Source organism: Melopsittacus undulatus, chromosome Z, assembly GCF_012275295.1.
Source record: "Melopsittacus undulatus isolate bMelUnd1 chromosome Z, bMelUnd1.mat.Z, whole genome shotgun sequence".
Taxonomy (NCBI): Eukaryota; Metazoa; Chordata; class Aves; order Psittaciformes; family Psittaculidae; genus Melopsittacus; species Melopsittacus undulatus.
Window position 1 is genome coordinate 81,551,391 of NC_047557.1, and position 63,531 is coordinate 81,614,921.

At 49.2% G+C, this 63,531-nt stretch overlaps 5 protein-coding genes across 12 annotated transcripts in view; 2 read left to right on the forward strand and 3 right to left on the reverse strand.

The window, feature by feature from the left end:
* Positions 1–6,769: 6,769 nt before the first annotated feature.
* GFOD2 (Gfo/Idh/MocA-like oxidoreductase domain containing 2) lies at positions 6,770–22,206 on the reverse strand. Of its 5 annotated transcripts, XM_031051971.1 has the most exons (4): positions 22,083–22,206; positions 20,870–20,968; positions 14,196–14,539; positions 6,770–9,053 (listed from the first exon to the last, which is right to left on the reverse strand). In XM_031051971.1, the coding sequence occupies exons 3-4, from the start codon at positions 14,467–14,469 to the stop codon at positions 8,155–8,157; spliced, it is 1,173 nt and encodes a 390-aa protein (XP_030907831.1). In that variant the 5' UTR covers positions 14,470–14,539; positions 20,870–20,968; positions 22,083–22,206; the 3' UTR covers positions 6,770–8,154. The 5 variants fall into 5 exon arrangements, with proteins under 5 accessions (XP_030907831.1, XP_005152359.1, XP_030907830.1 ...); XM_005152302.3 differs by lacking the exon at positions 20,870–20,968; XM_031051970.2 differs by lacking the exons at positions 20,870–20,968; positions 22,083–22,206 and adding an exon at positions 21,842–22,031.
* Positions 22,207–32,706: 10,500 nt separating this feature from the next.
* Positions 32,707–42,880, reverse strand: CIAPIN1 (cytokine induced apoptosis inhibitor 1). Of its 3 annotated transcripts, none has more exons than XM_031052032.1 (9): positions 42,746–42,880; positions 38,557–38,732; positions 37,602–37,751; positions 36,064–36,140; positions 35,646–35,814; positions 35,381–35,454; positions 34,937–35,052; positions 34,342–34,411; positions 32,707–33,877 (listed from the first exon to the last, which is right to left on the reverse strand). In XM_031052032.1, the coding sequence occupies exons 1-9, from the start codon at positions 42,763–42,765 to the stop codon at positions 33,767–33,769; spliced, it is 963 nt and encodes a 320-aa protein (XP_030907892.1). In that variant the 5' UTR covers positions 42,766–42,880; the 3' UTR covers positions 32,707–33,766. The 3 variants fall into 3 exon arrangements, with proteins under 3 accessions (XP_030907892.1, XP_030907891.1, XP_005152358.1); XM_031052031.1 differs by having other exon boundaries at positions 37,602–37,754; XM_005152301.4 differs by having other exon boundaries at positions 37,602–37,754; positions 42,741–42,842.
* On the forward strand, positions 42,806–51,041 carry COQ9 (coenzyme Q9). Its single transcript, XM_005152300.3, has 9 exons — positions 42,806–42,897; positions 43,978–44,149; positions 44,737–44,872; positions 45,216–45,358; positions 45,625–45,709; positions 46,884–46,988; positions 48,788–48,943; positions 49,367–49,420; positions 50,937–51,041. The coding sequence occupies exons 1-9, from the start codon at positions 42,834–42,836 to the stop codon at positions 50,970–50,972; spliced, it is 951 nt and encodes a 316-aa protein (XP_005152357.1). The 5' UTR covers positions 42,806–42,833; the 3' UTR covers positions 50,973–51,041.
* Positions 51,042–51,067: 26 nt separating this feature from the next.
* Positions 51,068–58,951, forward strand: POLR2C (RNA polymerase II subunit C). Of its 2 annotated transcripts, none has more exons than XM_005152299.3 (10): positions 51,068–51,198; positions 51,429–51,478; positions 52,073–52,141; positions 52,297–52,349; positions 52,471–52,599; positions 53,582–53,633; positions 54,109–54,277; positions 57,736–57,810; positions 58,484–58,629; positions 58,727–58,951. In XM_005152299.3, the coding sequence occupies exons 1-9, from the start codon at positions 51,113–51,115 to the stop codon at positions 58,626–58,628; spliced, it is 828 nt and encodes a 275-aa protein (XP_005152356.1). In that variant the 5' UTR covers positions 51,068–51,112; the 3' UTR covers position 58,629; positions 58,727–58,951. The 2 variants fall into 2 exon arrangements, with proteins under 2 accessions (XP_005152356.1, XP_030907890.1); XM_031052030.2 differs by having other exon boundaries at positions 58,762–58,951.
* A 2,299-nt stretch (positions 58,952–61,250) lies between these two features.
* The window catches only part of DOK4 (docking protein 4), a 4,918-nt gene continuing 2,637 nt past the window's right edge, over positions 61,251–63,531 (reverse strand). Inside the window, exons 3-9 of the mRNA XM_034073150.1 lie at positions 63,184–63,291; positions 62,855–62,969; positions 62,596–62,715; positions 62,320–62,509; positions 61,885–62,023; positions 61,675–61,798; positions 61,251–61,585 (exon numbers count right to left, since the gene is read on the reverse strand). Coding sequence (XP_033929041.1) covers positions 61,461–61,585; positions 61,675–61,798; positions 61,885–62,023; positions 62,320–62,509; positions 62,596–62,715; positions 62,855–62,969; positions 63,184–63,291 — 921 coding nt within the window. The 3' untranslated portion in view covers positions 61,251–61,460. The remainder of the gene's footprint in view (positions 61,586–61,674; positions 61,799–61,884; positions 62,024–62,319; positions 62,510–62,595; positions 62,716–62,854; positions 62,970–63,183; positions 63,292–63,531) is intronic.

Below are 63,531 nucleotides of genomic sequence, written 5' to 3' on the forward strand. Positions count from 1 at the left end.
CCAAGCTGCTGCCTGGACCCAGGGCTGGGAAGGGGAACCACCACCAGCAGCTCAGCCCATGTCATGTCCCTGCAGCTGGGGCTGGCTCTGGCCTTGCACTGGGGTGAGCCCCAACACAGACCTAAGAGCTGTTTCCCTGCATGCAGCACACGCTGGTGGCCGAGAGCTGCTGCCATGTCTGCCCTGGTGGCAGATCCTCCTGCGCTGGAGAGGAGCCCCGAGGAGGAGCAGCGCAGCCGCCAGGACCTGGGGCACATCCCTGCTCAGCTGTCTGCAGCCCTGGAGAACACAGACATCAAAGTTTTGGAGGTGCAGGGTGATGCTGCACTGGGGTTACAACGGGCACATGCTTTGTTCCCAGAGCCATATGTGAGAACAGGGGGTCCCAATGTGTGCCATGAGCTGGGGAGGGAAGGAACAGGAAAAGCTCCTTTCTGCAGAGGATGGATGTCCCTGAGCCAGATCTGCTCCGTAGAAATAACAGGCATGGTGTTACTCCCAAGTCTTTCTCATCAGAGCATAAATGGCCCCAAATAATTACCTGAGATACTTGAGTTAGGCTGTGTGAAATGGCAACTGAATCATGTCCACCTCCTTGTAGAACAGTTTTCTGCCCTGGTGACATGCTCAAGGGTGGCCATAGCTGCTGCCTGGTACCTGGTGGTGCCACTGTATGTGATGAGGGGACAGGGTGGCAACCAGAGCCCCAGCAGGCTCTATCCACCATAAAGCCCCTACAGCAGTGCGGGTTGGTCCCACTCACCAGCCAGCCAGGCTCACCCTCAGGCCCTGGGTGTAAAACCTTGGGTGTAAAATCCTAAATTCAGGAGGTCATTACCAGCCAGCAAAGGGTCTGAGACTCAGTGGCCAGGTCATCCATGCCAGGGCAGGGGGGAAGCAGATGGAGGAGCCAGCAGGACAGGACTGTCACTTATCAGTGCTGTCCCACGTGTCCACTGCAGTGGTCTGAGGATGGGCGGGATGTTCTTGTCCATGCTGAGCTGTACAAGGAGGAGATGGAGAAGAACAAGCAGCTCTTCCCAGAGCTGGCAGATCTCAGTGGTGTGGCAGAGCTGCAGGCCCGTCTGCTAGCATATGGCTTCAAACTCAAGAGGGAAAAGTAAGTCGCAGTATCTCCTTCATGAGCCAGCATCCTGCTGCTGACACCGAGGTCTGGATCTGCCCTGGGCAGGCTATGCAGAATGGGAGTGAAACAAGGGATGGAAAGGATGAGCATGGGATGGAAGACACTCGTATTCAGAATTTGTGGCTGGACACCATTCTGATTTGGCTTGTATTTTGTGGAGAACCAAGAAGCAAAGTTGTTAGCAATTTTGAGAGTTACTTAGGCTTTAGAAGATCAAATAAACCAAAGTGTGGAAAGGGGGAAGACCAAACAGCTGTGGGCCTCACAGTGGGAAGGGAAACAGCACCTTCAGCAATGCAGGAGCTCAGAGGCATCTGTCATCCACAGCCAGTGGTATCTAAGTGCAGCCAGGGAGCTGAGCCAGCTCGGGCAGGGCAGGAGCAGCCCCAGACAGCACCGTGCCACAGTGCAGGCACAGACCAAGGGCTGCACTGGCACATGGCTCCTGTGCCATGGCCACAGAGCTGGCTGTGCCCCACAGCTGCTTTCTCCCGCACAGGCTCAACTCGCAAGTGCTCCTGTTGCAGCACCCTGATTTCCAGAGGGCACATCCCACTGTCAAAGAGACAAGTGCTCTCTCTGCTGACCTCTCTGCCAAGCACCAGAAGAAAAAGAAGACAAGCAAGAAGAGGCAAGAGAGACACCTGTTCCCACTCAGCAGTGCCACGTCCAATAACAAGCTGGGTGAGCAAAGCTGGTAGCTGCAGCCCCACAAGCTCTGCTGGACTGGGACAGTGTGTGCTTGAGCTGACTCATCTCAGGAATGGTGCTGGTATGAGGCTGGATCCATAGCCCTGGATCCAGCCCTTTCACTTCTCCCAGACTAGGCAGCATCCCTGTGGGCTGGGTGATGGTGGGGGCTCTGCCACTGAAGACTTTCTAGGTGGGCACTGTGATTCCCAGACAGGCTTGTCATGTTTCTTCCCTCCAGCTGCTGCTTTGTCTTTGGGATGTGGCCATGAATCCCTGGCATTGACCCCACCAGGTAGCCTTAGCTCAAGGGCCAGGTTCTCCTCCCGGCAGGGCTGCTGCAGCCTGTGAGCTACAGCACAGCCGTGCCGAAGAAAGGGGTGGTCAGCAACGGGCTCTTCTCGGACCTCTCCAGGAAAAAGGCCGCGCCTGCACAACTTGTACCAGTACATCGACTGGGGCTCACCAGAGCCGAGTGACCCGTCAGCAGCAGAGGAAGCTTTAGCGCCAGCACAGCCGAGCCAGGACCCTGCAGCCCACAGGAGTGCAGCAGTTCAGCAGACGGAGGGTGAGCTCCAACAAGGTTTTCCCAGCTCTAGCATTCCTCAGGGAGCTGGCCTTCTCCTGCTGGTCCCCACAGCTTGTACCTACCCCCTCCACCCCAGCTTTGCCCCTGCTTGTGCAGCTTGTGTCACCACATCCTGCTTCTTCCACCCTTGTTCCCAGCTTGTAGAGAAGCAGACTGGATGTCTCTGGGTCATTTTGGCCATTTGTTTCTCTGTCATCTGGCCCTTTGCAGCAGCTCTGCTCTGCCCTTGGGTTTTCTCTTGAAGCTTTTAGGTGGCCCAGCCAAATGAAACAGGATCTTTCCCCCTAGGAGTTGACCCTGTAGTCTCCATATTCCAGAGCTGTTTTCCAGGACTTGGTGGGACAAGGCCAAGGCCAGCCTGAGCTGGAGCTGGTGACAGGCCTGGTTCAAGCAGGAGATCAGGCTAGACACCCAGAGCAGCTATTCCCCCTGCAGTGCTGGGGCCTGGTGTCCTGCTGCTGCAAATAGCCTTACTCCAAGGAGGTGGCTGGCAGGTGATGCAGTCACTCTCTCCTCTTGCAGATACTGGGGCCAGCAGTGCTCCAGAGATCCCAGTGCTGGGAAGCAGGTGACAGTTCCAGGAAGCTGGATGTTGACAGGGTGCTCAGATGACCAGCTCAGCTTTCTGCCTCCTGTTTGGTGACTACAGCCTGATGTGCATTGGTTTGTTTGTTTTTTTTTTTTTTATTTTGGCTGGCTGGCTTGTAACTTTATTTTTTCCTGGTTGCAGGGAACCTGATTTGCCTGAAAAAAAAAAAGCTATTTTGCATTATAAAATAAACCAGCATGTCACCTGTCCTTAGAATGCACGTGCTGTCATTTGTTCTTCAGATGTGAAAAGCAGTTGGCTGGGAGCAGCTGCTAAATCCTATCTGGTTCAGGGGCCATGGGATGGGACAGTGTGGCACAGACTTACCCATGGAGCAAAAGAAGTGATGCCATCAGTACCACGGGTTTGCTGCTTAGCTGGTGTCTTCCAGCAATGCCTGCAGTGAGTCAGGCTGAAGAATAAAGATCCTGTTGATCACAAAAGTTGACATGGTAAGTCCAAGATAGGTGAGAGGATCTCCAAAACCATCTACTAAACAGCTGTCTTGTGAGGGAAGCAGCAAGGAGGTGGGAAGTAGATCTTCTGGTGGGACTTACTTTTCCTTGGCAGTAAATGGGGACACTGGGTTAGCACAGAGCTGTACAGGACAGCACAGAGCTATGGATAGACCAGAGCTCTGTTGCTAGATATGATCTTATTGGCATCACAGAGCTGTGGTGGTGGTATTCCAAAATCAGGGCTCTTCACTTGGTGTGCAGAGAGCACAGTAACAGAGTCAAGATGGTTGTTTACCCATGTTTCTGCAGAGATGGTGTTAGGTGCTACCTCCACAGAGCAGCACTCCCTGCCCTACCCACTCTCCCCTTCATACGGTTCAAACAGTGAAATCTGGGTTTTCCACACACACAGCAGTCTGTGTCTGCCATTGTGGCTCTTACACACTCTCATCTCTTTTTCAAGACATATAGATTGATTTCACTGAGTGTGTTCCTTGAGGAAGAATCTCCGTGGGCAAGGGCCTCTTATGGCAGAAGGTGTTTTAGTATTAGAATGAACCAAGTTCCCTTAGGAACACTATTGTCTTTGGTTTGCTGAGCTTTTGAAAATTACACCTGCCTTCCTAATTTTTGTGAAGTGAGCTACTGGTCTTCTGGTCCAGATAGTTTCTGTATCAGTCTTCTACCTCCTCTCGAGGTCTGAGAGCTTTAAGGAAACACTGGACTTCCTTGTGACATGCAAAATTCAAACCTCAGCATTTTCATGCTTTCGCACACATAGTACTTTACAAAATCTTACCTTCTTTATTGCCAAGTAACAATTCCCCCTTTGAGACTTAGACAAATGTTTAATATTTAAAATAAGTCTCACTTAGATCCCTTTAATCTCAAATCTCTGTCCTTGGGAGGCTTCAAGACTTTCTAAAACCACCTGCGCATATTCTTCTCACTGACATACATCTAATTGGAATTTCTTCCTACTTGTTAGGGGGGGCCCTCCTCAAATCCCTCCTGAGTTGTGGATGCCATTATAGGTGAGGATCCTGATACTGCTATTCATATAATTGTGTTATTGATAGATCAAAAAATTATACAAGCTACTGCATTCAGTGTTATGAGTATACTCAAAGTTTGAAGTAGGCTCTGTAACCTCCCTGGTAAGGAGAATCCCACCCTGTGGGGCATTTTACTCAACCACTCACTTTCCATGCTGTTCTCAGATCACAGCTAGTTTTTGCTGCTCTCTTCAGCTGATCTAGTTGCTTGTCCAGATTTTCAGTGCTATTTGGAATATGGACAGTTTTCCAGTCCAAATAGCCACAGACTCCATGTTTGTGCAATAAAAGTAAGTTGAAGTCCAGGTGATTATGTGAAGCCATTTTGGAAGTAGCTTGCAGCTGGTGTTCAGTTCTTCCATTCCCAAGGCTTCCATCTGTGAGCCTGAATGATATAAAGAGAGCCTGGTTTTGAAAGAGGCTGCCTAAGATATAGACTCTAGAAGCCACCCTATAATAGTTCCAGTACTGGGACGTGCCATGAATGTGTCTCATCTTATCCTTCCCCACAGGCTAGCGCCTAGAGATGCCTTTCTCCACAGGTGACACACTGTTAGTAATCCTTGTGCCCAGTATTGATTCTGAGCTGCAGCAGAGAGTTGAGCTGCCCATTTTCCTTCACTGCTATTCCATATTGTGGGTCCGAAAGCTGGAATCCCTAACTGAGTGCAAGTGATTCCTAAGGATCATTATCTGCTTGATGAGTGGGGTTGACACATGGTGACCAAGAGACATTTAAAGGGGTGGTATCATTTCTACATATACATCCTGGCCTCAAAGTTTGAGCAACTGGGGATATTCTCAAGATTTTGGGGTCTGGGCTACTACAATTACAAATCCTGATACCGTTCCAATTTGGTTTTATGTCCTTGAAGTGGCTCAGGGTGTAGAGAGGTTAGAATACATTAGTGTTAGCTGTAAGGGATCCTCTGGCCCTTCTTTGTCTCCTTCCCAAGTGATGCACCATTTTGCTGTTTGGGCATATTCCCATACTCCTGCTTGTGGCAATCCCATGGGATATTAGTACATTGATCTCCTGATGATCTATATATAATTTTTGTTGCTCATGGGACTTGGGGTTTATGTCACAGCTGTCAGTCGTGTCCTTCCCTGTGCCCCTTCTTTGTTGGCAATTGGTCACTAGTGGTGTCCCCCAGGGCTCGGTACCAGGGGCCAGTGTTGTTTAATATCTTCACTGAGCATCTGGAGAGGCAACTGATCTGCTGGAGGATAGGAAGGCTCTGCAAAGGGATCTGGACAGGCTGGATCAATGGGCCAAGGCCCATGGGATGAGGTTCAACAAGGTAAAGTGCTGGGTCCTGCACTTGAGCCACAACAACCCCATGCAACACTACAGGCTTGGGGAAGCACCAGGAAAGCCCCTCGGGGTAAAGGACCTGATGGTGCTGACCAGGTCAAAGGAGGTGATCCTGTCCTCTAACCTGCTCTCATGAAACTTCACTTGGAGCACTGTGCACAGTTCTGGTGTCTTCAGCATAAGAAGGACATGGAGCTGTTGGAAAGTCCAGAGGGGGCCACAAGAATAAGGGGACTGGAACACCTCCTGTATGAAGACAGGTTGAGAAAGTTGGGATTGTTCAGAAGAGAAGGCTGTGTGGAGACCTCAGAGCAGCCTTCAAGTATCTGAAGGGGGCCTACAAGGATGCTGGAAAGGGATTCTTCATTAGGGACTGTAGTGATAGGACAAGGGGGAATGGGTTTAAACTTAAACAGGGGAAGTTCAGGTTATATATAAGGTTCCTTACTGTGAAGGTGGTGAGGCCCTGGCACAGGTTGCCCAGAGAAGCTGTGGCTGCCCCATCCCTGGCAGTGCTCAAGGCCAGCTTGTATGGGGCTTGGAGAAATCTGGTCTAGTGGAAGGTGTCCCTGCCTGTGGCAGGTAAATGGTTCATTTCTGGCAGTGTTCAAGGACAGGTTGGACAGTGCCTTGAGTGACATGATCTAGTGTGTGGTATCCCTGCCTATGACAGGGGTTAAGACTAGATGATCTTAAGGTCCCTTCTAACCTAAACCACTCTGTGACTCTGTGGTACCACTGAGCTTTCCACACCCAAGCCACCCAATCGGCAGCAAAATAGCACAGAAGCAGGGAAGAACTCAACTGAGGAGTTATGAGGATCTGTGAGGAACTGATCTACAGCTGTAAGTCTCCTGTTCTCATTTATAAGGATGGCTTTAGCTTGACCAAATCAAAACCCAAGCACACAGCTGCACATGGAATGTGTTCAACAAACACAACTTTTTATTTCTGTATAAAACAAGACACTTTTCAGAAAGGAACATTTCATCAAACAGCAGTTTGCCTGTTAATATACTTAAATACACCAAGTTACAATTTAGTGGGAAATACATTAAAAAAAGCTTTCAAGTAGACAAAATAAATGTGGTAAAATTGCACTATCCTTTGCACATGTCTTCCTCAGAGAGAATTTCTCCAATGGAATGAACTTCCACCCATCATCTGCCAACAAATCTCTCTACTGGACACAAGCTGCAGGAGCAAGTGAGGGTGGGCAGGGACAGAGGGTTAATATCCAGTGTCAGAGATTAAGAGCAATCTGAATCATGACAGACCGGTCCTCATTCCCTCAACTATCAGGATGTGTATAGGGTAAGAGTAACCCAGCCAGCACCCAAAGAGAGCTGCAAGAGGTAGGAAATGCCTCCCTACTTCCGACCATCAGTTCCCTGGAAGGTTAATGATGCCCAACTTCATTTCCCACAGCACTGTGGAACTCCTGTGACCCTGAGAGGTGTTTTATGAACAGTCTCAGGAATGGGGACATTAGCCCCACAGTCCCAGTGCTACTGGGCAGTAAAGAAACAACAGACACAGCTTATGGAACAAAGCTGCTGGATACAGATGACCTCTTGAGTAGAAGGAATAATGTCTAGACATATGGGAGAACAGCACAAATCAGCACAGGCTGATTCCTGCCATGACACAGGCAACAGAGAATTCATAGCATCATTTAAATAAAATACCAGTGAATTTGAAATACATCTGCCGTGTGCAAGAAGCCAGAAAGCTGATTGTGTTGCAAACTGGAATCCAATCTTCCTTCCACTTTTTGTCCTTTTACTTTTTGTCCTATTTCTACTTTTTGTCCTTTTTGTTCAGAGACATGATCCATCACTAAATTCTTTTACCAGATTTTGCAAACTGAGGAGTAAAATTTACCCACTCTCCAAGAGAGAAGGAAAAGGCATCTGAACAAAAGATACTACCTGATCTTGCCCTATGTGCTGTCATGTTGAAAACACGAAAAAAGGCACTGTGTGCAGCCGGGGCTGTGTCCCATGTCCCATTCCCGAGCCACACAGTGGCAGAGCTCCCAGGCTTCACTTCAGCAAGTGCAAAGGGCAATTCAAGTTTTCCTACCACTCACCAAGACTAAAATGAAATTTTGTAAGAACAGAAACATTTGAAACTCTTTAAACAATTTAAATCAGAACAGTTTCTCTCAGAGCATGACACATTTTATGTTTAAAAAACCAAGGGAGGTGGGTTATTAAATAAGAATCTACATATCTTAAAAACAGAGGTTCTTTACGTTACAGCCAGCAGTGTTGACTGTCCTAAACTATCCCCCAAGGAAGAATGTTCATAAGTTATTTCTTTGAAGTGCCTCGCAGAGGTTTTGATTGGCATCTGGTTCCTCAGTCATCACTTCCACAGCCTCCCACTCCCCTGACCTGCTGGACTTCTTGATGGCCTCTACTACACTTTGCATGTACAGACCATCTTCAAAGGAGGCTGCCATGGAGACAGGTTTGTGATCCCATGTCCGATGGTCTTCCTGGTCTTCGAAAGACTGCCGCAGTGCTTGCACCATGTATACCATTCCTTTTAGGTAAAGCAGCGGGATGTCTTTAAACCCCTGATCCAGAAGGCCCTTGTTGACAGTCAGAGAGTCTGTAAACAGTAGTTCTTCCTGTAGAGCAGTGTTTTTCTGCCCATACAAGTCCGTTCCACGAGCTACGAGGCGACCAGCAGACCCCACAACCATGATTTCATGGATGAATGATCCAGGCATATTGAAGTTGAGAGTCACAGTGCAACAGATGCCATCGCTCATCAGCATCTGGAAGAAGCAGAAGTCATCACTAGTAATGTGGCGGATACCACTTATGGCTGTGTTCTGCTTCACAAATGTCTTGAGCAAACCATGGACCTTCTCCGCTCTCTTGCTGATGAGGTTAGTCAAAAGGTCAATAATATAGGTTCCCATCGTATGCAGGCCACCTCCTCCCATCAGCTCATCGCAGATCCAGTTGTACTTGTGGCTGAGCAGGCTTCCCCCATACACTCGTACATCGCATATCATCACGGTGCCCACATAGTGTTCCTCTATCAACTGCTTCATCTTCACAAAGGTGGGCAAGAAACGGAGAACATTGCCAACAATGCTCATGAGCTTAGGGTAGTACCTGGCAGCTGTGACCATTCTGAAGGCATCCACAGAGGTAGCAGCTTTCTCACAGATCACATTCTTCCCTATTCCTGCAGCACAAATGAGGAAAAAAAGTAAAAATAAAAATATAGCACACATTGAGAGGAATATGCTGAGATGCTCCAAAGGCTGCCAAAAAGTGGTGCTGGAGTCAAGCTTTCCTCCTGCAATTTCAGAGGTAAGGGTCTGGGAACTGAAATAAGAATGCCAAGTGCAGCAAGAGTCAAAGCTGCTTCCAGGATGCTCCAGTTGTAGAGCTGACAAACTCCCACACAGAGACTCCAATTAAAGATAGGGCTTTTACATCCTGAAAGACAAACAGCATCATATGGCATCCATCAACACACGATTTGCGTGTGACAGCCAGAAAATTATCTGAATGCCTGTACAGCCAGAGGAAATAAAACATGTCCCCTGCAGAGAAGAGGCGAGTGAAAGGGAGATTTGATTTTCACTTTGTATTTCACAATCAATCTGAATTTAGTATTGCAAATAGATGAATAGAAATGGGGCATAGAACATACTTAGTGGCCTGTGTACAGAGTACCAGAATTAGAAAGAATGCTTTGGAAGGTGGATTGTTTAAAAAGCATTGCTAAATGGGAAGCAATACATACTGGTCTGTACATACAGCCTTTCTGCTAATGCACTTTAGCTTGTGCTCAGCCTCAATCAACCTGGGCAGCCAGCAAGTAATATTTATTTAACTTTAAAGCAGAAATAAAGCAATACAAGAGCATTCCAGTGCAAGCTCCAACCAAATTCCTACATTCAACGGTCCTCCTCCCCCATCTTCACCCATGGCATGGCCTTAATCTTCCATAGACTTCTGCTCTGAAAAATACATTAAGTTTTTCAGGGTAACAACCAGGGTGCACCTACAAGTCTCTGACACTGCCTGGTGCTGTCAGACCTGAAGGTCAGTTACACCATACCAGTTTCTACCCCAAGAACTGCAGGAATTGCTGCACATGGTGTTGGGCACCTCTCCAAAAGCCTCGCCTGACCAAGGACCAGACTGTGCTCCCTGCTCAGAGCAGCTTTTAATGGTCTCCCTGATGAGCAGAAACAAGCACCAGTACTTACATGGGGCTCTGACAGGCGAGGGGAAGCCAGATCCCCCAGTGCAGCTCCTGGCTGCAGTACCCAGCTCAGCCATGGGACAGCTACAACCAGAGGAAAATCAGAACCTGTATTTCTAATAAACAAGCAAAACCCAGTCAGACAAGAAGACTAGTAATTTTAGTGGTCTCTTCCAAAGAAATCCCCTAGATTGACATGAGTCTAGAGAAGGGCGAAGGTTGAACTCCCTGGGGACACTCTGGCTGCCCACTGGTAATCTCCTGTTTGAGGGACCATTTTCAACTCCCCCATTCCCAATCCTGCTGCTGAGATGAAGCATAACACTCTGTTGGTCTCCTCTATGCCTCAGCCCTGGTGCAGACCAGCACTCCACAAGGACTCTAAGACAACCTCCACTGAGGAGGTCCTTCATGGCCAAGGGGGGCTCGCCGAGTAGCCTGTATGGTTAGAGGTCCTGCTGCCCTGTGCCTTGGTTAGATGTGCAGGTGAGTGGACACCATAGGGTAGCCATGCATAGAGGTGTCCCTGCAGCACAGTCAGGAGGGGATGAGCTGTGTAAGATGAGTGGGATGGGCAGGGACAGTCACTGCTTCCCCTCTTCAGCTGTTGCTTTGCCTTGCTGTCATAGCCAAAGCTGTCCATCCAACACTGTCGATAAATACCTAAAGTCCCCAGCCTCGCCTCTCTCAGCACAAGCTCTAATGTTGACTCCACCTACTAAAGCTATTTATTTATCCCATACAAACATGCCTATTGAGCTGAAGTCCCAGTTCTTTACTCCCCTGAATAACACCAGGTACCCAAGGTTGCACCTAGGAAGATGGACAATTGGCTGTTGCTGAAGCACACCAGACCTTTGACGGTTGCTTTGTCCACCATAAGACACCAGGAGCATCTGAGGAGTCTTCCCAGATAACTGGGCTGCTTCAGATGGATTTGCTTAGGGAGTCTCCTGATGGACGAACACTCATTCCAAAACACACTCTTCCACCACAGTTCCTGTTTGCCTCCGGTTTGAAAGACCTCCATGCTACTTGTCACAGAAACAGGAAGCAAAATATGCAAAGAGCACTCACAGCATGCTTGTTCACCTTGTTTCAAGAACAGGAAATCTGGATTTAACCACCCAAAACAGCGATAGAGCCCTTTCTCACTCCTTCCTTCAGAATTAACATGTATGTGCTGTAATCTGTAGGGACTCCACAAAACCAGGGGGTCAAACAATCTGCTGCAAAGATATCATAAACGATACAGTCAACCAGTATAAACCAAGAGGGATGAGAATTCTCTGCAGCCATTATAGAAGCCATCCCTTGGTGGCTGGGCTCAGTACAGGCAAGAGCATTACCTTTAGTATTCTGAAGAAATTTTACTCTGAGGACTTCTCATATTCTGCCTCATGCACAAACATCCTGTATTTTACACTCTACTCCATCTGGAAACTCCACTCTGTGCTCCCTTAATGCAAAGGTGGATGCATTTTAACTGTGGGACATGAACCACAACAAACGTTCTGTGAAATTAATTTAGTTCCTCTGAGATCAAAAGAAACAAATTTTAGGAAGCTTCTTGCTTTGCCTGTTGTGGAGATAAATCATGAGATTACACTGATTTGAATTTGAATTATCCTCTCAGCTTTGATCTGTTCTGTCTGGTTCATGAACTCAATTCAGTGGTACTGCTTTGTGCCTGTCATGCTGGAGCTGTACCCAGGCTTGTTTATGGGTGTCTTTCAGCAAGAAACTTAATGTAAGCAAGTTGTATCACATGGAAAAAATTGGTCTTTCTCTCATCTCTGCCAGAAGTAAAAAACTGTAAGTACATTTTAAAACAGGCAAAGAAAAGAAGTATATGAATGAGTAATAAAAGTGTAAGCACAGACAACCCCCAAGAAAACAAAACAAAACACACAAGACCTTTATTTTGTCCAGCTCTGAAGCCTCCAACACAGGAGGGATGTGGAGCTGTTTGAGTGAATCCAGAGGAGGCCACAGAGATGCTGCAAGGGCTGGAGCAGCTCTGCTCTGGAGCGAGGCTGAGAGCTGGGCTGGTTCAGCCTGGAGAAGAGAAGGCTCCTTAATGAGAGATCTTAGAGCAGCTCCAGTGCCTAAAGGGGCTACAAGAAACCTGGAGAGGGGCTTTGGACAAGGGCCTGTAGGGACAGGACAAGGGGGAATGGCTTTAACCTGACAGAGGGAGATTGATATGAAATCTTAGGCAGAAGTTCTTCCCTGTGAGGGTGCTGAGGCCCTGGCACAGGTTGCCCAGAGAAGCTGTGGCTGCCCCATCCCTGGCAGTGTTCAAGGCCAGGTTGGACAGGACATGGAGCAATCTGCTCTAGTGGAAGGTGTCCCTGCTCATAGCAGGGGTTTGGAACTGTATGAGCTTTGAGGTCCTTTCCAACCCAAACCATTCTGTGATTCTATTTAGACATCGCTGTATCAATCTGAACTTTAAAAGAAAATGTACTTGCAGTCTCTAGCCCTATCCTGATTTTGTGTTACTTCAGAACTTTTAATCACAAAAGCCATCCAACACTGGCTTAAAATATGTCACGACATATTTGGTAGCACATCTATAAATACTATTATGACGAACCTAGGAAGCTGACAGACAATGTCATCATCACATTGGGGCTGAGATGCCTGCATCAGTTTGCAGATCAGAACATTCCATGACATCCCTCCAGTTCCCTAGCTTTTCCAGCTTCCCACTTATCTGTGCTGCAGTCAAGTACACATTATTACCTATGTACCAGCTTTGCCCCCATTTCCCCCTCTGGATAATGTCATCTTATGGTTCCCAGCCATTGAAGAAAAAATTTCAATCCATTTTAGTTAATAATTCACTCGAGAAGATTCAATCTTCTCCTTTTATGTCACTTGATCACCAAGAGCTGTGAGAACTAGTGAAATACTGATTACCTTACTAGTGCTTGAAAGAACTTCCAGCACATTTAAAGAGAAAAATTCTAACTTACAGGTCAAATATTCAAAATTAGAATACCTAAAACACAAAGGACAGTATTCTAACAAGGTAAACAAACTAATCTAACAATGTAAAACAGAAAAAGAGGAAAAAAACCTACCTGAAATCCCTCTCTGCATATCTAAGTAGCACTACAAATGCTTGTGCAGCATTTTTTTTACTTCAAAAATTAACTGCTATAGAGCAAAGTGAAGAACAACACAACACCCTGGATCACACAGTTTGAGATAATAGCCCTCCTAAAATTAACTCATGTGGACCTCCTGTAAATACAGTAAAAATATCACACTTGTTATTTACAGGATTACACACAAACCCACACCCACACTGCACCATGTGAGAGGACATTAACACTACAAAGTTCTATGTTGGAAAATTAAGGAATGTCAGGATGCCCATGCAGTTGGCTCCCACTTCCCTGCCCAACCAGTCTGGGGTGTCATCTCCTGTCTCCCAGACACCTTAACTTGCCCATCTCACTGGATTGCTCCTGCTGTCCCCACCTTCTCCTCCCTCCCGTATCAGGTGGTGAAAAGATTCCTTCAGCAAGTCTGCACCCAGGACCAAACCAGCCTGCCATAGGCATGGATGTCCAAAAAGAGCTCCAGGTGATGGCCAGGGTCATAGTATACTGGCTAAACCCTCTGCCCCAGGCACAGTCTGGTTTCCTATTGCAGAACATGAGAAGGTTTGAAATTAATGAAGCAGCTTAAGTTGCCAGGGGGTGGTTTGCCTTTTCTGTTTGATTTGTTCTTTTGTTGGGTTTTTTTTTTCAAATGGGCATAAAATCATTTTACCACCCCCCCATCAACATCATCTCTGAAACAGCTCATTTTTATTAAAACCTCCCCATTATAACCCATCATGAGTTTAGTCTGAGGAAGACAAGAGGTATTTTAGCCCAATTGCTTCAAGACTTGCAAACCTATAAGCAATTATAAACAGCATATTTACAAAAAACTTCTATGTGACCTTTCTCACAGATGGAGCTACCAACTCCACATAAAACCTTCAGCATTTTATCTGCATGTTGGTGCAACGAGAACTGTGCTAACAGCTGGAAATTTCAATCTGCCAAGGAGCAAGGTATTTCTGGTCTAACTCCAAAGATAAAAAGGTACCTAGAGCCTTCACAGCAATTTGCCGAGTTAGTGGTGGAGGGATATTGATGCAAACCAAATCTACATCCTGGTGCAGCAAGACATCATCCGTTCGACTCGTGTAGAAGGAGATGCTCATTTCCTCTGCCAGCTGCTTGGCTTCATCTTCAGTCTTTCCCCAGAGAGCTTCAATGGAGAAGCCTTCTGCTCTCAGCAAGGGCACCAGTACCCGGGCAGTGCTGCCAGTTCCAAACACACCCACTCCAGGGAGCATTTTCATGCTGCAGTCATTCATGCAGGAGGGTCTACACGCAAGCCTTCAATAAAAAGTTCAGCCCTTCAGCTGTCTGCTCCATCCACGGTTCCTGAAACAGGAAAAATTACAAGTCAATATGAGCAAAAGGCATATTTTGGTATCAACTCTACCTTCGGGCAGCATTCAAAATTGTCAAGAACCTAATGAAACAAAACCCAATCCAAAATTCCCCAAACTTGCAATCCAGAGAGAAACAGCATTAAGGGACAAGTCTGATAATCCTACTGCAGGAGAAAGCAGCTTGACAAAGTTCTGACCATTTCCTGCACTTCAGAACTCAGGACACATGTACAGAAACACACACAACCACACCAGGACAAGCTAGAGACGGTGTGGGATAAACTGGGAGCAACAGAAAGCATCAAGAGGACAGGACATCTAGTCTACTACACCACTGGTAAAAGCAGCACTGCTGTAGCTGTGATGATGTCAGTCTCTAAATGAGATAAAGTTTTGTGAGGTGAAGTAATATCTCTTAATAGACAGACTGAGACATTTGGAGTATGCTGGGCTGCATCCCCAGAGCGTGAGCAGCCGGTCAAGGGAGGGGATTCTCCCCCTCTACTGCACTCTAGGGAGACACCACCCCTCCCCCCACCCCACCCCCCCCCAGTCCTTCCTCCAACTCTGGGGAAACAACACAAGAGGGATGAGGACCTGCCCGAGCCAGTCCAGGGGAAGCCATGGAGATGCTGCAAGGAGCAGCTCTGCCTGAAGACAGGCAGAGAGAGCTGGACTGGTACAGGCTGGAGAACAGAAGATTCCTTAAGGAGAGACCTCAGAGAAGCTCCAGTGCCTAAAGGAGCTGCAAGAAACCTGGAGAGGGGCTTTGGACAAGGGCCTCTAGGGACAGAACAATGGGGAATGGCTTTAAACTGACACAGGGGAGATTGAGATGAGATCTTAGGCAGTTCTTCCCTGTGAGGGTGCTGAGGCCCTGGCACAGGTTGCCCAGAGAAGCTGTGGCTGCCCCATCCCTGGCAGTGTTCAAGGCCAGGTTGGACAGGGCTTGGAACAACCTGGGCTAGTGGAAGGTGTCCCAGCCCATGGCAGGGGGCTGGAACTGGATGAGCTTTAAGGTCCTTTCCAACCCCAACCATTCTGTGACTCTATGAAATAACAGGCAAGCTTTTGGGCACATAAATTTTTCTTCCAAACTAAATACACAAACTGTAAACAACTGCTTGGAGTTTAACTATTTAATTGCAAACAGTTAATCCCCTCCAGGGAACATCTAGAAAACAGGTGCTTGTTTAGCCTGGGGAGGTGAATGCTCCAAGAAAAACTCTAGTGTCAATTTGTTTAAATACAGAGAAAACATTTTTAGAAAGAAAAAGGGCACTCCTCTGTGGCAATGTGGTCAGTGAAAAGTTTTACTTAACTTGGGACAGTTATAAATACCTCCTCTGCCCATGCCACCTAAGCGCCAGGTGTGCCGAGGTTTGCACACAATTCTTATACTCATTCCCTCCACACAAACATTGGCTGAAGTCACAATCCTTTTGTTCTTTTAAGCATTTCCTGTTAAATTAATCACTTCAGACCCCAAGTTGCCAGTAGTCTCAGATCTGCTGCTGGCCACAACTGGCTGAACTGCCTTTAGCACTAACTTTAGCGCTGACTTCAAGGAAAGATGTCAGAAGTCTCCTTGATCCATGACACCACAGCAACCTACAATCTGGCTTTTGTTCTGCGCCTTTCTGAATCCTTACCTACTACACCCACTCTGACCTTTTCTGAATGATATGGGGATTGTTTTAGAAAGAAAATGTTTTCTTACTGTTATGAACATGACACATTCAGGTATTTTTAGATGTTTATAATGAAAAAGCAAAGCCCATGTTTAAAAAGAGAAGTGGTACTAACACCAGATCAACACCTTTAGGAAAAAAAAAAAAAAACAAAACAAGCAACAAGAGTCACAATCCGTTTCAGAAAGGGATGGTTACTCATCTCCCTATCCTAAAATACTCACCCTAAGTTACGCCATGTGAAAGCAAACCCTGACATAGCACCAAGAAGTACCAACCCTTCAAATCCCACTACTCACAGTGCCAATGCTCCATGTCCAATCAGAATTTTATTTTCCTGGGGGTGCCTACACTGACCAGCAAAACAGAACTGCAACCCCGACTGAACTTTGGCAAGTTTTGTAGTGTAGTCAACTAAACCAGAACAGAAACAGCAACACGTGTGAATATTTGTTTTGCAAAACACACATAAATGTTGGGAGATGCTATAACACACCTTATAAGATATTTACTAATTTAAATATTTACTGGACTAATTCAGCAGGGTGTTTTCCCTTATTCTGAGTGATGTCAGGTCTGTAGTGATTCCATCACTGTTTTTATGAAGATTAAAATGTTCATGTGCATTAACTCCTTTTTATTCAGCATCTAGCAGAACACTCAAAGATGTCTTAAAAGGATCTTGAAAATATTTGCTGTTCTACATTAGAGTGAAATTTACTGCCAGGAAGGATAGCCTTTATTTGAGCTTGTTTTCTATAAATGTTGCAAGCAAAAATAAAAATGTCTGGGCAGTCTGTGTAGCTGCTCAAGTCCACACACAGCTGTGTGTGGCAGTTTACAGGCTGGAAGAAAAAAAACCTGCTTTCAGTGAAAAAAGCACTACCATCTTAGGCACAAGAACAACAAGGTGGTTGGTGACAGCCAGCATGACTTCACTAATGGCAAATCCCACTTGATGAGTTTGCTGGCCTTCTGAGATGAAGCTACAGAAATGATGGACAAGGCAGAGCAGCTGACATCATCTACCTGGACTTGTGCAAAGCATTTATCACTGTCCCACATAACATCCTTGTCTCTAAATTGGTGTCATGGTTTGAGCATGTTTTGAGGTTGTTTTTGTTCAAGGTTTTTTCCAGCCAGGTGGAGGAGGGGAGGCCGGGAGGAAGGAGAGACAGGACACCTGACCCAGGCTAGGCAATGAAGTATTCCATACCATAGCACGTGATGCCCAGGATGCATACTGGGGAAGATAGGGCTGGAGAGTGGAGCTCTAGAGGAAAATGGAGGAGGGAGCACATGGTGCTCGGCCAGGCAGGGTGGAGTGAGTTATGGGTCGGTGGCTGGTGGGGTGTTGTATTCTTTTCACTTGCTGTTTGCTGTATCATTATTATTTGTAGTAGTAAATGGCAGTAGGGGTTTTGTGTTATGCCTTAGCAATTAAACCGTTCTTATCTCAATCCGTGGGGGCTACATTCTTTGGATTCTCCTTCCTAACTCTCCAGGAGTTGGGGGACTTGGTTTAAACCACGACAATTGGAGAGACATCAATTTGATAGGTGGATGACTCGGTGGATAAAGAACTGGCTGGATAGCCGCACACAAAGAGTTGTGGTCAATGGCTCAATGTCCGGCTGGAGACCAGTAACGAGTGGTTTTCCTCAGTGATCGGTGTTGGGACCGGTCTTGTTTAATATCTCTGTTGGTGACACGGACAGTGGGATTGAGTGTGCCCTCAGCAAGTTTGCCGATGACACCAAGCTGTGTGGTTCTGTTGATATGCTAGAGGGAAGGAATGCCATCCAGAGGGACCTTGACATGCTTGTGAGGTGGGCTGATGCCAACCTCATGAAGTTTAACCATGACAAGTACAAGGTCCTACACCCAGGTTGGAGCAATCCCAGGCACAGCTACAGGTTGGGCAGAGAAGAGATTCAGAACAGCCCTGAGGAGAAGGACTTGGGGGTGTTGGTCAATGAGAAAAATGAACATGAGCCAGCTTCAGTGTGCACTCACAGCCCAGAAAGCCAACCGTATCCTGGGCTGCATCAAAAGGAGCGTAACCAGCAGGTCAAAGGAGGTGATCCTGTCCCTCTACTCTGCTCTCATGAGACCTGACTTGGAGTATTGTGTGCAGTTCTGGTGCCCTCAAACAGAAAAAGGACATGGAACTGTTGGAACAAGTCCAAAGGAGGGCCACAAGGATGATCAGGGGACTGGAGCACCTCCTGTATGAAGACAGGCTGAGAAAGTTGGGGCTGTTCAGCCTGGAGAAGAGAAGGCTGCGTGGAGACCTCATAGCAGCCTTCCAGTATCTGAAGGGGGCCTATAAGGATGCTGCTGAGGGACTCTTTTTCAGGGCCTGTAGTGACAGGACAAGGGACAATGGGTTCAAATGGAAACAGGGGAAGCTCAGGTTGGATATAAGGCAGAAGTTCTTTACTGTGACGGTGGTGAGGCACTGGAATGGGTTGCCCAAGGAAGTTGTGAATGCTCCATCCCTGGTGGTGTTCAAGGCTGGGTTGGATAGAGCCTAGGACGACATGGTTTAGTGTGAGGTTTCCCTCCTCTTGGAAGGGGGTTTTAACTAGAGGAAGTGATGTCCTTTCCAACCCTAACTATTCTATGATTCTATGATTCTGTGGTCTTTGAAAAGATTCAGGCTAAGTAAGGCAGAACAGACAAGGTAAGTGCCTGCTGGCATACTGCACAGACATGGAGTCACAGAACCTCAAATTGGTTTGGGTTGGAAAGGACCTCCAAGCTCATCCAGTTCCAACCCCTGCCTCAGGCAGGGACACCTTCCTCTAGACCAGGTTACTCCAAGCCCTGTCCAACCTGACCTTGAACACTGCCAGGGATGGGGCAGCCACAGCTTCTCCGGGTAATCTGTGTCAGGGCCTCAGCACCCTCATGCAATGTCAAAATTACAAAACACAACAAAAGCTTAGAAAAAGTGTAATTCTTTTAAAACACTATTAAGAGCACACTGTAGCAGCAGGAGACTGCTGCTGCTCAGATCAGCTGATTTCTGTAATGCTTGCCCAGCATCAGTTTTACATTTTTCTGTTTCCCATCCATGTTTTCAAATTCTCAGTCAAGTGAAATTCATTTTAAACTCATTCCCAAAACATAACAGACTGCTGCATCAGTATCACTAGCAGCTATTGGCACAAACCCACAAATGCTAGCGATTTATTACCACAGAGACCAACTCCTGATGATACCAGAACTTAAGGACACCAGCTCACCACTAGCACCATAACAAATCAAGAACTGGCCAAGCCAGCCTCAGCAGTGACTTCCATCAGGACCGTCAGGCTCCTAGGGGAAGAATTTGTGGCTTGGACAGTCACAGGCTTCAGACCCCCCCCAGATACTGCAGGCAGCAGGCTCTGTAGAGTGGCATGCTCCCTGCCCTCATCCGAGAGCCACCCGTAGCCTCCTAATCCACCTCCAGTCCTTCACCAACTGGGAAGTCCTGGTTTGTTAGGAATGGATGCAGACGCTGAACGTCAGCAAACCCACAGTCCTTGCACAGGGGGAGGCACAGAGTGTATCAGGTGCCAGTAACTGCTGAATGAGTTGTAACTGGAGGTTCAATGAGAGCATTTGAAAAGGAGCTACATATTGGCACCCCACACACACACACCCTGCAAACACACTCAAGCGCTGGTAGAGGAGATATTCCAGCCCAGGCCATCCTAAAGAAGCAGTCTAAAACCCCACTGTATCAGAACTTAGCCACTGTAATACAAAGTCTACAAAGAACCAAAAGATCAGCACTGTCCCACTGCAGGAGTCCCCAGAGCACAGTTCTCTGGAGGGCTACGTGCATTTCTGATACTTCTGTTCTAAGGGGAGATAAAAAAGCATAAGTGGAAATGATTCAGATAAGTGTGATCAATAGCATACTACATCTTCTCCATAAGGAAGATCTAAGCAAGCAACGACTCCTCGCTTTGGAAAAGCCAACAAATTAGTTATGTAAATCATGAAAAGCCTTTTATAAGCCAGTCTCTCAGAAATTAAAATTCTTGTGCATTGATATCTCTGGGGATGGAACACTGGAATGAACACACTTGTAAAGACCCTCTCACAGAAACACCAAAAGACAGTGCTTTTATATATGAAGTGAAAACCATACTCAAACAGAAACCTTGCATGTCTGGAGATAAAAATCAATCTCCTTTTTAGAGAGATGCAATAATCATCATCTGCAACTCCACTCTGAACCTAAATGTTCAAACAGAAGCACTTAAAGCTCTCTAACCTTTTATGTGACCACAGAATGTTTCCATTCTGGCTGAACTGCATGGTGAGTTTAAAGTTCCATCCTATAGTCACAGAAAAGAGCTGTTTGACTCATATATATTCTTACACATAGCAGCAGTATTTTTATGAGCCAATGCAATGAAAAACCTGATGATTCTTACAGGATCCAATTCAATTCTATGTTGAAGCAGTCAGGGAATTCAGACAGCAGAAGTCTCAAGGCCTAGAGTGCCTCTAAACCATTGTGGACCATGAGAGATGGCCAAAGAATAACAGCCCGTGTCCAGAAAGATGTCGGTCAGGGTAACACTGGCTCTGCAGAAGGAGAAACAATTCATGCTTCTCCAACTCACCCTAAAAAGTTCCACTTTGGCTCCAAGGAAGGTGAGACAAGTGAAGGAGGCGCACACACCAGCAACAGGGGCACTGTTTTCATCCAGTTTGTCACTACTCTTCAGTTTGCAAAGAAAGCAAAGACATGTAACAAAGGCTGTACAAGTAATAAAGTTGTTACTGGTGACATCCACATGAATCTTAAAGGTTGCATGAGAAACTTTAACAAAATCTACACATGAACCACTCAGACTTTACTCTTCAGCAGTGTTTGTACACCTGTAATGTTAATGCACTGCACAGACCTCTGCAAAAACAGGTGCCGCCTCAGTTCTGCAAGGACCCCAGCAGAGGTGTCACAAATGCTGGCAGAGCCTGTGGGCATCACTCTGGAAGCCAGTAAGGTCCCTGCAGGAATCCAGCTGGGGAACTTCATTACACTGCCCCAAGAAGCTGAAGGTCACCCCCATAACATGGGGTCATTATTTTCCTATGATACTGCCCATCTGACCTCCTGGCATATGGAAACCTGAAACTCCATGTGAAACACTTCACATACTGATGTCAGAAAGATGCTTTCGTTACTAAACGTGCTTTTAATTCACTGCAGGCAGGTTGCGTGATAACCCACGAGTCCAAAGCCCGGGGCCATGTTCACCACACCTCAAGCCAAGGATGGCACAGCACTCGTCTTTCCTGCTCCAGATGTACAACAGCAAAGGCCCCGTTATTGTCACCCCACTTCCCTCAAGTAACGCCCGCGGTCAAAGGCAGCGGCGAGGGCAGTGCCGGAGACAGTAGGGCTGGCAAATCGGGGAAACCAAAGCAGTCCTCATGCTACCACCGTGCTGCGACGATCGGGGCACGGCCCCGGCAGCCCCAGGGGTGCTTATGGCATGGCCCACTGCACTCGCTGCCCACCGGGGCTGAGGTGCTTGGGCGGATCCTTATGCGGGGGATCCCTTATGGGGCTGGACCGGGTAGGCTCTCACCTCACTGGGCTGTACCGGGCAGGCCTCCACTTCACCTCGGGGACCCCTTCCCTCAGCCGGAGCACCGGCACACACGGAGGAAGTCCCGCCGAGCCCCGCCGGGCTCCTCCTCGGCAGCGAAAGGCCTTCGGCCCCCTCACGGCCAAGCAGCCCCCTCAGCTGCCCTTACCTGCGGGCGGCCGGCATTGGAGGCGGCCGGCATTGGAGGTTGCCGGCATCGCCCGGCCTAGCCTCCGCTCACCTCGGCCTCGCGCATCCTCCCGCCGTGCGCGCTCCCGCGGCAGCAGCCCCTCGCTCCCGGCCAGCGCAGGCAACATGACCCCGCCCCTTCGCCAGGCAGCGGCGGCGAAAATAGCGGCGGCGAAAATGGCGGCGCCCACAAAGGCTTCGCCCGCCTCGTGTAGAGCTGCCCATCAGTGGGGCTTACAAGGGCAGGGGCGGGCCTTTAGCCGACGGACAGCATCAGAAACCAATAGAAGACCGGTGTGGTCCTTCGTCATCTCCTCGAGGAGCTCTCCCGAGCAGCCCCTAGGAGGGCTGCAGACGCACCGTGCTGCAGTGCGCTGGTGGCTCCTGGGCGGGTGGCGCAGCAGCCCGAGAGGAATTGCTCCTGTCAGGGCAGCAGGCGGGTGCTGCCCAGCACCTCTGTCATTTCCCTGGTTCACTGCAGAGGAACAGAGAGCAGGGACTGCTGACAAAGGCCTATAGGGACAGGACAAGGGGGAATGGCTTTAACCTGACAGAGGGGAGATTGAGATGAGCTCTTAGGCAGAAGTTCTTCCCTGTGAGGGTGCTGAGGCCCTGGCACAGGTTGCCCAGAGAAGCTGTGGCTGCCCCATCCCTGGCAGTGTTCAATTGCAGGCTCCACAGCAGTGTTCCATAATGTTCTGTGCAGAGGAGAAAGGAGAGCAGGAAATCATAGAATCACAGAATAGTTAGGGTTGGAAAGGACCTTAAGATCATATAGTTCCAACCCCCCTGCCATGGGCAGGGACACTCCACACTAAACCATATCACCCAAGGCTTCATCCAACCTGGTCTTGAATGTTTATGTTGGAGGGGGCATTCAAAAGTCATCTAGTCCAACCTCTCCCTGCAATGAGCAGGGACATCTTCAACTAGATCAGGTTGCTCAAGAGTCCCATCCAACCTATCTTGAGTGCTTCTGGGGATGCATTCTACTACCTCTCTGGGCAACTTGTGCCAGTGTTTCACTACTTCATTGTAAAGAATTCATTCCTTATATCTATGTCTGGCCATTCGATGGTCAAATTCAATTTCCCATTTAGAAAGCCAATGGGGTGCAGTTTCTCCTTTGAAAATGATTTGCTGGAAATCCAAACCCATAGGGAAAAGCTTATGTCAAAGATGACAGCTTGCCCTTGAAGAACAACTCTGCCTTAAAGACAGTAAAATAACCCACTGAGCCTGTTACAGCATTGGTCTGTACACACATATTTATCTATTTGTGACTGTTACAGCTCCAAGTAACATGTGAGCTTCTAAAAGCTTTCAGATAATTGGACGGACCGCAGTAATGGTTCTCTTTCCTTTCTCCTGCAGGAAGTGGGGACAAGAAACAACATAAGAAGAGCCATGCAACATGTTGTAATGAAGATATATCAGTACCTAATGACAGTGCTGTTAATAACTCAGGATGACCCGTATCGGCAGGCAGGTGCAGCCTGCATTATGCAGTATGTCCCAGAATCACAGCCTGGTTTGCGTTGGAAGGGGTCTTAAAGCTCACCCAGTTCCAACCCCCTGCCACAGGCATGGACACCTTCCACTAGAGCAGGTTGCTCCAAGCCCCGCCCAACCTGACCCTGAGGGCTCCCAGGGATGGGGCAGCCACAGCTAGAAACAGATGCTTCTAAGTCTGATGACTGCAGAGGGGGTCAGCTTCACATGGAGGAAGTGGATACTCCTTAGCACAAACCCAGTCCTCCATATCTGAGGTGTTTTTTGGCAGGACTTGCTTGCTAGCTTTCAGCCACAATCGATGTGTCAGTAGGTTAGATCTCATTTTGGAGTGTCTGCTGCTGACAGGCTTGAGCAGCATTGCTGGGCCTGCATTCCTTTAATTAATACCACCTGAAACAATGGAGAAAAGCAGAACAAAGGTGTTGTGGAGGTGAAAAAAGGTTCTATTCAACTCATCTTCACCAGCATGAACTAAGAACATACAGGAATGTATATATGCAGGATGGAGAACATGAGGAACATGTCCAAGAAGAGACATTCCAAGTGGAACAAAAGTGGCAAGAGACATAAGCTCACCAGCACCCATGGGAGTGTAGAGAAAGGACTTAGGAAGGGATGGAGGACTGCTGAGAAGATGTGATGTGACTTCAGCCAAGAGGTTCACTTCTGATGAGAAGGTGTGATGTGACTTCAGCCAAGAGATTCAGAAGTGATTTTGAAATACCTCAAATTAGAGGATGAGATTAAGCCAGAGAGATTGGAGTGGTCTGTTACATTTTCTTTGCTTCTCTAGGGCTGATCATTTCCCCACAGCTAGCCTACCAGTCCACCTCATGCTCCATGAACTGGTAGAGTCTGAGGCCTTGGTGGCCCCTCCTGCTCAGGTGCCAAAAGATCCTTCTGCCTAGATTGCAGGAGGAGGAGGAGGTGTCTTCCCCCAGTCCGCCCATTTTCAATCCTTTTTGAGACAGAGAAATGCTTGTGCATTGCGTAGAGCTGGGTAGCACCAATGACTGTGTAGCATTTCAGTGTTCACTGTTGAGGAACGTTTAGCAGCTGTATTTGGATAAGAGCATCATCTTCTGGTGGAAAGAACAGTTACTTTATCGGGTCTTTCATGACTGGCACATGTCAGTGGGATATGACCCATGCAAGGTTATAAATATGATTAATATTTCACTTCTCACTTACACTTTTGTTTCCTCTAGGGACAGTCAGCCAGAAGAGTAAGTCATCACCATGGAGTGCAGATTCAAGATTGGAGCAGGTAACCTTATGGTACATCTGAATTGGTACAAACCTGCAGGCTTGGAGGGGTGGAATCAAACCAACACCACTTTGGGAGGCAACTGTACCCATCTCACAAGCCCTGGTGTGCATACCACCAGCATGGTGATCTGTGGATGTAGGGTCTTCATCACAAGAGTGAATTTGACAGACACTGAAAGTACCACACAAGGGACAGTGAGTGGCACTGCTCCTGTTTTTATGGGGTGATAAACAGGCAGAGGAGGATGCTACGACGAGCACCATTTCCCACAAAAGCAACCCAGACACTGGAGGAGCTGGTCCATCACAGCCCTTCTGGCAGATGCATCCTGCCAGGGAGCTATGTGGCCATCGTGTACTTGGACCTTACATGCTCTCCATCCGCAGCACATCCAGCTGAATGCTGAGCTGTTGGAGCTGTGGTGGCAGAAGCAGGACAGTCAGGGATGTGTGTCCAGCATCCTGCCCCACAACAGAGCGGGAAGCAGAGTATCCTCTGCCCCCAGGTAGTCTCTCACTTGTGTTTCTGTCTTCTAAGCTGTGGCTCTCAGGCATCTCAGACCAGTGGCACCAAGAAGAAGATCTGGACAGGAGAATCCTCACAGCCACATGGCTGTAGGCTGGGGGACAGGAGAGGTCCTAAGGGAGAAAGAGGAGCAGCAAGGGAGGGAAACACATCCTGATGTTTTTCTGTGAGTGGGTGGGAGCTGCTGGCAAACTGGGATAGGCACCAGTGAATCAGAGGCAGTGATGCTGGGAAGGGACTCTGATGCTCTGACCACCTCCCTGGCTAAGTTTGGATGAGTTCAGAAGAGTTTTTGGAGGCCATTCTCCAAGGTTTTGTCAGCAACCTGGAGCCGTCCATGTTGCAAGTGGTTTGGATTCTGGAAGCCCAAGCTTGGAAAAGAACTGCACCCCCGAAAGAGGCAATGGCAGCATGCAGAGGGCAGCATCCCTGTGTGATGGGATGGGGGCTCACAGTGCATCTGTGATGGTTGTGTGTGCAGCACTCAGCTCCCTCCTGTGAATCATCCTTGGTTTGTGGTCAGATGCTTTACATGCTTATAGTTGGCGTGCTACTGTGGTGGTGTAGAAAGAATAGGAAAGGCAAGTCAGAGGCCACGGGGAGCCTTTGTCTCCTATGGGAGGCAGTTGGCACCTTCTCCTCTCCGGCTCTTCTGGACAACCAGCTTGAGTGATGTCCATCTTTGATATCCTACTGCTTCTGCTTACTTAGTGTTCCCTGCAAGAGTCTGTCTCCTGGAGAAGTTGTCCTGGCCTGAGGAGAAGGTTCACCCCTTTTCCTCTGGCCAGCTGCTGGTGAGAGCCTGGTTATGGCACAAGCCATGGTGCAAATGAAATCGATCTTACACATCATCCCATCACATTTCCAGAACTGTCCACCTTTGGAGCTGTCCTGCAGCCCCTCCAATGCCTTTAAATCCTTGCCAACCCCTCCTGCCCCTTGGCCATCCTCAGAGACAGCCAGCTGCAGAGCCCGTCCTCCCCTGCAACAACAGCAGGACCAGTGCAGATGTTTTCTTCATTTCAAATAGTGACCATTAGCATTATTTTAACTACTATTTAAACTATGTTTCCTTCTTCAGGAAAGCTCACAAGCAGACAAGTGGTGGAAGGGAATCAGCTCAGCACAGTAAGCCAGGAAGGGCTTTGCATGTATCATTTCCTTCTCTGTAAAAAATCCAAACCACTGGCAGTCAAATACCTATTCAAAGGATTTCAGAGTAAAATAAGCCTTGGTTTCTAAAAACATGGGCCTAGACACTTTTTAATTCCTGTTAAATAGGGGCTTACAAGCTTCTGAATAGATGGCACCTTTGAGCAAGCTGGATAACGCTTGGGCAGTGCAAATAGTTGTGCTAGTGAAAAAAAATATGAGCAGGGGAGATGCAGAAGGGAAAGCCAAGGCTCTGCTCAGTGCTCTGTCCCCTGCAGGCAGCCCTGGTGACAGCCATGATGACCGCACCTGCAGCAACCTGAAGTTTGAAAAGAAGGGGACAAAACCTGCCTCTTCTGACATCAACATCATTTACACAAAGGTCAGACCATCACAGTAAAAGCAGAGTGGTGGGGATGTCAGCAGTGCCAGTGCAGGGCTGGATGTGTCGCACAAGGAAGATGGTATTTGAGGGAGCAACTCATGACAAAGGGTGGGATGTGAGGGTCAAAGTGTTGAACTGAAGAGGCTCGAAGAGGCATCAAAGTTGTGCCCCAGGAATGCAGAGCAGAAGCAGGCTCCACTAAACTACAGGACATCCTCACCAGCCTTCTTCTGGGTACCTGCAACCCCAGAGGAGGAGGATCTCTAAGAGTGTCCCAGCTTAGAAAGGGAATGCTTAAGTTAAATGGACTGAAGGAGCTGAAGAAGGAACTGGGGCTGGAAGGAGATGTGTCACATCTCTTGGCTACAGCAAGGAAACAAGATGAATGATCTCCATGACATCTCACAACCCGTCACCCCGTGGGGGCTGTTTCCAACCTGTGTGGCTGGAGGTCCATGGGATTTGGCTTAGAGCAGACACCACTCAGGTGTGGATCTCATCCCATCGTTGCGGCATGCAGACCCATTGGCTGCTCTTGGGTGGGACATGAGGGCAGCCATACTGCACTCTCCTGACATGGTGACAGCAAAGCATCAGCAGTGGGGCTGCTGGCCATATTCTGGTCACCAACCAGCTGAACATGAGCAGCTTGTGCCCAGGCAGCCAAGAAGGCCAATGGTATTCTGGCCTGTATCAGCACCAGTGTGACCAGCAGGGCCAGGGCAATGATCATCCTCCTGTAGTCAGCAATTGGGAGGCCACATGTCAAATCTTGTGTTTAGCTCTGGGCCCCTCACTACAAGAGAGATATTGAGATGTTGGAGCAGGTCCAGAGAAAGGCAGCAGAGCTGGTGAAGGGCCTGGAGCACAAGTGTGATGGGGAATTGTGGAGACAGTGTTCTCACAGGAGAATGGCTATTTGGTACATGAGCTCTGAATAACTCCGAAGGATACAACAAGGCCGTGAGAGGCCCGAGGAAGCTTAAGCAAGCAAGATAAGAAGAAGCTGGAATTCACTGAGTGATGAGAACTGTGGACTGTTGGCAAGCATTCCAGGTCAAGTTCTCACACCTGTGCTTAAGCAATTATATGTTAGTCCCTAAGGGTCTTCAAGACAAGTATCCAATCATAATATGCCAAATTGCTGTAGGTGTGTGTAAGCAATATAAGGAGTTAATGCTTTGCAATAAATGGCTTTTTGTCTGATCATATTGATCTCTGACTGAGTCCCTTCCGTGGCAGGGAATGGCTGAGGGAACTGGGGGGATTAGTCTGGAGAAAAGAAGACTCAGGGTGGCCCTTATCACTCCCTACAACTGCCTGGCAGGAGGATGGAGCCAGGAGGTGGCTGGTCTCTGCTCCCAAGGAACAAGGGATGGGACAAGAGGAAACAGCCCCAAGCTGCACCAGGGCAAGTTTAGACTGGAGATTAGGAACAATTTATTCTCAAAAAATTTCTTCACCCAAAAGGGTGGTCAGGCTGGCCACGGCAGTGGTGGAGTCATCATTCCATAGCACTTAAGTGACATGGTTTAGCAGCAGAGTTGGCTGTACTGGGTTAATGATTGAACTTGATGATCTTACAAGTCTTTTCCAATGTGGTTGATTCTGTGATTCTATCTAGCCAGGCTGGGGGCCCTTTGGCTGGACTAGCACAGCCCCTCTCATGTTCCTACAGCATGAAACAATGTTGTGACTTTAACAAGAAAAGGTTTTTAAAAAGCCAACTTCAACTGAAAGGGACTGCTTGTGACTCCAAGAATAGCTGAGACTTCTCAGACACCTGGGACTTCTATTAAAAGCTTTGGTAGCTGGTTATCCTTTGCAGAGGCAAGAGGGGAAGCTTCTGAGAAGGAAAATACAGCTGCAGAGAAGTTCTTCAGCACCCCACTAGTCAAAATAAGAAAGAAAAACCACAAAGGACATGAGCAGAATGACAAGATCACTGAATTTCAGAGGCAGAATCAGGAAGCTGGGTACAAAGTGAGGTAAGACCAACAAGGGCTGCAAAAGGCTCCGCATTTGCTCAACTGCGTTAATAATAAGAGGAAGGAGAAGGGAAAGTTCAGCCCATTGCTTCACCAGGAGTCATTAACTGATGAGGCAGAGAAAACTGGGATGTTCATAGTGCTGCATTTGCATCCTCTCTTACGCCAAAGGTTAGTGAGGATCAGATCTGGGATAGTGTTTTTAACGAGGAACCAGGGAAGAAGCCATAAAAGCAAAGAAACACAGCCAGGGCTGCTTAAGGAACTAGCTGAGATAACCTCTTGAGAGCTCAGGGACTCTGCAAGTGCAGGCAGGAAGGGTGGGAACAGCAGCTTTGTCCATCAGCTATTTCTAAACAGGTGCTCAGTCAGAGCTGAGCCAAAGTTCAGTTCTCAGAAAGATGCTATCACAAGCAGTTGAGCAAGTGTGAGGAGATAAGGCCATAACGAACACAATGCCCTCTTTGCCCCAGATGGGTATGTGTCACCTCCCTTCAGAGGACAGAGGTGCCTGTTGTCCCCATGTGCATTCCAGGCAGGTGTGCAAGATGTTCATGATGAGTTTCCATGCCAGGAGTATGGAGCATGGAGCATGTCCTCACTGCTCCACAAGCTTTGCTCACCACATGGAGGAAGCCTGATACAAGAAGATAAATGAAAGTAGAGTGCTGCTTCTCCCAGCATGGTAGTTTTTTAAGGGCAGAATCATAGCAGCAGGCACCTGGGGAGGCTGTGGAGGAGCCATTCAGCCTGAAGGAGAGCGGTACCAGGGAGTGCAGCCAGGGAGGTCTTTGCAGCTCCCCAGGAGTTGCTGCCTGATGTGATCCCCAGGCTTCACACCCACCATGATGGTGGTTTTGGGTGCTGGTGGACAAGTCCTTACTGCTGCAGTCACTGCCAGCCTGGTTCCTACATGGTCCTCAGCCGAACCTTCTAGTGCAGGGAAAGGACAAGGAGGAATGGCTTTAACCTGACAGAGGGGAGATTGAAATGAGATCTTAGGAAGAAGTTCTGCCCTGTGAGGGTGCTGAGGCCCTGGCACAAGTTGCCCAGAGTAGCTGTGGCTGCTCCATCCCTGGCAGTGCTCAAGGCCAGGTTGGACAGGGCTTGAATCAGCCTGCTCTAGTGGAAGGTGTCCGTGTCTATGGCATGGGTCTGGAACTGGATGAGCTTTAAGGTCCCTTCCAACCCAAACCATTCTGGGATTCTCTGAATGGTTCAAAGCTGCACCAAAAGAGATTTACACTGGACGTTAAGGGAACATTTCTTTACCAAGAGAGTAGTCAAACCCCAGCACAGGCTTCCTGGAAAGGTGGTCGAAGCCCAGGCCTATTAGTTTTGAAGAGGCATTTGGACCATGCCCTTAATAACATGCTTTAACTTTTAGTCAGCCCTGAAGTGGTCAGGCAGTTGGATCAGATGATCATTGTAGGTCCCTTCCAACTGAAGTACTCAGTTCTAAACTAGGCACAGCCTCTGCATACTCACCCGCAAGGGACAAGTGCCACCTTCCTGGGTGCAGGATGGATGGCCAGACATAAGGACTAGGAGTGGAAGGAGGAGGGAAGGCTGGCAGGGTTGTGGAGGCTGTAGCAGATGAGAGAACAGGCTAAAAGTATTCACCTGTGGCAAACTGTGCTTGACAAACTCAATTGCTTTCTATGATGAAGTCACCTACTCAGCTGATATGGGGTGAGTGGTGGACATTGTCACCTGGATTTCTCCAAGGATTTCAAAGCAGTTTTGCATGTCCTTCTGCCCAGCTGGGAGTAGTGCTGGGGAAAGGGACTTGGAGGTTCTGAGGAACGCAAGCTCCATAGGAATGAAGAGGGAGTGGCTGCAGTAGAGAAGGGCAATAGGGTGCTGGGGAACATCAACAGAGGCATCACCATCAGAGATAAAGATGTTATTGCCCCACTCTGCTCAGCATTTTTTAGGCCACACATGGAATGCTGTGCTCAGTTCCAGTCCCCACCATATAAAAACGGTGTGGGGAGGCTGGAGAGCATCTGAAGAGCCACAGAGATGATCCAAGGATTGGGCAGTGTGTGAGGAAATGCTGGGAGAGCTGGACAGCTCAGCCTGGAGAAAAGAACACTCAGGGGAGACCTTATCCCCCTGTGCCAATATTTAAAGGGTGGCCACAGAGATGGAGACCCGCTTTTTACAGGGAGTCCCATGGAAAAGACAAGGGGTGATGGGCACAAGTTACTCCTGGAGTGATTCCAACTGGACACAAGAGGAAAATGTTTCACAATGAGAACAACCAGCCACTGGAATAATCTGCTTAGGGAAGAGGTGGATTCCCCAACACTGGACACTGTTGATTTGGCTGGACAGGGTGTGAGGACAAAGTCTAGGTCATGCTTTGCCTAGAAAGGTTGGATCAAATGATCCTTGAGGTCCCTTCCAACCTGAGATACTCCTCAAAACCAGCCTGATAGAAGAATATTCCCCCCAGCTGATGCTCCACTACCCAACACTCACCCTTTGAAGGCCTCTTGCACAGCAAGAGCAAGTAACACTGTTTAGATTATACAGCCTTAAACTTCATCAACTGAACTGGGCAGTATCTGAAAGTGTTTCCAGCTTACATAAATTCCAGCAGGGTGAGTCACTGTGTAACAAAAGCTTATGCTGCTGCCTTCTCCTTCTTATTTATTCCTGAAAGTGTTCAGGTTAAGGGCTGCCTTTATCAGACTTCTCCCATGGAGACTTGCAGAGATCCAATCTTCTGCTGCAGGGGAGGCTGAAAAAAGGCAATAAACTCACAAAGGTCATAGGTTCAGAGGCTTTTACCCATTTCTTTAGATCACAAGGTAGGAGCACTAACAGGCTTGTTGCACAGGTTTATCACAAAATTCATGTCTCCTTGGCAGTTGTCACTGATGACAGAGGCAGGAGGGTGAGGAAGGGTCTGTTGCCTCCAGTCCCTTTTATTTCCCCCAGCTCCCAGGCAAGTACTACACAGCTCGCACTGCAGCACTGGCCCCCACAGCCACACTCGGCGCTTTGCACACCTCAAGGGCTTCCTCCCTTCTCTCCCTGCAAGCCTTCTCCTTGCTCAATGAGAAGAAAGCCTCTTTCTGAAACCCTGACCAAGTAAGAAAGTTAACCTGGGCAGCTTCATTCTGTTCTTCCCAGTGGGCATCATGTATTGGAGTCATGTTTTGAGTGGAACAGTGTCCTGGGTTCAGCTGTAGCAGTAATTTTTTTCTTCTTCTTAGCAGCTGGTGCAGTGCTGTGTTTTTTGACTTTCAGCCTGGGAACAGCGCTGATAACACCAATGGTGTTAGTTACTGCTCAAATGTTTAGTCTGACCAAGGACTTTGTGAGTCTCATGCTCTGCCAGGGAGGAGGGGAAGCTGGGAAGAAGCAGAGACAGGACACCTGACCCAATCTAGCCAGAGGTATTCCATACCATAGCACATCATGTCCAGGATGTAACTGGGAGTTACCCAGAAGGGCTGGATTACTGCTCATCAGGCTGTTTTTCAATGGGTGGTGTTGTATTCTCTTCCCTCGTTATTTCCCTTATCATTATTAGTATTGGTGGTAGCAGTAGTGATTTGTGTTATGCCTTAGTTATTGGACTGTTCTTATCTCAATCCCTGGAAGTTTCTTTCAATTCTCCTTCCCATTGCTTTGGGAGCAGGGGGGAGGGGGGAAGAAAGGGCAGGGCAGGGGGTAGACTGCGTGGTTCAGATTTAGGGCCTGGGCTTAAACCACGACAAACAGTTTATGGAGAACTCCAAGAGTCAACCCAACATTTAAACAGTTCCAGAACTCACTGAGAGGCTGACTAAAACTAGAGACACACTTGGAATGCCACAACCACTAGTCTGAAAACAAACATTTTACTATCACTTTTATTTCAAGGACAACATGGCCTTTCATCCCAGCTCCCTCTGGACATCAGTGTGTAACTCAGGTGGCACAAGAAGCACTCACATCCTGTAGAGCAAGAGCTCCCAACACAGCAATCCCCCAGAGACACCAGCATTGGGTTTTCCTCCGCTCCTGCTCTGGGTGAGCAGCCCAGACAGAGCAGTCCCTCACCCTGCACCTCGTGGGTGCTTCACTGATAGCACAGATAAATAGTTCTCAGTATCTTAGTGTGTTGGAGCAGATAGTCTAGAATTACTGCTGTGTTCTTACCTATTGGACACTGAAGGTAACTGACTTGGTAGCCACAGAGAGAGGCAGCAGGCTCAGACTGCCCTTGTGTTATCAGTTTAGCTGAACAGAAAGGTGTGAGAGGACCAGGCAGATCTTATTTAATCTGCTCCCTGCTTTAAGGGCAGGAGTTTTCCCAGTGGGACTTAGCCTTTGTCATTTTCATGGAAATGGATGAGGTCAGGCTCCCAAAACACTTGGGAAATTCATTGTGCCTGCCACACTTCACACAGGCTGCTCAGCCACCTTTACATGGCAAGAAACTGAAGGTTCACATTTCAAAGACAGCAGGAGCCCAGTGCCACCCTGAGTGAGGCAGAACTGCTGATTCATCAGGGAAAAATCAGGACAAACTAAAGCTGGACAGCATGGGCATGGGGAAGTACAGTCATGTCACACACACACAACTTGACACTTGACTCTACTTCTGTCTGCTGGTGGACATGCTGTGATGGTCAGTGTCCCACTATGAAAGTGAGCCAGCTAAAACAAAACATAACATGCTGAAGTCTTAATACATATGAGGCCACTTGTCACCGAAGATTATTAAGGTATCCCAAGGCTGACTACAAATTATGAGCTCACAGCAGTGTCAGTGCCCAGAGTGCCCTTCCCACAAGTATGGGCTGGAAAGCATGAGTTTGAGAAGATGAGAACTGCAGGAAGAACTTCAGACTGATGAAAGAGCAGAGGAGTCATTCATGGGACATCCAAAGATGTCTTGGTTAGGCATCATGCAGCTGGTTCTCTTTCAGGAGGATCTTCTCCCCAGGCTTGAAGGCTGGCATCCCCCGGTAAGGGCAGCTGGCACAGCGGAATGCATCCCCTAAGTAGCACTTGCAAGAGAAACAAAGGCACCTTCTGTAACTGGCGGCAACTTTCAGTTCTTTTCCCCTGGAATATGGCTTTTCCAGCTCCTCAGCACATCAGCACAGAAAACACCTCCCTTCTACACTCTTCCCAAGGCATGTCTTGTTACCAGAGCTGTGCAGGGCATTGTGCAAGCTTCCCCCTAGCCAGTGTGCCCAGGCATAGCTGCGTATTGGGCTGGGGCAGCCCCCAAATCCCCCTGGCTCCCTCCCACAACGTGACCTGCCCAGGAGCAGGGAGGTGAAGGTTCACTGTTTATTCTAACTCCCACAGGGACAGGTGCAGTGATGGAAAGTGTTTGGGCAATGGCAGAAGCAGCACAAACAGTGTTTGAGAGCGGTACGCTAGCCTAGGGAGCACTCACTAGAGAACACAGTTCTTAGACAGAGATTATGCTCTGCAAAGCATAGAAACAAAAATGATTATTTACATTTCCACAGGCAGATTTGGGCTGTGCATTCTTCTTCTCCTGTTCCAGTTCTTCAGCCAGGCCACATGTGCTGTAGAAAAATAAAGAAGTCACCTGCACATCTCTGTTTAAAGGTTGTGAGTCACCAACACTCTTCCATCCCTACTCACATGCAACAGCTGTCAGTCTGTCACACAACACAGCTGACACTGGAACTCTCCTTGCCCTTCACTTTGTTCCTCAACACCACAGTTTGTGTAACAAGTGCTGAAGCACGCTCCTCACCTTTAAACCAAGTAGGAAATTGCTGTATGGCATTTGCTATGTGTGCTCTTTCTTCTTCAGATCTGAGAAACAAGGGTTTTAGTCAAGGCTGCACAAACTGTGTAGCCACCCTCAGGAAGGCTGTTGATCATATCAGTGTGGTAATTTGTAGCAGCTTTGGGGCAGCTAGTCAATTCTCACTGCATTTGGATTTACATTAAAATAATTAAGAAAAATTATTAATCAAGAGAATTATGCTCTGAAGAACAGCAACCTTTTTAAAACCCATCCAGCTCTGAGGGTTTAATGTTACAGTTGAAAGGTTCACCAATATGCTAATTCCAACACTGACCAGTTCTTGCAGGCTTTCTTCTTGCCCATTTCTTTGCAGGATGGAGCTCTGAGGGACAATGGATCTGGCTTTTTCAAATCCTCTGAATCCAACAGCTCATCAGGGTCCAAAAGATCCTCAAAACACAATGAAAGAGAACATGCAGGAAACTGATTTGTCAGCAGGGAATGCCATTGCTGTATTATGTCCAAAGACATGATGCTATCCGTAGCACTAACACTAAAGTGCTACAGCCGTGCCCCCTTACCTGTGTCTCCCCTTCACCCTCACCACACCTCTGGGCTTTCAAGACCTCACATATGAGGTATGTTGCCCTAGGGATGCTCTTATGCCTCGTAAGTTGTAAAGCTTCTCAAAAGGCATGACTGAAATTATTTAGAATAGGAAAGAAGAGGAGAGAGAAGGAACAGCAGCAAAGCCTTAGAGACTACACCATATACCAACCATCTCTTCATCGTTCATATCATTGGCAGAGAGTGTCCACAGCCTGGCAGTGGCTGGATCCACAGAGGGCTTTCCTGGAGCCAAAACAAAGGAAGAAATAGTAGTTACTCCTGCCTTTGCCCTGTCTACACCCAGAAAATAGCTGAAACAACTTTGGAAAGACCCACTTCACAGGTTTTTACTGTAGCACTCCTGGGGTGAGCTATCTCCCTCTTCCAAGGGGTGCTTGCAGGCAATCAGAAATGTAGCACACACCACTCCTTACCTGAAGCAGCAGGTTTCTTGGCAAAGGAAAGTTTGAGCTGACTTGAGGATCCCACTTCAAAATCAGGCTTCTTGCCTTCTATCTGAACAATGAGGAGATCATTGCTTTGGTAACCCAAATGTTCTTGGGCTGACTGAGCCTCCTCTGGGGTCAATGCTTCCTTTTGCAGCTGCAATGTAAAATTGTAGGTTATCACACTGCAGAAGCCCCAGTCCAGCATCCCAGTGAACACAGACAATCATTATTTTCAGTCCTACAGAAAATTCCTCCCTTTGCTATAACTAGTATCTGTGGCAGACAGTGCCCAAGCACATTTACAGTAAATCAGGGTAGCTAAACACCTTGTCACCCAGTAAGTCCCCAGGAATCACTACCTACACCACAAGGAACTTTCTGGAAGTGGTCAGTACATACATACCTCCTTCACTTCCACCAACCCAGAGAGAGTCAGAGCCGTGAGGAGTTTGGCTGCTGTCTTGATTCTGCTGTTGTTTCCTAGAAGACACAAAAGCAAGTGGTAGTAGAAGGGAAGAAAAAGAATAGAGGTCACTGAGAAACCTGGAAGAGCAAGAGCTTTAGAAGGAACTGCTTAAGCCAAACCTCTGCTTTAAAACTGGGCTTTTCTGGCTGACAACAGGAGCAAACCAGAAGAATGTAAGCCGCTTGTTCATTAAAGTAGCAGCCCGTGTGACAAAGCTGTTCTAGCTTCAGATCTGTTCTATATATGTCTGAACCTTCCTCAACCCAACTAACACTCACCAAAAATAGGATAAAAACCCACCCCAAAACCCAAACAACATTCCCCCAAAATATTTTTACATATTAAATGGAACAGCTCAAGAGGTTTTCAAAACTTGGACTCCTAAATGAACATTTCATTCAGAAGCAACAGTCAAGTGCCTTGCTCTTGCAGGCAAAAGCTCTTATATATTTACTGTTTCAAAAACTCATTACAGGTTTATTTGCTGCGGCACAGGATTGTGCTGAACATAATCCATTCACCCTCTCTCAGTAGTCCCACTTACTCTCCATTTCTAGTCCACCAAATGCCAGGCTGACTCTGGAAAAAAGAAAACTCATCTCCTCCAGATCTGCACGTTCTTAGTTGTGTCCCAGAAGTCTTCCACCTTACCCCTAAGGTACCACTTGCACCACAGAGCCACTGTTAGCTCCAAAACATTAGCAAATCTTCTCAAGCTGAACAAGGTGTTTCTGCTGCCACTCACACCACCCTTTACAGCACCGCAGATCATGCCAGTGCAAATGTCATCAGCACAGATGCTTCTTACCACATGGTGTGTTAGTTCCCCATGCCAGCAAAGTTGAATGCAGGTCAAGTACAAGACAGAGAAATAATCTCATGTTCACCTCCTCTTGTGCTCCCCCAGCTGCCCCTTGGCACATGCTCTGGTTTTACCCTTAAAACTTAAGCCCAAACACTTATACGTTTTCTGGATACCTACTTCTCGGCTGGCTTCTGGGGCAGCCTCTTCTGGCATTTGTAACCTGATTTTAAAATAACTTCAGAAGCTCCTTGGAAACACAACATCTACACCTATTTAACATCACGTGCCTTTTCAAGGTAGTTTAGGATCAAGTCTATCAGCAATTACTATCAGCACCCTACCCCTGGCAGTGTTCAAGGCCAGGTTAGATGCGGCTTGGAGCAACCTGGTCTAGCAGAAGGTGCCCCTGCCCATGGCAGGAGGGTTGGACTGGATGAGCTTTAAAGTCCTTTCCAAACCATTTTAGAATTTTCATAGGGAAGAGTGACTGCAAATATCTTCAATGTCTACCAGCTTAAACACAGGATAAATGCCTTACTATTTAAGTTAGTGTGTCAAGAGAGTGAACATTGCTGACGGTCAGTTAGGGTTCCCATCCTTCCATTTCAGCCTAATCCTCATGAGAATTGCTATGTTGCCATGAAAACAAGGCTGATGTGGATTCTCTCACCTGATTCTGTAACCACCAGTTCTTTCAGGAGGACACAACCCCCTGGCTTCAGTATCCGGGCTATTTCTGCCAGCACCTCAGCACTGTGCTGTGCTGTACTGCCTGGTACCATGCCAGAGAGAATCACGTCAAAAACAGACTCCTCGTGAGCTGCTGAAAAGAAGAAAGAGAAAGATGGCACAATTTTATATATTTACACACACAGCTTTGCTTACCACATCACTTCCACCTCCCTCCTCATCCCTCATGCTTGTGTACAACAGCAACAACTGATTAAAGACACCGTAGGAAACAAGACTAGGGTATATCACTTCCTTTGCTGTGATGCTAGTGGTAAGAGTTAGCAGAATTGTTGTTCTGAGTAGTGACCTACAAACCACAGAAGAACATAGAATCCCTGACAAGTTTGGGTTGGAATGGAGCTTACCGCACATCCAGTTCCAATGTCCCTGCCATGGACAGGGACACCTTCCACTAGAGCAGGTTGCTCTGAGCTCCATCCAAGCTGGCCTTGAACACTGCCAGGGATGGGGCAGCCACAGCTTCTCTGGGCAACCTGTGCCAGGGCCTCAGCACCCTCATAGGGAAGAACTTCTGCCTAAGAGCTTATCTCAATCTCCCCTCTGTCAGGGTAAAGCCATTCCCCCCTGTCCTGTCCCTACAGGCCCTCGTCCAAATCCCCTCTCCAGGTTCCTTGCAGCACACTTAGGCACTGGAGCTGCTCTAAGGTCTCTCATTAAGGAGCCTTCTGTTCTCCAGGCTGAACCAGCCCAGCTCTCTCAGCCTGGCTCCAGAGCAGAGCTGCTCCAGCCCTTGCAGCATCTCCATGGCCTCCTCTGGACTCACTCCAACAGCTTCATGTCCCTTTTGCTTTGGGATCCCAGAAATGTCAGCTCACACAACAGAAGCAACCTCTCCCTTTAATGAAAGGGTGAAAAATGAAGCTATTTCTTACACTGAGACAGCTGGTTGACATTTTCCACAGACACGGGATTATCAGCTCCCAGCAGTGCCTGAATTTTATCCACCAAATCCTTCAGGGCTTCAACTGGCGAGGAGCTATCCCAGATGATGGCCACGCGCTGGCCTGGTGTGACTCCGTATTCCCCCATGTCCAGAGCAGAAGCAAACCTGACAGCAGTAGAGAGAGGAACGGGTCAGGGGAGGGACACAAAGGAAGGCTTATTGTCAAGCTCAGCATGAGTATCTGTGGACTAACTTAATCACAGAACATTGACTTCTTTTAGTAAATGGAGATTATTTTCTGGAGACAGGCAGTAAAGTTCCCCCAAGCTGAGCATTAACAAGACATTCAGAAACAGGTACACTTAAAGGCATAATTCAGTTTCTCCCCAGTTAAGGGGCTAGTTTGCAGGGCAACTGCAGGCCATACCTAAAAAACATCCAGACCAAAACCCAAAAATGCCTCCAAACCAAACTAAATAACAACACTTACTTGCTTTCCTTAAAGATTTTAATAGACATACACAGGATTTAGAATCATAGAATAGTTAGGGTAGGAAAGGACCTTAACATCATCTAGTTACAACCCTCCTGCCATGGGCAGGGACACCTCCACTAAACCATGTCACCCAAGCCTCTGTCCAACCTGGCCTTGAACACTGCCAGGGATGGAGCATTCACAACTTCCTTGGGCAACCCATTCCTGTGCCTCACCACCCTTACAGTAAAGAATTTCTTCCTTAACTCCAATCTAAACTTCCCCTGTTTAAGTTTTAACCTGTTAACCCCTGTGCTACCGCTACATTCCATAATGAAGATTCCCGCCCCAGCATCCTTATAGCCCTCCTTCAGATACTGGAAGGCTTCTATGAGGTCTCCACGCAGCCTTCTCTTCTCCAGGCTGAACAGCCCCAACTTTCTCAGCCTGTCTTCATACAGGAGGTGCTCCAGCCCCTGATCATCCTTGTGGCCCTCCTCTGGACTTGTTCCAACAGTTCCATGTCCTTTTTATGTTGAGGACACCAGAAATGTGCACAATATTCCAAGTGAGGTCTCACAAGAGCAGAGTAGAGGGGCAGGATCACCTCCTTTGACCTGCTGGTCACGCTCCTCTTGATGCAGCCCAGGATACGGTTGGCTTTCTGGGCTGTGAGCGCACACTGAAGCTGGCTCATGTTCATTTTCTCATTGACCAACACCCCCAAGTCCTTCTCTGCAGGGCTGCTCTGAATCTTCTCTGCCCAAGCTGTAGCTGTGCCTGGGATTGGCCTTACTCAGGTGTAGGATCTTGCACTTGGGATGGTTAAGCTCATGTCAAGGGCCCTCTAGATGGTATTTCTGGATTTCCAGACTAGTGACAACTTTTTCATCACAGAATCCCAGACTGGCTTGGGTTGGAATGGACCTCAAAGCACATCCAGTCCAATCCCTTGCCATGGGCAGGGACACCTTCCACTAGAGCAGGTTGCTCTGAGCTCCATCCAAGCTGGCCTTGAACACTGCCAGGGATGGGGCAGCCACAGCTTCTCTGGGCAACCTGTGCCAGGGCCTCAGCACCCTCACAGGGAAGAACTTCTGCCTAAGAGCTTATCTCAATCTCCCCTCTGTCAGGGTAAAGCCATTCCCCCCTGTCCTGTCCCTACAGGCCCTTGTCCAAATCCCCTCTCCAGGTTTCTTGCAGCACACTTAGGCACTGGAGCTGCTCTAAGGTCTCTCATTAAGGAGCCTTCTGTTCCCCAGGCTGAACAAGCCCAGCTCTCTCAGTCTGGCTCCAGAGCAGAGCTGCTCCAGCCCTTGCAGCATCTCCATGGCCTCCTCTGGACTCACTCCAACAGCTCCATGTCCCTTTTGCTTTGGGATCCCAGAAATGTCAGCTGGACACAGGGCTGCAGGGGTGTTTCCCCAGAATACAGCAAAGGAGGAGAATTCCCTCCCTAACCTGCTGTTCATGCTCTGGGGATGCAGCCCAGCAAACTGGGGGATCTGGGTTCAAGCACACACTGAAGCTCGGTCATGGGGAGCTGGGTAGTCATGAGCTTCTCATCACCCAACACCCCTAAGTCCTTCTCCTCAGGGCTGCTCTATCCAGTCTCTAACAGCCTGTAGCCATGCTTGGGATTGCCCTGACCCAGGGGAGACCTTGCACTTGGCTTTGCTGAATTCTATGAGGTTCTCATGGTCCCACCTCTCCAACCTATCCAGGTCCTTCTGGATTTCACCCCTTTCCTCTAGCGTGTCAGCCACGCCACACAGTTCAGTGTCACCACAAACCTGCTGAGGGTGCTCGATCCCACTGTCCATGTCACTGACAAAGCTGTTGAACTATGACCCCCAACGGACACCACTTGTCACGGGTCTCCAGTTGGACATTGAGCCATTGACCACAATTCTCTGAGTGCGACCACCCAGCCAATTCACCAGGTGGCCTATCCATCAATACCATGTCTCTTCAGTTTAGAGACAAGGATGTTGCATGGGAAAGTGTCGAACTGTACAAGTCCACATAGATGATGTCTGTCACTCTTCCCTTATCCACAAGTGCTGTGGTCCATCACAGATGGCCACCAAATTGCCCAGGCACAATTTGTCCTTAATGAAGCCACACTGGCTATCACCAATTGCCCCTTGGTGTCTATGTGCCTCAGCATGGTTTCCATTTGACACACCTTGACTTGCCCACTCAGGAGAGAACTGACGGACGTAGCAGAATCTGCCTCTGCCATACATGAGGGGAAAAGAAAAAAAGAAAAGCAATTTTCAGCCTTCCCAGCATTCCAGACTGAGACTCTTGACTCATGGGTGACACTGTGTGAGCAGCTGCACAGGGGTGAACAGAAGGTGAGGGGAACAGAAAGTGCACACATTGCGAAACCTGTGTGCACCAGTATTTTATATGCACCAGTATTTCAGCATTCCTGACAGAGCCTGCAGAAAATCCACACTCTAGCAGTGTCATAAGCACCTGTATTCAGGGTAGCACCAGCTACAGGAACGGTCACAGACCCTCTTTAACTCTGCTCCTCCAATACAAACCTGTCTTCCTTCCCATTTAGCACATGCACAGAGAATAGGGAGCACAAGTGAACACACCAACTATCCCAATGTACTTTCAATCAGCTACAAGCCACATGCTTGCTTTGGAACAACCTGTTGTAAATAAAGTCCTCACCAAAAATCATTACATTACACACTCTGCATAGTGTCTTACTGCCACCATGTTGTCATGAAAGCATAGCTTATGGGTACCCTGTGACAGATTCAACACAGCTGCCTGCAGTCAGGTGTGGAGTGGATTTTGACCCACAGTTCCTCTGGCTCTATGTGCAGTGGACACGTCTCTCCTGGAAACTGCAAACATGTTCAGAACAGGACAACTCTGCACCTTGTCTGACCCGCTCTAGTAGGAATTTGTGCTAATGCAGCCCACAACACCAGCCAATTAAGGAATGGAAGATCTTGGATATGAGCTGCTGGTTATAGCACCTCCCAGTTGGCCTTGCACACATATGCAACACAAGCTAAGCAACTACAACAGCCAGTAACTTTAGTAACCACACATATTAATCCCACTAAAATGTCATCTTTCCTAGGAAGATGGCCAAAAACCTCAAAAGATACAAAAACTGTTAAGGTAACACGGCAAAGCTGAATCCAAAGACACACCTTCCTCTCGCAACAACAGGTTGTGACCTTTCAATACCAGTCCATAGCCCAAACTGCATCAAGGGCAACACCAGCCTACCTACCACACCGAGGAGGCCTCCCGTTTTACACCACAATGAGCCACGCAGGGAGGAGGCCCAAGGGCTGGGCCCAGCATAAAGAGGACCTTATCTGAATTCCACACATATTTAGCAGCCGTCGAGGAACACCACTGTCCAAAACAGGGCAAGGAGAGGGCTGCAAATAATATTGGAGGTTCCGAGCTTCAACAGATTAAAAAACAAGATACGGGAGAGAATGTCGCGAAGGAATGTCACACGGGAATTCACAGACACAGACACACAGAGAGAGAGACAGACAGACAGACACACACACACACGCACACCCTCCGTCCCGCCAGCAGCGGCTGCCCCGGGCGTGGCCTTCGGGAACCCTTTTTATGAGGGAAAACGGTAATTTTGGCCTCCAAGCAGGCCTCCCCCTTCCCGGTCCCCCGAGCCGCGCACGACCCACCTCACCTCAGCTCGCCTCGCGTCATCCCGGTCTGACGCCGCCACAGCCGCGTCCCGGCGCCGTGACGTAATCGCGCTGCTGCCCGCTTCCAAGATGGCGGCAGCGGCGGCGAGAGGCCTACGGCTGGCGGGCTGGCAGCTTTGGCGGGGCTGCGCCGGTGAGGGGCGGGGGGGAGCGCGGCTGGGTGGGTGGGGAAGCGACGTGCTCGGCCTCGTGCCGCTGTGACCGGGACGGGGCCGGGGCAGGGGCCGAGGCCTGGGCCAGGCTGCCGGGCGGGGCGGGGCGGGGCGGGAAGGTGATGTGAAGGGCAGAGAAACTGCGCCGCTAGGGGGCGGTAGCGGGTTGTGTAGTCGCGCCAAGCTCAGACTCAGGCCCAGACTCGGGCCCAGGCCCAGCTCCAGGCCCAGCTCCAGGCCCAGCTCCAGGCCCAGCTCCAGGCCCAGCCTGAGCCTCAGCTATCAGGCCCAGCCTCAGCTCCCTGCCAGCCTCAACCTCCCGCCAGGCTCAGCCGCAGCTCCAGTCTCAGGCTTAGGTGTGGTCCCACCTGAGGCTGGTGTCTGTGGACCCTGGTCAGGCAGGCTTGCTGCAGGTGTATGTTTGGGGAGCAAAGCTTCTTGTACCTTCCAGGCCCTGAAACTGCACAATGTGTTCGAGGGTACTGGGGATGGAGTTGAGGAGAAGTTTGGTGATGGTTAAGTGTGGGCTGTGTAACTCAAGCTTATTGCAGTTCAATTATAAATTCTCACAAAGCAGCCATAATCAAGAGCTGCCTGATCTTTGAGTCATCTGAGAAACATGCGTTGTGATCTCAGTTGTGCCTGTTAACATTGCTCATTCTCCAGGACATTACCTGCCTCTTGTCCCAGGCTCAGGAGTCAGTGCCTTTCTCTTAACTCCTCTCATTCCTCCACTTTGTCAGAGACCAAAAAAGAGAGCAGGCATGCTGCAGGGCAGGCAGGACATGTTTGTGTGCCTGGTTTCCAGTCCAAGACTGGGAAACTCCTTTCTGTTTGCTATATGTGGCATCTGCACAGTTCTTTTCCTCACAAAACATTTTCACTTTATCTTCACCAAGTAAACGTGAGCTCAGCTGAGAGGGATGCTTCTCAGAAGTGTAAAAAGACACTTTCTACACATTTCTGTTCTTTTCAGCTGGTTTTACCCCAGCTCTGTGCTTCATCTTAATTTTCTGTGCTTCCTCTCGAAAGAGACATTTGAATCTTGGCTTCCCTTTCAGTGCTCCAGTGCCAGCTCTGCCCACCACAGCGTGCTCTCCAGGCTTCAGCTATGCTGAGGGGAGTCTTTGATGAGGAGAAGAAGGAGCCATTGGTATCTTCTTCTCAGCATCAGTTCAATTCACATCCAACTAATCACCAGCCTGAGCAGGAACGTCAAGGCCATTGTCCCAGGTAACTCACTAGCTATTTCTAGTGCTGTCCTGCCAATAGACTTTGATTTCCTGAAACGTGCATTGAAGCTTGGAGACAACAAGATCCAGAGTTAATGAAGTCTCAGACTGCAGCAACTGGAGAGCTTATTTGCTGAGACAGTGCAAATCCACTGTCCAGCGTGGAGACAGGATGGAACTTGCTTTTAAGAGGGAACCTCTCTGTTTTGCAAAACACAAGCCTTGACTCCTGTATTTTTGTGTAAATACATACAAAATATGGACAATATTGTCCATATTCCTGTAACTGTAGGGTCCCTGTTGGAAAAGCTTATAGTTTAGCTTGTTTTTTTTAAAGGAGGGGTAACCTGAGGCTGATTGATCTCCATGTAGGCACCTAGACTGAGCTCTCCTTTTTCTCTTATGGCAAAGGTTCATTAAGAATCCTTTTCCTGGAAAGGGAAGGGTTTTACAAGAGGCGGTGAGAATTATACTAAGCAGACCTCAAAAGCATGCCAGCACACAGCAGTGGCAGCGAGTGAGTGGCAGAGTCCAGGTTGCTGGTGTTTGACGGTGACATTCCCTCACTGTAACAATACCTTCTCATAGTTACACTGGCCAGGGCGGCCAGGAGTCTGAGGACTATGAGAGCGAGGAGCAGCTGCAGCACCGAATCCTCACAGCAGCGCTGGAGTTTGTGCCTGAACATGGCTGGACTGCAGAGGCCATTGCAGAGGGAGCCAAGGTATGTGGGAGAGAAGCAACAAACCAGTTGAAAACTGGATGAAGCTTAGGTCCAGACAGCCAGGCCTGCATGCTTCCCCCACATACTCTTGGGTGATGCAACACAGTCAGCAAATGGAATGTGGCCCAGCTACTACAAGATAACCTAGTCAGAATTACAGTAAGGCACAATGTAAAGTAGTGATCCTAAAGAAAGGAAAAGGTACAGGAAGTACTTTTTAATGCAGCGTTGCTTTGTTTAAATTCATATAACTTTGTTCACAAAAGAAACACAACACTTTTCACAGCTGGATTCTGCTTAGCAGTGTATGACCTCGTCTGTGCTTCTCCCTTCTTCCCTACAGAGCCTGGGTCTCTCTGCTGCTGTCGCAGGGATGTTTCACAATGATGGCAGTGACCTGATCCTACACTTTGTGTCTGAGTGCAATACCAAGCTGTCTAAGCTGCTGGAGCAGGAGCTAAAGCTAGTGCAGTTGGGCGAAGCAGAGTGAGTATCGGCTATGAAAAGACATCTTCCTTGGCAAACTCTGCCAAAGGGACTGGATAGACAGAGAGGCCTCCTGGGACACAGATACTTTAAGTTAAAAATTAATTTAGCCAAATAAAACCATCCTCACAGAGTTGTACCAAAGGTATGAAGAATACATAATACTTCACATATCTACTGCTGAGGCAGGCAAGCAATTGATCTTTCAAGTTCAGAACTGAGCTTAATTTGGATGTTCTTCACATTTGGGGTTTTTCCTTACCCAGGAAGAAGCCCACAGATCAGTTCCTGAAGGATGCTGTGGAAGCCAGACTGAGGATGCTGATTCCATATATTGAGAAATGGCCCCAGGTATAAAATGAATATCAAGATTGTCTCCTTTTTCATTTGTATTATAAACACTCTGTGACCTTCAGCATAGTCTCTCCACCAGAGTAGTTCAAGGTTGTAAATTAAACCCTCACTGGCTTCACATGATTTGTAGTCTTCAAGAGGAGAGCAGCCTTGGCAGGAAGCAGTTAGAGGTGTCCTTAGAACAACAATTTCTTGCAGTTCTGGAAAAGCAAACTGCTCCATTATTCACCATCTGGGATCCCAGAGTATGAGCCATGTCTGCTCAGTTCTGTTGCAGTGTCACTGCAAGTAAGGTTCCTTGCAGCATTATTCTGGCTGCACCCATATCACCTGACACCTGGGAACATGGAACTCCTGCTTTGCTGCAGGAAACTGCCTGCCCAGTGTGCAAGTGAGAAAAGTTTGATAACCTGAGGGCAGATCTGTGAACTGAGAGGTCTCCATGCTTCAAACTTCAGATTTGAGTCTCAAGCCCTTCTTTCTAGGGTGGGAAGGGAATTGAATTGTGACCACAGTAACAAGCAAGGAGTTCCCGACCGTGGGCTGCAGAGACTGCTGCAAAGTCAGCCTCTTGTCCAGAATCACTGCTGGCTTCTGGGCAGCTACATCTACTGTTTGTTACAGAGAGAGAAGACAGAATTCATGGGTTTGTTCCAGAGTAGCATAATTTACCTTGTGAGGGATGTGGGTGGTTTATGACTCTCCTGGTCTTGTGTTACTATGTTCAAAGGCTTCAGGATCCCAGCAGGGCCATTATGAGTGGCTGTTATGCTTTTGGTGGCTGCTCTGAGTTCAAAGTCAAATTCAGAGAGATGAGAAATTTGACTCCCTGCCCATAGGGGTACACTGCAAGTGTGAGTCAGTTCAGGCTGTGCTGTTTCCATGCTTGGAGAGGCAGCCTGGGAGAGACAACATAGTGGGGTTCTTGATGAGCAGGGGGCATGGAGCTCCAACACAGGCTAAGGCTTGAGCTCAGCTGCCACAGTGTTCCAAAACATGTTCCCCACAAATCCTGCCATGTGGAAAGCTGAAAAGAGCAGGGCAGACTTGTCACTGGGAGCTGGAGGCAAGTCAACAGCAGCAGGGCAAAGATAACAGAGCATTGTTGGTCTGCCTTAATGTTCTATCCTTCTTTCTTCATCTCTCCCATTTATCTGTGTTTCCTTTGCAGGCTCTGAGCATCCTGTTGCTGCCACGTAACATCCCTTCCAGCCTTAACCTCCTCACCAGCATGATTGATGATATCTGGCAGTATGCTGGAGACCAGTCCACAGACGTAAGTCCTGGTGTTTTGCAGACTGGCTGGGGCTACCCCTCAGCACCTGAGCAAATTGATGGGTTGAAGCAGGCGCTGGGCCATGTCTCTCTTGAAACAATCCCATTGTTGAATGAGAAAGACATTTTCAGAAGCACCCAAGGGTCATTTCCAACAAGTTTTAAGAGCCAATAGGACTAAATGCAAATTAGTACCCATGAGATTAGTGCAAATTAAAGGTTTTACCTTCCTAGACAAAATTCTTGTGATTTTGAGCCTAAACCTTGATGTGTATTCAGTGCATGAGCAGTGTGTCTGTCACATCTCTTCACCAGCAGTAGCATTAGCAGATTTGACTTGAAAACTTTTAAAGAACCTACCCAAAAATACCATCAGCTTATTAAAACTTTAATATTTCTGGCAGGAAATGAAAGAAAATTATAACCTGAATTAAAGCAATTAATAAATTTAATTCATAAAGATGTAGGGAGAAATGGGAAAAGCTGAATGAACCATGTTAATAAAGTACTTTAATAAGCTGCTTTTATCTGTGTATAAAAGAGAAGCTGCTGCAGTGCAAAATAAATAAGATGATAGAAAAAGGAATAAACCAGAAGAGATGTGAAAGACTGGTTGCATCAAGAACTGCAAGTCCCTTTTGGGTTATGAAAGTGCAATTGATGTGCCAGTTGGTGTCTGCACTGAGCTGTTCTAAATTCTCCTCACAGGCACAGGGATTAGGAGAGGTTCTCAAGTTTGTCTTTTTGTTGGCACCTTTGTGCCAGTTACATGAGTTTCCTTTGGGAAAGCTGTGGTGCTCAGCTGCTTCCTCCTTTCCCAGTAACAGGGTTTAGTGTCAATTGTGGTGGACCCCTCTTTTAAGGGGGTCACACCAGGAGCTCAGTAGAGTATGCCAATGCCTCAGAGACCTCTTCGGGTGGGTTTTTCAGAGCAGAAGGAGAAATCAACAGAAAGCATTTGGTCTTGGGCACCTTAGAGATGCAGCTGCAAGTGGCAGTGTTCTTCAAGTTTTTCCCCTCATCGTGGTGCAGGTAGTGCAGAGCTTTCCATCCAGCTTGTTTTCAAAAACAAGGCCTTTGTAGTCATGAATGGAAGAGCCAGTATTTTTTTCTAGGCAATAGCAGCAAATGAAGTGTCATTTCAAAATGTGTTTATATACATTGTCTGCCAGAGGTTCAAGTGCAACTGGAAAGACTGAAGAGTTGGAGTTATTTGTGCCTCTTTGCATTGTGTAACCTGTTGTTGTAACACATCCAACAGCACTGCTGCTAACAATGTGCTGATGCATTTAGTGAGTCAGCAGACAGTACTGGCATTTCAATGATAGGATTTGGGAAGGGTGTATCTCTGTGATGTCTTGCTCAGTTCTGTTTGTTCCCTTTCTTCATGCTTGTATCTGGTACAAACTGTACCTCAGTGCTCAGTATAGCTGTTTCTCACCTCAGATCTTTGCACTGCCTACTAGGTATCTGTAAAGCAAAGATGAGCATGGTGCACACAGGCTCACACATAGGGAAGAGAGGATTCCTTGCAGCCAGCAGCAGATGCTGGAGACCTTGTTCAGCAGTTTTAGATGTCGTACTTGACCCCTGTCTGTTGCTATAGGAACAGCTGTGCTATCAGATGTTTGTGTTGGCTGGTGGCCTACTGCATCATAGAGACACACCTTAAGTGGGGAAGGGAATGTGCAGTTGAAATGCTGTTTTCCTTTGCCATTCTCCAGTCTGCTTTTGTGGGCTGTATCCTTGATCTGCATTCAGGTCACAACTTCCCCTCTCTCTCATTCCCTGCTGTTGTAGTTTAACTGGTACACCCGTCGAGCTGTGCTCACTGGCATCTACAACACCACTGAACTGGTGATGCTGCAGGATTCATCCCCTGACTTTGAGGAAACTTGGCGCTTCCTGGAAAACAGAGTAGCTGATGCCATGAGCATGGGCAATGCAGCTGATCAGGTAACGTTATGGGCAGGGTACACATGCACTTCCCCCTTCTCCCCAAATACGTCTGCAGACATACCTGTCTTCCCAATTACACAGACCATGCAGCTGCAGAGAGACCACTCTGCACTGAGGGATGGTTGCATAAATTTAATAAATCCTCTAGTAAAAAGGTATTTTCTAGTAAAATGACATGTATTTTCAAGTAAAATTACATGCCTCCTTTGTCAGACTGGCGTTATGGTTTGGAAACATATTCCCAGGAAATGTCTTCCACGTTTCCTCTGGCTATCGCTTGTCTGCAGTGCTTGGCTTCTGTCAAAACCTTTCCACAGTAAATAAGTGTTTATTGTGCACTACACCTCTGTACTTTGGTGTCTACAAGAGTAACCGCAAAAGGAAGCAAAAGGTGGTTGGCGTTATCCTTGTGTCTTCTAGGTACGCTCAACAGGAGAAGCAGTTGTCCAGGGCTTGATGGGAGCTGCTGTTACTGTAAGTAATGCAGGGCTGTAAGGGCAGCATTATTTCTCTACCTTTCCATGCTAAATTTCAGCATGTTTTTCCTCCCAAATCTAGAGCACAGCATGAAAATGAATAATCCTTCATAACTACTTGTAAGGATGATTTTCTGGGTAGTTTGGTGTTAGTTCACTGTTTTGGGTTGAAATAACTTGTAATAGAGCATAAAAAATTAAGTCTGAAGCTACAGGATGAGCTTTAGCAATGAGAGACAAGTGAACAGAATAAATGCAACTGTTCTACATCACTTCTCGAGAGATCTCTTCCTCTGCCAGTGCCTGCCCTGGAGATCTTGACGGAAGGCCCATGCCGCCATGGACACTTCGGAGATGGCGCCTGTCCGCAGGCCACAATAGGGTGACTTCCCCAAGCTATTCCAGTTGACTGCAGTGTGCTTCCAAGAATCCTTTGAATTTTTGGTAGCATTCTGGACTGCTTTGTGTCCATGTAGAGGAAGATGCTCTGGGATACAAAACTATCCTTGTACCCAGAAATGGTTTTGAAGTGCTTCAGGGCCTCTCTGTTGTTCTATTTTTAGACAACTTGCATTGCATTTACCAGCAAAGTTATTTCCTTGTTATCAGAAATCCAATCTAATTTACCACTGCAGGACAAATAGGCTGGAACATAAACTAGAAATGATTTTTCCTATATGAAACAGTGCTCAAGAAATTCTCCCACCTCCTTCCCCTGCAGTTATGGTGGAATTATTTCACATCTTCAGTGTTTCTCAGTCTCTCTCTGCTTTCACAAATGCATGTGCTAAAAGGACCCTCCACTAGAGACATTCCCAAGCTCTATGTGTGCTCTTGTACATCAGCAGATCCACTGTGCAGATGAACAGGAGGAACTGGGCTGCTTCTGATGAGGGGTTACAGGCAGTTTGTTTTAGGGCAAAATCATCCCAGTACATTAACTGTTACAGACCACAAGTCCTTAACACAACATTCCATGTCCAAGAGTGCTGCACAGGAGGAGTGAGTGCACAGCTGGACAGGTACACTGAGCTCTTCAGGTCTCTGCAAAATGGACAAGCAAGCTGAGTCCCTCAAAAGCTTAAATTCATTGTTAGAGGCTGTGTGGCCAAAAGAATAGAATCAAGAGTCGGCAGAGTGGTTTGTGTTGGGAGAGACCTTAAAACTCATCCAGACTGTCACCCATCCAAACTGTCCCAGGACCTCAGCACCCTCACAGTGAAATACAGCCAAGCTGAAGCATCCTGGCCTGGGGAGCGAGTTCAGGTCAGAGGATGCCCGTGATCTTTCTCCCCCGCAGTTTTGCGTTCACCCCTGTTCACAGAAGGTGCCTTTCGCCCCAGCCACGCAGCTGTCTTCCCCTCCTTACTCAGTTCAGGCGGCTCTTCTGGAGCCAGAGTTGCTGCCCAGCAGCGCTGAAACCTCCGGGGCCGGGCAGGACCTTTCGTGCCTTGGGGAGAGCGGAGTCACCCAGGGGTAGCAGCACTGAACCCGCTTCTCCCTCTGCCCCGCAGATCAAGAACCTGGCGGGGCTGAACCAGCGCCGCTGAGGAGAGGCCCGGCGGCGCGGGAGCAGGTCCGGCCCTTCCCCGGCACCAATAAAGTCACTCTGCAGCGTAGCACGGACTCTTTTTGGGGGCGCACCGGCGGGCGCGGGGCGTGCCGGGCCTGGCGGCGGGCGCGAGCAGCCATGCCGTACGCCAACCAGCCGACGGTGCGCATCACCGAGCTCACGGACGAGAACGTCAAGTTCATCATCGAGAACACGGACCTGGCGTGAGCGCCGCGCGGGCGGGACGGGGGGAGAGCCTGGCCCCAAGGGAGGAACCGGGCCCCGAGGGAGGAACCGGGCCCCGGGGGAGGCCCGCATATGTCTTGCCTTGCCTTGCCTCCGGTGCGGGCCTCTCGGTGCTTCCGAGCCTAGTCCGGCCGCTCCACAGGAGAGCCGGAGCGCTGCGAAACTCCGCGATCACTCACGCCTGAGCACGGGTGTTTCTTCCCCTCAGGGTGGCGAATTCCATTCGGAGAGTGTTCATCGCAGAAGTCCCCATCATAGGTACCGCGTACTGCAGTCAGGCCTGTGGGCTGCTAGCCCGTCAGTCTTACTGCTTCCTTCCTGCAGCTCCAAGCTGCTTCTAGCTCACCTCATCTGTGTTTAGCCAGTTCTGTGTGTTACCAGAGGCTGCCTCAGTTTTGCTGCAGTCTCCACAATGTTTTCTGTGCTCTCACAAAATCCTCAGCTTTTTCCCACAGAAATTTTCATAGAATCCCAGCACGGTTTGTGTTGGAAGGGACCTTAAAGTCACCCAGTTCCAACCTCCTGCCATGGGCTGGGACACCTTCCACTAGACCAGGTTGCTCCAAGCCCCTTCCAACCTGGCCTTGAACACTGCCAGGGATGGGGCAGCCACAGCTTCTCTGGGCAGCCTGTGCCAGGGCCTCAGGACCCTCACAGGGAAGAACTTCTGCCTAAGAGCTCATCTCAGTGTCCCCTCTGTCAGGTTAAAGCCATCCCCCCTTGTCCTGTCCCTACAGGCCCTTCTCAGAAAGACCCTCTTGAGATTTCTTGTAGCTTCTTTAGGTGTTGGAAGACTATTGCAAGGTCTCCCCTAAGCTTTCTCTTTTTCTGCTTGTGACCTCCTCTTTGCAGCCATCGACTGGGTGCAGATAGATGCCAACTCCTCTGTGCTCCATGATGAATTCATTGCACACAGGCTGGGTGAGTGCTGGAAGACAAAGGTCATGAATGAAATCGGTCTAGGGACATTGAAGCACCTTTCTCGGGAGGCTGCTGTTCCTCCAGCCATGTTGGCAGGAGGATCAGTGCTCCTGTGGCCTCACTTGGACAGTCCCACAATTTCCTTTTTCCTATAGGTCTCATACCACTCACTAGTGATGACATTGTGGATAAGATGCAATATTCCAGAGTGAGTCAAGCAAAATGGGGGTGCTTATTTTGATGGTGGTGGGTGTCTGATCTGATGGGACGCACTTCTTATTTCTTGCTGGGAGAGGTTTGTCATAAAGGTCTGGACCTATGTGTTCCAGGATTGCACATGCGATGAGTTCTGCCCGGAGTGCTCTGTGGAGTTCACCCTGGACGTCCGGTGTAATGAAGACCAGACTCGTCACGTCACATCCCGCGATCTCATCTCCAATAACCCCCGGGTCATTCCGGTCAGTGCAATCCCTCTGCCTGTCATTGAGTGCTCTCTCTATGTTCATGTTCAGACAGACGCTTGGGATGTGGACAAAGCACAGCGTTTAAGCATGTATCATGTTGCCTAAAGCCCCGCTTAAACTGCAGTGGGAGAGCAAAGCACAAACATCTGTAGAGATAACAGTGTGTGCTAGTGCCCTCCTTTTCTTCACCTTGTTGTCCTCCACTTGCTGTCCTACGGCCTGTCAAAGCAGTATGGCCTTGTTAAAGTTTCATCCCGTACCCCTCATCCCAAACTCTTGGGATACTCTAGTGTTGCTCCTTGATCTTGTCTGAAGCACTTGGAGCATGTTTGCTTGTGTCCTGCTGCTGTGTCACTGCAACTTCCTGCCTGCTTATGCCAGAACTCTGACAGGAGCAGCCTCTTCAAAGGCTTGGCAGCAACCCCAAGGCCTCTGGTTCTCTAGTTCTTGATTCTTTGCACAGCAAGGTGTGAGGAGCCTGTGCCAGGGCACAGCTGCCAAACTGCTTTTGCTCAGTTGCCTTGAGTAGGACTGGTGGAGCCAAAACAGAACAGGTGGAAAGGGGCATGTTTTAAGACACTATTGATGCCAGAGCTGGATGTCACCTCAGCCTGGGACTGGTGACAGTGCCTGTCTGGATAAAGCCCAGCTGTAGTCCACTGTGCCTTGCTCGCTTTGGCAAGCAGTCTTGAGTGCAGCAGTCTTGGGTGCTTGTCAGAACCAAGCAGCTAGGCTGGAGCACTCCATCTTGGCAGGGAAAAACAGCAAGTGCGCTATTGGAGATGGGTGTTACGTATGTGGCTGCAGCTGCCTGAATTATCCCAGTTTACATTAAATATGGGGGGCTGGATTTGGTCTTGTAAGTCATTCCAGAGTGTGTCTCTACAGTCTTCAGCTTTTGTAGGCATCTGCTATTTGGTGTGGGGAGAAAAGCTGATCTTGCCGTAATTCACTTGCTTTTGTTGTTCTTCTGCAGGTAACATCTCGGAGCAGAGACAATGACCCCAATGACTATGTGGAGCAGGATGGTAAGCAGTTTTCACAGGGAGCAGGAGCTGGAGGAGGGCATGAGTTTTTCTTTCAGGTTCTTTCATTCTTCGTTTAGTAGCTGTGTAACCATAGAGCAGTGGTAAGGCTGGTGAAGAGAACCCAGCATCACTGGGCTTAGCAGTTTGTCTTAATGATACTTCAAGACTATCCCCAAAACTAAGTCTGTGTCTGAGGGTGCTTCTGTCTCTTGCAAGAGCTTGGAGATGGCGAAGATGCAAGGTGATGTGCTGTCTGCTGTTGGCTGGGGACTGTGCGTCTCTTGTTTTACTTAGCAGAATGTGTCTTAGATACTCTGGGGACACAGATGAGCCCCTCTGAAAATCCAAGGGATTGGATTGGATAGTAGCATCTTCCTGGGGACTAAGAAGGAATTGTGATCTTTTGCCCTAATGTGATCCTGCACACTCTTTTCTCCTCTGCAGCCTACTCCAACATACTTGTGCTTTTCTGCAGACATCCTCATTGTGAAGCTGCGGAAGGGCCAGGAGCTGAGGCTGCGAGCCTATGCCAAGAAGGGCTTTGGCAAGGAGCATGCCAAGTGGAACCCGACAGCCGGTGTCGCCTTTGAGTACGACCCAGACAATGCACTAAGGCACACCGTGTACCCCAAACCAGAAGAGTGGTATGTCTGGAGGGACTGGGAAAGATAATTTGCATCAGCAACTGGCCATGAGTGTGCCTGTAACTTCCCCTTGCACAGACTATACTCCACTGTTAGGGTACCAGTACCAAGGCCTGTCCCTTGGTTGCAGCTGCATACAAGGTGGACTGGTTTGTGGCCACCTCTTTCTTCCCTCATGTGCTGTCACTGCTGTTTTACCTCACTTTCATATTCTTTCCCACCACTTGTTCCTGCTTTTTCTTCCCTGCACAAGTGGTATGTAGGCTAGGGTAAGGTCTGAGGAGGGAATAAATCCACACAAGGTGGAAGAGGTTGTTGTGAGAGCAAAGAGCATAACATTTGATTTTGCAGCTCTGAGGAAGCCCAGTGTGTGGCTCTGATGTCCCACATATATCTCCTGATTCCTGGAGCCTGAGCTCTTACAGCAGGGTTTTCCTCTCTGGTCCTTTCCTCTTCTCTGACATGCCATCCTGCACAGGTACCATGCTGCAGCACATCTAAAAGTGACATTATTTTGCTCTTGGAAAGCTGCTGCCCTGCTTTGGCTAGGGCGAGGACTTTACCTAGCAGCACTTTCCCATGAGTGTGGAGCTCCACACATCAGCTTTTCTCCCCACACCTGAGCTCTGTGTCCTAGTGTTCACCAGGCAGGCATCCTGTCATTGAGCACGCTGGAGCCAGCAGCAGGACGAGGAACCGGGTGGTTTAGCCAAGGCAGGCTGCAAGCAGGGACTAGGGGTGGTGGATGTGCTGCTGTAACAGCAGGGCAGCAGCCAGAGGTCAGGGAGACCTGGTGCAAGAGCAGGATTTGGTGCAGGGTCTGCAGAAGTAGAGCTGCAGCTGGAGAGGAGGTGAGTGAGTGGCAGAAGGAGTTCAGTGGGTCTTCCTCCTCTTGCTGCCAGATTTGCCTCTGCAAATGACTGCAAGCAGTAGCAGGCAGGTGGTGGGCTGTTGTACCTCCATGTTGTCCATTTTAAACCTGGGTGCTTGAACCCAGAACATGGGATTGCCCGGAATATGGATTGCAGAAGATGGCCTCATGCTCAGTTAGCTTTGCGAATGAGCTTCCCAGAGGGGCAGTTAGCCTGGATTTCCACCTCAGCCTGACCACCAGGGGCTTTCTGCTCAGGAACTGGCCTAGAGATCCTGTGTAGCTAGGTTTGCGCTCAGGAGACTTGCAAAGCCTTTTACTACTGAGAGTGGAGATGAGGGTGAGTCCGTAACATGCATGAAATGGGCTGGGGCCTGCCTGCAGCCATCCCAGTCCTGTTTTTGGGATGGAAGGAGCTAATGCTGCTTGGCTTTGATGGGGTCTGCAGGACGTGTTCGTGGGTCTGGTTAGGTCAGTTTGGGCGAGGATGAGATGTGCCAGGTTTTGGGCTCCTTCAGCATTTGGTCAGGCTGGTACTCTGGGATCTGTAGTAGGAACCAGGCTGGCTGGTAGTGCTGGAAACCTGGGAGTGGGCATTTTCCTTAGTATTGATGGATTGTACATGTGGACTGAAGCTGGATTTTGGGAACTGCCAGCTACAGACCAGGCTGTGGGGGGATAACCCATAAAGGCTGTTCGTGTTGAGGTGGTGCAGTGTGGAGGAGGAGGAGGATACTCTGCAGTTTTGTGGGCAGGAGCACGTCACAAGAGTTTACATGCCAGCCTGTACTTTTTCACAAGCAGTTTTGGGGTGGAGCTGGATAGTTTTGAAGTTCCGAGATAGGATTTTTTTCCAAATGATTTGTAGCAGATAAATTGCCCCACAGTTTAGCTGATGGTCTTATAGATGTATTAGATGCTTGAGAAGCAGAAATGTCTCTGTGATGTGGAATTTCAAGCTGGAATTTGAAATCCATTTGGGCTTCATTTGGTGCTATAAAAATTCTGTAATTTCTACTGGAGAGGGTCCAGTGGGGGCCACAAGGATGATGTAGGGTCTGGAACATCTCTCTTTCAAGAAGAGACTGCAGCAGCTGGGCCTGTTTAGTCTACAGAAGAGCAGACTGAGGGGGCATCTCATCAATGTAGATCAGTATCTTGGGAGGATGGTGCCAGACTCTTTTCAGTGGTGCCCAGCAACAGGACAAGAAGCAGTGGCCATAAACTAAAACACGAGAAGTTTCACCTCAGCGAGGGTGGCAGAGCCCTAGAACAGGCTGCCCAGTGGGTTATGGAGTCTTCCTCTCTGGAGACATTCCAGACCCACGTGGTTCTTGTGTGACCTTCTCTAGGCAGTTCTGCCTTAGCAGGAGGTTGGACTGGATGATCTCCAGAGGTTCCTTCCAACCCTGATAGTTCTGTGATTCTGTGAAGCTTGACATTAGAGCTGTCTGTTCCCTGATGGTATGTCCGTCTTTCCAAGTTCATCCAATTCCTGTGAGGACAATACAGAGACAAAGGCTTCTGCTGTCCAAGGCTAGCTGTTACTTTTGGTTTGTTTTTTCATGCTAGTTGCTTTTGGAGACCGTTGGCAGAGCATTGGCATGCAGCTGGACTCTCAAAATAGCTGTGGTGGAAACCTCTGCCCTATTTTCAGTCATAGGTGGTTCTGCAAGTAACATGAACACCCAGCTGTGTTGACACTTTATCTCTCTCAGTTACAGAGGCAAGATTTGTTGAAGAAGTGCAGTTTTGAGGCAGCTCATGGCAGGATGCTCGGGTCAGCCTTGCTTGCTATTGCTGGGAAAGAGGAAGACCAGCAGGAGATCTTGGCGTGCACAGAATTTTCTGTGCTGGCTTTTCAGATAGCTCAAGGCTTTTGATATTTTTTTTTTTATGTGGGGGAAATACTTTCAAGAAGTCTCTCTGGTATGATGTCCTATAAGCCAGGGGATGCAACGGGGAGGAAGGTGTGTTGGCCTAGCTGATGCACAGGTATTGCAGTGGTTTTGGTAGTGACATGTGTAGAAGGGTGAAGGTGGAGGTCATGGGATGGGGCTCACTGGTATACCTGAGGTCAAATACAGGAGATTTCTTTCCTGCTAGGCCCAAGCTGGCCAGACCTTCCCATCTCAGCTGTCCTGCCCAGGCTGAGTGTTGGAGTGCTCCCGTGTTTTGCTGGCCAAGGGAAAAGTAGAAAGAAAAGATGATTGCTCCAAAACCAGCATCCAGGCTTCTCCATAAAGAAAGTCGCTGCAGATGTCACTGTCCCTTCACTTTAGGCACCTGCCAGATTGTGCCAGGATAGGTGGGTGGAGCCACAGTACCCTGCACAGGCTCACTGAACTGGGGCAGAGCAGGGCTGATCCTCTTCCTCCAGCACCACTAGGTGCCAATGTGGCATCAGTGAGGAGCCAGAAAGGGCAACATGGGACTAGCTCTTCTTTGGGATATGATGCTTCACTTCTGCTGGACATCAGCCCCTGTGCTTGTGCTGGGGATGAGCAGTGCTGCTGAGGGCCTGAGCTCCATGGAGCCAGGATGGAGTATGGGCTCTGTGCTAACTTGTCCTGCTCTTTGATTCCAGGCCCAAGAGCGAGTACTCGGAGATCGACGAGGAGGATGCTCAGGCTCCCTACGATCCCAATGGGAAGCCAGAGAGGTGGGAAGCTGAATATGCTACTGTAGCTGCAGAATGGGGTAACTAGGAGGGTCCATGTCGTCAACTTTTGTCAGTGCAGGAGTACTCACTCTGTGCTGAAGTTTGCCTGCCCAGGGACCTGGTGTTCCCTGAAAAGCAGGGTAAAAGATAGAGTTAAGTGGTGGTATGCCCAAGCCTGACAGGTTTTCCCCTCTGGGAGGTACTGGATGACTGTCCCGAGTTTGTGTTCTCAAGCTGGGCAGTGCTGCAGTAGGTGGAGTGTGAGGCCTACAGCAGAAAATGGCTTCAGGCATTTATTCACCCATGTGGATGTCTCATGCTGTGATTGCTGGTGATACCTCCTCTCCTGGGTTATTTGCACTGCAGGAGTGCCTGCAGTCAGCCTTACTCCCTGGTGTGAGGGTCTGTGCTGGCTCACAGGTTACAGTCCTGAACAGAAATAGTCTTAGAAGTGCTTCTGCAGTCTGTGAAGCCACAAGTGTTGGTGTGACAATGGCAGAGGGGCAGTGCTGGCTGTTGCTGCTGGGGAAGTGAATGATGCTGGTGGCTGGGATTCCAAGCAGATCTCACTGCAGTGAGTCAGGACAGGCTGGAACAGCTCTGCAGGTGCTGTTTGGTTTTGCATCTCCTCACAGAGCAGATGATGACTTAACCCACCAGCTTGTAATCTCAGGTTTTACTACAACGTGGAGTCCTGCGGTTCTCTGCGCCCGGAGACCATCGTTCTCTCTGCACTCTCTGGTCTGAAGAAGAAACTGAGTGACCTCCAAACCCAGCTGAGCCATGAGATTCAGAGTGATGTTCTCACTATAAACTGAGGTAACCCCTTTCAACAATGTGCTGCAGGAGGTCTTTGCCCCTGCCCAGCAGCACTCTGTATCCCGCATCTCCCTCTGCCTTTTCTGTCCCACTGCAGGCTGGTGACATCTCTTCCCTGGCCTTCCTTTCCAGGAATGCCATCTTGATGTCTAGGGTAAAGCAGAAAGGGAACTGGTGAGCATCTTGGCTGGGACAGGCTTTTTTTAAAGTGTTTTGGAGCTTTAGGCCAGAGTTTGCTGATGTGGCAGTGTACCTCAGTTACACAACCCTACCTTATTTGCATGTCCATTCTTACTATGCTTAATAAAGTCTTACCCCCTTCCCTGTGTTCTGTCATCCCTGAAAGCTCTTCGGGGCCTGCAGGAGGAGATGTCGCATCATTTCTCTCCAGTAGACATTAACTTAATGAGATCTCCTTTGGAGAGAGCATTACTCTCTACTGCTGATTGCTGCTCTTGACATTATCTCCTAGGGAGACCAGACCCCTCCATCAGGTAGCTCATCATTTACCAGTCCAGAACTGTGTTTAAATTAAGCATATGTTTGATACTGGGCTGTGAAGGGAGATGCTGCAGAAAGCAGTGCTGCAGGGGAGCCCAGGTGGGCTGGGCAGGCTTAGCTGTATTTAAAAACTCCTCTGGAGCAGGCTCTACCCTTGTGCTCTCCTAATCTTTATGTTAGGAGAAGGTATGGCAGGGATCCTGTCACTAATAACCCCTGGCTGACAGCTTCTCATCTGCCTACAGCCCCCAGGTGGGTTCCATGCCATGCTGGAGCTTGGTGCAAGTCACAGACGATGACCACTCTCTCAGCAGCTTAAGGGCTTCAGCAAATGTCTGGGTCACCCCTTCTTGTTCCCTCCATCAGCACCCAGAAGGACTTGGGATGAGCTGTTTGGTGACATGTTCCTGGAGAGATCTGCCTCTTCCTTACTGCAGCGGCTGGAAGGAAGGGGAATGCATGTGTGCCACAGTGCTTATCCCAGTGTGGATGTGGGGCAGGGAGACAGTTTGGGAAGCAGGGGTGGGTGCTCATGCTGGGCTGGAGAGAGCAGCTGGAGTCAGTGCTGTTGCTTACATGTCCTCACTGTGACACAGCCAGCTCCCCACGGTCTGTCCCTATGCCTGGAGAGAGCACTGCCCTGGCTAGCCTGGCTCTAACCTTGGGGCCAGTCACGTCATGGGTCACTGAACAGGCACAGTTCTGGAAGAGCTGGGAGATGGAGTGTCTTTGAACTCCTTTGCCTGGGGATGTAGAGCCACCACTGCTCTGAACCATCTTCAGAGCCATGGGCTGCTGGAGGTGAGGGGTGGCAGGGGGGTGCTGGCATCCTGCTTTACTTGGGGTTGTTTAATGGAGGGTGGTAACTGCCTCCACCCTTCTCTCCTCCCCACCAGTTTTAGCCTTCACTTGGAATGTCCTGGCCATGGCTGGAGGCAGAACAAAGCCCTGAGCCGAGCACGCTGCCAGCAGTGGTAGGAAATCTCCCTGCATCAGCACTTTTCTCTCTGGCAGACACTTGGACTTCCCGAGTGTGTTTGGATGGAACAGACACATAGGAAGGGTGGATAAGTGTTTATTCATCGAGCAACTCCTTAAAAACGAAAGTGAAGAAAGGAAACCCAAACATTTTTGGTAATAAATGTTAAATCCTTTCCAGATGAGGTGTGTAGCCAGGAGTGACACCTCTCCCCAAGGGAGGACGCACGGCTGGGAGCAGCCCTTCTCCATCCCACCACCCCCCAGCCTCAGCCACAAGCTACACCAACCCAAGAGAGTATTTACAGACCACAGGTTCCCACATCACAACACTCCTGCCCCTTAAGCACAGACATGGAGCTTTAAGGGTGGAAATAAACCCACCAACCACCCAAACCCAGACTGAAAGAAGACTCCAAAGAAACACCAAGATTTGCACAGCGATAAAAAGATAGCCCTTCTAAAGGAGGTCAATAAATAGAACTAGGAAAAAATCAATTGCTTTTGAGTTCAGCACATGATGCCCAGCTCCCCGCCAGGAAAGGGCAGTCACCCAGCGGCGGGCAGGGAAGGAGCAAGGACAATGGGAATGCACAGAAACAGCTCTCCCCTGCTCTGCCCAGGGAATACTTAAAGCCACAAAGCTGCCCCTCAGGAACAGATACTACTGCCTAAAATGGGTCCCTGGGTTGCCCACCAGCAGCTAAAGCAGGGACAAGGCCAGGGGGGCAGCTGCAGGGTGCTGAGGTGGGGAGCTGGGCTCTGCCTGGCTGCTCACCTTACCAACCCCTGGAGGAAAACCAGGTTCTCCTGAGGCATCCCAGTTCTACAGCAAGTGCTTCACTAGCTTTGAGAAGTGCAAAACTCAGCTTAGGGGTGGTGGGTTGCCCCAGGAGCACCCCACTCTTTGTGGGGGGGTGAGATGCTGGGACCCCACACCTCAGCCTGGCACAGCCACAGCCTCCAGTGCTGTTGTGCTTCAGCCTTCCCACCTAGCAGAAACATGGAATGTCTTGACACCCCCCCATCTCTTTGCCACCTCCCAGCCGGATCCCCAAAAGAGTCAAAAACCTATGAGCATCTCTGCCCAAGGGCTCTTCAGTGGCTGTGAAGTTTGCATTCATCTGAGAAGGAAAAATCACTTATAATACAAATATTCAAGATATATTTCAAGTCAGGAGGCTGAGCCAGTGTCACCTCCAGTAATGTCAGGCAATGAACCAGTTCCAGCTCCCCTAGCTCCTGGCACAGAGGAGGACCCTGGGGACCCACAGAGGCAGCTGCCTGTGTCCTTGCCACCCCTCAGGGAAGAAAAACGGGGACCCCACCACGACGTCCCCCCCCCCACCAGCTCACGGGGATGATGTGGGCTCCCTGCTTTCAGGCTGGTCACTTTTGGAGGATTTTGGCTTCAGCAAGATGAACCTGTTGAGGAGGTCGGTGTCTGAGCTGGCCTGGGTGCCTGCGTACACCTCCCCTAGGGACAAAGCAGAGAAGGGGCTCACCTGGGGGGTTGCAGCAGGGCTGCAGGGGCAGCAGCTCCCCAGGGAGGCCAGGAATACTCACCAGCATAACTGGAGGACTCAGCCATGTTCTGGGAGCCAGTGATGTGGTGCCAGTACGCACTGCGGGGCAGCATGGTGGTGGGAGTGCAGGGGTAGGAGAAGTGCTCAGTGCCCTTGTTCAGCAGCTATGGTGGAGGAGACAGGGATGAGGGTGACACCTGGCACCCCAAGCTGCCCCCCAGCTGTGTCCCTAAGGAGCACTGGAGCTCACCCTGGCGTTCTTCTGCATCTCCAGCAGGACCCTCTTGTGCTGCTCAGCGATGGCCAACGTGGCGCTGTGCACACGCTGGTAGATCTGCTCACCCTCCTGTGTCTGGAAGGTGTAGAGACCTTCCCCTGCATCACACATCCTGCAGGGATTGGGCACAGGATGTCACTGGGGTTCACAAGACCAAGGGATGATAAAACATACCACCCCTGATGGCAGCTGGCCCAGCTCCCCACACTTCCAGTGCTGTCCCTGCATTCCACCCATGAGGCTGAGCTGGGACCAGCACCAGCTCCAAACTTCCCTGGCCATGGTGCACTCGATGCAGGCCATGGCCATCATCCCAGCGTCAGGCCTGCCCTGGCAGCAGTTACCACTTTCTGTTGTGCCCCACAGGACCCTGTGGTGGTCCCTGTCCCAGCGGAGGTGATATCTCACCTTCCAGCCTCAAAGGTGAAGCGGGTAGCATCGCGCCCATAGCGGCGCAGGGAGCAGAGGGGCCAGGAGAGCAGCTTCACCCGCGGGTTGCGTGTGTCCCAGAGGTAGATGTTTTCATGGGTGATCTGCAGCTTGCACTCGCCATAAATATCGAGGTTGGGGCAGGGGAGGAGGAACACGTTAAACCGGTCTGGAGAGGGGGATAAAAGATAGAAAATGGGTCGTGGGGGTAGTAGTGCAGCCGAGCCCCGCAAGCACCCGACGCTCCGTGCTCACCCGTCTGCTCGTTCTGCACGCCAGGCGCCAGCAGGTCGGGCTCCCCCAGGCTGATGTCATTCAGACGGGCACCCAAGCACTCCACTGACAGTGTCTTGTACCACTCCTCTGCCTCCAGCTCTGCAAGGCACCAGGGAGCCTGTGGGCAACCCCAGCCAGCCTGGGGTGTCCCACCAGCACCCCCAGCCCTGGGCAACCCTGGTCAGCCTGGGAAGTCCCGCCAGCACCTCCACCCCATTCCCCTGGGTGCTGCCCCTACCCGAATCACAGGTGAAGGTCCGGGCTGAGTCATCAGTGAAAACAATGGCCACAGCCTGTCTCTTGGTCTCCTTGGGCAGCCGGGTGATGCACTTGACATTGCTGATCTCAGTGACCTGTGGAGAAGGTGGGGAGGCACCCCAGGCTGTACCCAGACTGCACACCCAGACCCTTGCTCCTGCAACCGGACCCTCTTTCCATTGCACCCAAATCCAGCAGCATCCCACTGGAGTGCATGTGGTGACAGGCACTCAGCTTCAGCCCAGCAAGTCCAGGTGAGGGGGGACCCACACAGTCATGGGGTCCCCCCATTCCCCCACGACCCCTCACCTTTGGGCACCCCCTTAGGCATGCCGACTTCTCATCCGGGTACTTCTCAAGGCGCTGGGGGCCTTTGCTGGAGGACTTGCGGAAGACCAGCCAGCACCGCCGATAGATCTGTGACACAGCATGGTTTGGGAGTCCTTGTCCCCACGGCCCCATCCATCCCTGCCCCAGCAGCCCTCCCACTCCTCCTGACCCTGGGGACAGGAGGGGATGCTGGCACTGGGTATATTCCAGAGCTGCCATTATCCCACCCCTGCCAACGCTAATTACAGGGCTTAACTAACGAGCATGGACAAGGTTCCCACAGGGACATCCCATCCCAGCATCTCCCCTGCCCTTCTCCTGCAGCCG

Excerpts from the sequence above, each read along its gene's own strand:
- POLR2C (XM_005152299.3), top strand. The coding sequence starts at position 51,113 with ATGCCGTACGCCAACCAGCCGACGGTGCGCATCACCGAGCTCACGGAC. Across the intron at positions 51,199-51,428 it reads ATCGAGAACACGGACCTGGC|GGTGGCGAATTCCATTCGGA; the intron begins GTGAGCGCCGCG and ends TCTTCCCCTCAG. Across the intron at positions 52,142-52,296 it reads ATTCATTGCACACAGGCTGG|GTCTCATACCACTCACTAGT; the intron begins GTGAGTGCTGGA and ends TTTTTCCTATAG.
- COQ9 (XM_005152300.3), top strand. The coding sequence starts at position 42,834 with ATGGCGGCAGCGGCGGCGAGAGGCCTACGGCTGGCGGGCTGGCAGCTT. Across the intron at positions 42,898-43,977 it reads GCTTTGGCGGGGCTGCGCCG|TGCTCCAGTGCCAGCTCTGC; the intron begins GTGAGGGGCGGG and ends CTTCCCTTTCAG. Across the intron at positions 45,710-46,883 it reads ATATTGAGAAATGGCCCCAG|GCTCTGAGCATCCTGTTGCT; the intron begins GTATAAAATGAA and ends TTTCCTTTGCAG.
- CIAPIN1 (XM_031052031.1), bottom strand. The coding sequence starts at position 42,765 with ATGACGCGAGGCGAGCTGAG. Across the intron at positions 36,141-37,601 it reads ACTGGTGGTTACAGAATCAG|GAAACAACAGCAGAATCAAG; the intron begins GTGAGAGAATCC and ends TGTGTCTTCTAG. Across the intron at positions 35,815-36,063 it reads GGTTGGTGGAAGTGAAGGAG|CTGCAAAAGGAAGCATTGAC; the intron begins GTATGTATGTAC and ends TTTACATTGCAG.
- GFOD2 (XM_005152302.3), bottom strand. The coding sequence starts at position 14,469 with ATGAATGACTGCAGCATGAAAATGCTCCCTGGAGTGGGTGTGTTTGGA. Across the intron at positions 9,054-14,195 it reads AATTGCTGTGAAGGCTCTAG|GAATAGGGAAGAATGTGATC; the intron begins GTACCTTTTTAT and ends TTTGTGCTGCAG.